The sequence below is a fragment of the Ictidomys tridecemlineatus genome, chromosome 11, assembly GCF_052094955.1.
Source record: "Ictidomys tridecemlineatus isolate mIctTri1 chromosome 11, mIctTri1.hap1, whole genome shotgun sequence".
Taxonomy (NCBI): domain Eukaryota; kingdom Metazoa; phylum Chordata; class Mammalia; order Rodentia; family Sciuridae; genus Ictidomys; species Ictidomys tridecemlineatus.
In genome coordinates, this window is record NC_135487.1 from 111,627,784 (window position 1) to 111,699,872 (window position 72,089).

The 72,089-nt window shown below is 41.0% G+C and overlaps 1 protein-coding gene and 1 pseudogene across 1 annotated transcript; one reads left to right on the top strand and one right to left on the bottom strand.

Moving 5' to 3' along the window:
• Nucleotides 1-1,434: 1,434 nt before the first annotated feature.
• LOC144368290 (dual specificity tyrosine-phosphorylation-regulated kinase 1A pseudogene) lies at nt 1,435-5,853 on the bottom strand (annotated as a pseudogene).
• Nucleotides 5,854-13,121: 7,268 nt separating this feature from the next.
• Nucleotides 13,122-47,740, top strand: LOC101959938 (3 beta-hydroxysteroid dehydrogenase/Delta 5-->4-isomerase). Its single transcript, XM_021732984.3, has 4 exons — nt 13,122-13,226; nt 26,233-26,441; nt 37,124-37,288; nt 46,656-47,740. The coding sequence occupies exons 2-4, from the start codon at nt 26,297-26,299 to the stop codon at nt 47,465-47,467; spliced, it is 1,122 nt and encodes a 373-aa protein (XP_021588659.2). The 5' UTR covers nt 13,122-13,226; nt 26,233-26,296; the 3' UTR covers nt 47,468-47,740.
• The last annotated feature ends 24,349 nt before the right edge of the window (nt 47,741-72,089 follow it).

Sequence of the window (72,089 nt, forward strand, 5' to 3'; positions counted from 1 at the left end):
GAGGAGAAAGTGTGAGAGGAGAAAATCTGCTCTGGTCAGTGAACTAAGTGGTGGATGAAAGCCAGAAAGAAGGAGACATAACTGTGATTATTAAATGAAAATAAGATGCCTTTCATGCTTCTTCATGTCTGTGTCTTGATCATTTCTTCCTGATGAACTGCTGATACAATGCTTACATCATGGGAATGACTTGAACAAAATCCAGTCTAGCTGACAGGTTCCCTTCAGTATCATCAGAAACCAGAAAGTTATATTTCCAAGAATGGATGGAATACATTTTTTTTTGAGAGCTGAGGGAATACATTGTGATTCAGGAATTTTATAAATTAGAGGTTATTTCCTCCTCTAGACAACTACCTATCCCTGAACTTTTCCCCAAACCCTGCAGGAAGCCACCTGTGAAATGCATGAGGACCTTTTCTAGGCATGCAGCTAGGGAGGGAATAGGTCTGGCACTAGGAACTCCCCATGACTCTCCCACAGAGACAGACCACCCAATGCACGTGAAGTTCCCCTCCAATCAGCTAGAAAGGTCCCTTGCAGTAGCACCAGGGATGGGCATAACCTGTTAGGAACTGAGTTGCCTACCAACCTCCACCATTATCCTATTTTGTTGAAGAACTTTCTATGGAAAGTCTTTGATATAAATAAATAAAGTCTTCGATATTTCCCGATATGAATAAAGCAGACGTGGGCTTCTTTGTGTGTCAGAAGCTGGACCCGTCTGGTCAGCTTCCCTGTCCTGCCCCTCCTTTGAAAACTACTTTCTGTGTTCTGTGGTTATTTTGCCATTTTATTTCTCTTTGCTTTTATTTCTCAGCCAGCCAGTTCCACCAGAGGGGAACACCATGTCCACCGCCTGTGTGAGACATGGGCCGTAAAACCCTTTCTGAATATCTTTGTCTTCATTCCTTATGGATGTGTGGGGTTTTACGGCTCATGTAAGCCCCGGCAGATTCTTGACTTGCCTTGGAAAGAAATTACAGGACCTGACAAAGGATGCACAGGAAGAGACTTATTCAGGAAAGCAAGCAATAAAGCAGGATACGCACTCAAAGGGAGACGGACTGCAGAACTCTAGAGGAAAATGTGCTTAAAACTCCAGAGGAAAAAGGCTCATGAGACCTTTAAAGGACACTTTGTAAAGGATGGACATGCGAGGAGGTGGGGTGGTGTCAGCATAGTCTTAATTCTCTTGATGACCCCTGAGCATGCGTGGGTGCCAAGAGTCTGTTTCTTTCAGAATCTTTGGATTGACACCATGCAATCAGTAGTGCTTGGACCTTCCCCATTGCTCTCTCTGGGCTTTTTATGTTAGTCTAAAAATTCATTCTGTCACCTCACAAGGTACATAGGCACAAATGGACTGGACTTCAATCCCTTAAGTTTTATTGAATTTTAAGAAGGTGGTCCTGGGAGGAGAAACAGGCCTGGGGTGGGGGTGGGGTAAAGGTGAGTGTTTTCATGGAGATCTTAGATGGATAGTGATGGTCCTTCTTTCCTTCCCTGTCTGTTTCTCTTCTACCTATCCTTATGACTTCTATGCCACCTTATTTCTTCCTGCCCTGATTTTGACCTCTTATTCTCAACGTTGATGAAGGTTGAAAATCTATCTTCCTGAACGGCTTCAAGCTGACATGAGTGTGGCCCTGCCTAGTCAGGGATGGAAAGTCTCAACCTGCCTGACCTAAAGGAGACACAGGAAGGTCGAACTCCATTGTTGAGATGGGTCGTATTTCTACCATGACCATCATCTTAAGCAGAAATTGTTGGAATGTGAATGATGCAAAATCTATCAGAAGATGAAGAAGGCATCTAGCCATTACTCTAGATATATGCTTTTGTGTGTGGTAGCTCCAAGGGGTAAGTAAGCCAAGAAGTTGAGGAGTAAAAGATCAAGGATTATTAAGCAGATTCACGGATTAGGTACTGGTTTCTGATAGAGTGGAGTAATCCCCATGGCCAAAGAAAAACAACCAGCACCACAAAAAGGAGCAAGATTTCGGGTACATAATACATAGGGAAACTTAAGATCTTCCTTCCTCTTGAATAGGACCATAGAGACATGAATATGGAATGTGACTTCAGCAAGGTCCTGATCCTGTAAATTCTTAAGAGGAGTAGATTTAAATATAGGCACATGGGTCCACACAGTGCATCCCTGAAATTTAACTGTGAATACATTTAAAATATCTTTTTTTTTCATCCAAAGTCTTGACATTTAATTACAAAATAAATATGGATTTCCTTTCCTGATTAACAACAACAAGCAAATTGTGGTTTATAAAAACGAATATTTCCAAGTTTCTATTCACATTTACGTAGTTTTTAGCCTTTCTTTTGTCACTGATTACATATAAAAATCTGTTTTATTCAGAAAAAAATTGACCTAGTCAGCCACATGGAATTAACCAATAAAAAGTAACATGGTGTTCTGCTGAACTGTTTTGAACAGGATTATCAGCAGAGGTTAGGTTACTGCTTCTTTTCTAGGCTTCTTTTGATTCTGGACAGGTAATAAATTACTTTATCTTTATTCTCCCTGCTGAGGGCCATTGTCAAGTAGGAATGACACATCGAAATTTCCTTGCCAGCGTACTCCATGCTGCTTAGAGGACATTCGATGGGACACTGCATGCATGCTTTAATAAGGTGACCTGGCTCAAGGACCAAGGCGGATCTGGGTTTAGAGCTGATCAGGTTTGAGGAAGTAAGCGGCTCCTTGAGTTTAAGGCGTTGCCAGTTTAAGACAATGGGTTTTAGGGAAGTGGGAGGTTGAAGATTATTGCTGGGATTAGGGTGTTCCTGCTGCTTGTTCCCGTTGAGTTCTCGTGAGAAAAAATGGGATTTGGAGATAGCCTCGTGGAGTAGGTGAAGTGTGCGGGCAGACGGCAGAACGAGATTTCCCCTGAGCGTGTGTGGAGGCTGGTGTGAGATCGGGAATAAAGAATTGCTGTTTGAACCTACAAAGCTGTGTGGTGGCTCGTGATCTTGTGCCAAGCCGAGACATTGGCATTTGGCACTCCCAATTTAAGTACTCAAAAGTATAACACCCTAAAATTGGTCAATTTAAAATGGGAGCACACATTTAGCAGCTGCCAGACTGTGTTACATTAAGGCAGCATAATCTCAAAATGAAGCACGTGTTAAATACCAGCCAGTTCCCATCAGGTCATGCTGAGAGTTCTGGTTTATTCCTGCTCCTAGTTTGGACCAGTTGGTGCAACCAAAACCTCATGGGCCCTGTGCAAATTATGTACAGTGCCTTTTTATTTCAAAATTAGTTGGCAAATAACCAAGACCAACAGCTGAACATTAACTTTTTTTGTTGACTAGAAAGAAAAAAAAACCACTATGACGAAGAGGTGGCAAGTTAAATGGGGGAGGCAAAAAGAGGGTACCTCTGAGCTATCAGTGAAGACGGATTTGGACGTGGCTCTAAAAAACTTCATTGTCCTTTTGCAGTCTTTTCAAGTTAAAAAAAAAAAGTCAGCTTTGTCCTCTTGTAGTAGTTCAGTGTGTTAATCTCCTTCTGATTCAAGCAGCTTTTCACGTTGTTTTGGAAAAAAAAAAATACACCACTTCTATAAAAACACATGTTTCAATGTAGTCATGAGCTAGCTACAGGACTCTGTTGTACACACACTCCTGTCATGAGAGACTCTTCTCTGTCAGCCCTATTGCCTTGTCCTCAGATTGTCCCTCAGTCATGTAATATGCAGGTGTATTAGCAGAAAATTGGTGAGTTGGATGTCCACCTATGCCAGTCTCTTGGCAGGGACTGGAGTAGACAAATTTATGTCCATAGCTCCATTCTGTCCAAAGTCCAAGGTGTTAGCAGCCACTGGGCAGCTCTGGTAGGCCTGATTGCCTTGATTACCAGAAGAGAAGGAAGATGTCGAGGAAAACAGGGATGTCATAGAGTGGTGACTGTGGTCAACTTCCATAGAATCCTGAGTAGAGGAGCTATTTGTTGGAGAATTGTAGACCTTGGCTGGGTCGAGTTACACAAAGCTTGCAGTCCATGGTGGTGGTGGTGGTGGTGATGGGAAATGCTTCCATGCTGATGATGCAATGCATTCTGTTGAAGGGCTATATGAAAGGTTGTTTCTTGAATGGGATGGGTTCCAACAGTGATTTGTGTAGGACCTTTTGTGTCTGACCAGCCAAGAGAAGCTGGAAATTGCTAACACACCTGGGGACTGTGTGACTCACAGTCTATGGCCTGGATGGCAGCCGTGATATGCTTGCCTCTGTGCCCATGCTGGTGCGTCAGGTCTGACCTGTCTCTTCCACTGTTGCTCGTCTCCTGTGATCCACTGAGCTCCACAATGTACTGGAGGTTATGCCAGAAGACTGGAACTGCTCCATTGCAGGGCTTGTGGATACACTTTTACTTGTATTTGTACCTCCATCAACTGTTTTCTTGAAAAAACTGTGCTGCAGGGCATAATGAGGTTGAATTTGAGTTTTGAGGTCATAATTAAGCATCCTTAAAATGAGGTCTTTGAACTTCAAGTAGTCAGCTGCCATATGACCTGTCTCCCCAGCATGCCACCCACCAGGTCCTCCTCTTTCTATTCCAAGAATATTATGAAGTTTATGGGTTGTTGGCGGTTTGTACTCTCATTTTCCATCTTTGGTCTTTAAGTGCCAAGGGCCATCTGGCAACTTCTCAAAGAACTTTCTTGCTTTGGGTGCTTAGTCAAGAATATGAGCGGTGAAATACCCAGAACTTCCACTACTTTATTCATCTGATCTACCTCATTGGCACCACTGAACAGAGGTTCTCCAGAGTGCATTTCAACCAAAATACACCCAAGGGACCACATGACAATAGCAAGATCATAAGGCATTCCCAGTAGCACCTCTGAAGATCCATAAAAGTGACTCTGAATATTTGGAGTTGCATTTGGGGTTGCAAATAAGGATATTCTCAGGTTTTAGGTCACAGTGAATGATACTAAGTTCTGGAGTCTCAAGAAAAAGCAATATAGTGCACATCTGTCGTGCAAATTTTTGTGTGACGTTCAAAGACACCACTAGGAAATTGATATTCCTTAAGTCATAGAGGTTGTAGGACAGCATTTCAAAAACTAAACAGAGATGGTTTCCAAACATAAAGTGGTGTTTCAAATGCACTATGTAGCATTTCATTTCTGTGTCATGCTTATTCATGAGCTCCAGAAGTTACACTTCTATCTGGGCTTGATTTAGAAAAGCTTTCTTGTTCTTTATTATTTTAATGGCAACCCATTCTTGCTCCACCCAATCATATGCCTTTACAGTCTGTCCAAAGGAACCTTTGCCTATCAAGGAGTCAATTTTGCAACGGTCCATCCACTTTTCTCTGTTTTTTACAATAATCATTGTTATCATCATCATAACCATTATTGTAAACCTTCCACTTCTTCTTATGACTAGAATTGTCTCCCTGACCTGTTGGTGTCTCTGCTTCTTTTTTGCATAGTAAACTTCATTAATATGCTTATATGTTTTGATCAAGTCAACAGAAAGTTTTCTCAGGAGAGCAGTTGCAGGATCATGGAAGGTTTGGGGCATCTGCCTCTGGTTTAGTTAGAGGTTGCTAAATCCAGTCAGAATATGATAAGGTAGAAAAACAAACTGTTAGTCACTTATATTTGGCTGGTGGCAGTCACTGTACTGGTGTGAATGGGGCATCTGTACAGTGCCAGCTGAACAGATGAAAGCAAGTCTGTTATCATCCTACTGGGGTGGGGGAAGGGAGGGAAGAATCCAGCACTCAGGCTGGAGACGTGGCTCAAGCAGTAGCGCACTGGCCTGGCATGAGTGCGGCCCGGGTTGGATCCTCAGCACCACATACAAACAAAGATGTTGTGTCTGCCGAAAACTAAAAAATAAATAAATAAATATTAAAAAAAAAAAAAAAACTATAACATGCTTTCCCGCACTGCGCTAGCCTTTCTCCCAGGGGGCGCTCTGCTGTGGTTGTCCGCGCCTTTAAACCATTCTTGGAAGGGCTCCTGTGCCCCAACTACCAAGAAAATGCTCATGGAGGCTGTGGTGGGTGCGGGGAAGAGGCTTCTCTGCATTGCAGATATCTCAGCAATTGCAGATTCTGCCCCCAGACCCGGGATGCCCCTGCGGCCACCACCATGCTCAGATCATGCCAGCACCCTGCCCCGGCCTTCTAAAATTACTGATGGAGCCATCATAAAAACTTTTTAAAGCTGTGCACGCTCTTCCGTGCTTGTCCATCTCCTGAAAGCCTCCTTAAAGTATCTAGATACAGATCTTCCTACTTTGCAAAAAGCAGATGTGAGGGAAAAATCCTTTCCAGCAGCATGCCTCCTATGCAAGTCTGTGGGACTAGATCCACAAGGTCTGGACACCCTGCTGTTCAAAAATCTCATCACCAAGTTCACAGTCAATGTTCCAGTGAAGGGTGCCCTATAACTTCACTCAAGGTAAATCAAGCTGCGGTCAGAGAAGCCATTTGAAAGTTGCTGTCTTAGCTTCTCTTCCCACATCTTCCACATGCAAATAAAAACAAGAGGCTCATTAGGAAATAAATAGTGGAAAGCAGAGGGACTGTCACAGGACTCATCCTAAGAAGGCAGAAATTTTTCAAAGTTTTTTGAGAAATAATATGGATAAAGAAGATGTTAAATCAAAATTTGAAGCCAAGGAAAGTCTGAAAATAAACATATTTTTTACCTATTTTATACAAACACTAGCTTGGACAAGAAAGAACCACATCTGGGCAGGTTCCCACAACCAGCCCCAACAGGTCATGGTAGCCACTGAAAGATGTCTGTCTCACCACAGGTGGGAGCATAATGTGTAAATTTGGAGGGAAGGAAGATGCTATACTGTCCATGGATACATTTGGAAATTAGATTATACTAGCAAATACATTTTGCTTCTTGACTAATCCAGGTTGAAATCAGAACATGATGAACATTTGATAGATAATTGTTCTCCTTTTCCTTTTGACTTCTCTCCCCCACCCCCCTACCTTAAAGGTGATGCCTACCAAATCCAAGTCTTGGGTAGCTAGAAAAAACCCACTGTCCCTTTTGTGTTTTGAGTCTCTGGATTCAACATATAGTTAGGAATGTGGACCAGTATTTTCTGTGTAGATTTATCCCCAAATTGTTAGCCAAATAGCTTCTTTTATATGCTCTCTTCCAGTCTTGTGCTTTGTGCTAATTTTAAGACATATCAAAATATACTTATTAAAAACATTGGTAGTGGTGAAAGTAAGAAGAAAAACAATGTAAACCAACACTCTTAAGAACTCTTCACAGTAGGTGGAAAATTATAGATGGTTACTAAGAAATAAAATGAAACACATGAACAGAGATGGGGTTGAACAAAGATTTTATTACCTCATCCTTCAAACAATATCAATGACCCAAGGCCAGTTGCTCAACACGGTTGTGCACCAATACAAAGCTAAAATCTAATCTGATATTGCTTGGGGCAATAGTCAGAGGAATCAAGATAAAGACTGACCACAGTCCAAGGTCCCTTGGCTGGAGCTCCTGCTGGGGACACAAATTCTTTTGCACAGGAGAGGGGAAAAAGGAGAAATTTCTGGAACATAAAATTAAAGGTTGACAGAATTCTGAGAAAGGAAATGCGTAAAATGGCTATGTAAACATACTGTTTCTCATTAGCTTAAAATTTGATGCAAAGGAAGACTACATCTCGCACAGGAATGCTTCCCTATGGAGAAGAGAGAGGCCAAAACCCATAGATAAGGTCCTAATAGAGGCCACTGTAGCAAAGTAAGGGTTGATGGGATGAAAATGAAAGCATACAGGAGAGGCATGATCTTTCAACAGGCTTTATGTGAAGTCCCTGCCCCTCTTTCACCTGACTATGTTACAGGAACACACTTTGTATCTAATTGGGGGGGTGGTGATTCTCCTACAAGTACTATAGAATAGAAAACGTGTATGTTAGGCAGTTTTTCATAATTATGACCAGAATACCTGACAAGAAAAATGAAGAGGAGCAAAAGATTGTTTTGGCTCTTGGTTCCAAATATTTTCTTCCACAGTGGGCCAAGTCCACTTTTCTGGGACTAAGATGAGTCAGAGCATCATGGTAGAAGGGCCTGATGGAGGAGCACTCGTAATTCATGTCTGATAGAAAGCAGAATAAGAGAGAGGGGAAATTGCTGCAGGAAAGAACGACCCTTCCAAGGCACATCCTCAGTGACTCACCTCTTCCAGCCACACTCCACCTGCCTACAGTTAAAACCCAGCCAGTTCATTAAACTAGAATCAATTGATTAGGTAATAGCTGTGTTCATCTGAAAATTTCACATCTGAATATTTCTGCATTAACACAGGAGCTTTGGAGTGGGCTCCTATACAAACATAACAGCATGAGTACACATCCTTCAAACAATAGCAATTACAATTGGTGAATGGAAATTATAACATTGCTTGAGCCTGGAGAATGTAGAATAATCCCTAGTGTGCGACAGCCTTATGTGTGACAAAAGTGGGGTTTATGCAAAGACTTATGAGCACCATCCAGAGAAAACCAACTAATAGGACTTTGCAGGAGAGGACATTCACCGGATGGGCGTGTACTACTGTGATGCTATTCATTAAAAGTGGAAAAAAAAATCACAGGATGATTCTCCCAAGAATGATGATACTCACTTTTGTAAGAGCAGAGTAGGACAATGGGAATATGTGTGCCATAGAAAACTATGGGCAAATTAAAATATGTTGCTGCAATGAGATTTTTTTTTAAAAAAGGAGAAAACTGAAAAGGATTGCAGCAAATATTTTGAAAGAATGATCTCTGGCCACAAAGATTAAAAATATGGTGAGTATAATTGGAGATGAAACATTCAGATAATTTTTGAACTCAGGTGGCCATGGCATTCCTGCAAGGTTGCTTCTGGGACAGACTTTTGTCATGGTTTGAGGTAAGTATGAATAAAAGTACTTCCTTCATGATTCTCAGCTTTGTTGATAGTTTGTGAGGGTTGACCCCACTGAGCCCACTTAATTCTGACCATTTTCACATTTCTCTCCCACTCTAAGAAATTAATTGAAGTTATTCACATGAATAGAATTCATAAATTCATCTTGAAACCTGAAACACCACAGCATCTTGGGTGACATTAGGGCAACACTCTACTTGTATGATACTGCCCAAGGAGACCTGAATCAATTGGAAATGGTTCCCACAGGGTTCAATAGTTCACAAATGCTACTGAGGGAGGCAGGGAGGAGGTATTCACAAGCACACAACACATTTCCTGAGGATTGGAACTATTTAAAGAGCTGCTGGAGTCTATCAGCACGTGGATGGAGACCTAGAAACAGCTCTCCACTAACCAACAGAGACCCATTTGGTTTGCAGTTAATAGGTCCAAGATGAATGGATGAAAATTATTACCATGGAAGCATGTTATAAAAAGCATGTATAAAAGGCTGAATTGCATGTATAAAAATGAAACCGTGAGAAAACCGCCCTTTGTTCTGGGGTTTTGTGAGTTGTGGGAAATAACCAAAGTCATGCTCTAAGGCAGAAGTGCAGTGGAACCCTGGCACACACAAGAACAAACACTTGGGGAGCAATCTGTGCACATTTCCGGAGTGCATAATGAGGTAGAACTTGATGTTCATCAAAAAAAAAATTCCTTCCAAGTTGGGAAGGTTGTTGGAATTGACAATGTGATGTCCCCATTTTGTCACTGAATGTGGTCACCTAGGTCCGCAAAATGAATTGGCATGAGAGTTCTATAGCAATAGAGATGGGGCTTGATGGAGACAAGTTTCTCTCCCACCTTTTCAGGGTCATGACACCATAGGAAATTGTCTGTGTTCCTGCAAAAGGGATAGAGGCAGCAGGTGGCTACAGAATCCATGGAGGGAAGATCCTGAACATTCTGGCAGGGCGGCCACACAAGGGCCCCAACAGGAGTAGAAATGGCTCTGGACTAGGCTATGCTTACAGAGTGCCTGAAAAAAATAAATGCTCAGAAGACTACAGGCCAGAGTAGAAGTTCTTTCTAAAGCTTAGACAAATATTAGTTCTGAAAACCAAGGAAATCTCTTTATAGTCCATGATGTTCAGTAGTGGACAGAGAGAGATGCTCCTCAGTAATAATTTTCTAGAGAGTGGAAGGGGCAATTGAAACACTGGGCGTCTAAAGTGGGGGAGATAAAAGCATGAATTCTGTGGAGTGGCACTCACACTACAGCTCTACTTGTCAACTGTGGACTGAAGGAGAAGTGGAAAAGAATCCCTCGGGAACCACCTACAACATGCTTAGTTCAGCAGCAGGCACCAGGGTAGAGGGTCACCAGCAGGGGAAAGGTCAGGGAGTGGTAAGGAGAATGCCCTCAGGACCCTCAGATGCGGGGGGGAAAAACCAAAAGCCAGTTACTGCCCAGCTCTGTGAGGTGCACGGCCTTCAGCATGTTTATGTCAGTAGCACAGGAAGCGAAGCAGAGAGGTGGCATCTGGACAAGGCCTTCACTCTCACTTTTAGCCCAGTGATTTCTGTCATCGAACACACTGAGGCAAAGTCACAAATGGAGGCATTGTCACCAAAAGGCAGACAAGGGTGAGCAGAGGAAGAGAAATGGATATTGGATAAGCATAAGGCCTCCAAATGCTTGGGACAACAGGATCCTCCATTTTTGCCTCAGACTGGCACAGAACTGCCTCTTACAGGCAGTCAGAGCTCCTGTGCTCACACCAGCATGCCCTGCATGAAATGCAGCACACAGAGGAGGAAAAGCCAACAGGGCAATGGCAGGCAGCGCCATCCTGCACTCTCCCTTCCCCTACCTGCTCCTAGGGACTGCAGCCTGTGGGGAAGGAATAAGGAAAACAGGGGCAGATGCTCTGCCACTGGCTAAAGTGCTAGGGGAAAACATGAGCACAGAGAGAAGAGCTGAGCCTAAGGTGTTGGGGGAACCATCAGAGAGCAGGTGGGATTTGGGGAAGAGACCAAGGAGCACACCTTGAGGAAACAGCCTGAGAGCTGGTGCACAGGGGAGGCTGAGTATGCAGGTGGCGCCTGAGGAGAGACAAGGGGAGTGCAGAAGCTTGATGTCAACAGAATTAACTGGGATTCTTTAGGGAGCACAGGTGCAGACTGACCCCAGCACTAGGTAACGCTGACCTCAGTGGTGTCAGGTAGAGTGTCCAAGTGGATGATATACTGCTCAAGTCCTAGTGGGAAAGTGTCAAATGTCAATTTTCCTATCAACTATATTGAGTTTAAACATTTGAACTTTTTCTAAAGTTTACCAAAAATGTGTGCAATAGAGCAGAGACTGACCTTTGTCATTCTTCTTTGCACCTTCCTGTTTTTTTGTGGTGAACAGTTAAGACAGACACTTGGCCTGGCCCAGGCCATTCTTTTTCCAGTTGGGGAACCTGTGTGGAAGTGGTCCCCAGGAGCCATTGACAGCAAAGCCTAGGGCCTTAAAATGCTTGTCTCTGTTCTTCTGGACACTGGAAAGGACTTTAGTCTGATGGCTTTTAATTTATATCATCCCAAAGAAGGAAAGGAGATACATAACTGATACTATAGCCATCCCAACCATTTTTTTAGGTAATATTTTTTTTAGTTGTAGATGGAAACTTTTATTTTATTTATTTATTTTTTGTGGTGCTGTGAATCAAACCCAGAGCCTCACATGTGCAAGGCAAGTGCTCTACCACTGAGCTCCTTCTCGACCATTTTTGCCACTAAAATTGCTAGTATAGCTTAAATAAAATTGCATATGCTTGACCACACAATTTAATTACTCAATATCCACATTTTATAAGTAAATGTTCAAAAGCCACTCTGAAGTTGAGATATCTCTAGCCTCAACTAATACAGCCAAGGAATTCCAGGGTGACCAGACGCAGTTTCTCTCATTGGTCCCTGGTTAGAGGCTCCACCTGCATATGCAGGCTGGGAAACTCTTCAGGTATAGCTCTGAGGACCAGAATCCCTGTTTTCTTCCTTCAGATCACTATCTACATAAATCCCAGGGATGTCATGAGGTTCCTGTGCAACCAAGAGCTGGTCTGCTTCATGCTTCAAGCCATAACAGTGAGGCTTGGACAAGACCTCCCTCCTTACAGATGATAAGCCAGCCTTCCCATGATCCTGCTGGGTAGAAAAGGGGCTTGTGAACCCACTAAGCAGGACCTAGCCGTGATTATTAACATAAAATAAGATGTTATTTCCTGCTTTTCTTGTCTATGTCTTGATCACTTCTTCCGAGGAATTCCTGATGCAAGTTTCCATGAGCTGGACAGAGAGACTAGCTAAGAAACGACTTGAACATAATCTAGTCTAATTGATAAGTTCCGTCCGGTATAATTGGTAATCATTAATTTACATTTTTGTGACTGAGGAAGTAAAGAAACACTTTCATGTGATTCATTGACAGGAAGATTTAGGAAAATAGAATATTTTTTTCTTTTTTTGATACAGCATCTCACCAGGCATGGAAGCACATGCCTGTGATCCCAGTGGCTTGGGAGGCTAAGCTAGGAGGATGGAGAGCTCATAACTAGTCTCAGCAAAAAACAAGGGGCTAAGCAACTCAGTGAGACCTGTCTCTAAGTAGAATAGAAAAAAAAATAGGGAGGTGCAGTGGCTCAGTGGTTGAGTGCCCCTGAATTGTATTCTTGGTCCCCCGCTCCAAAAAGACAGCATTTTACCACATTGTCCAGATTGAGTGAAGTGGAATTTGCTAGCATGGCCCTGGCTCACAAAAAGTTATTATGTGGAAAGGCCAATGATAAAAGTGTGAGGGATGAGGAGATGTCCCAAGGAAGTCCTCTCATGGTGTTCAAGAATAGCTATGCTTGTAACCTCAAATTCTCCATGCCCCTGTCTAGCACTCCAGAGTAGCTGGGATTATAGGTGTGCACCACTGTGCATGACAGGAATACATTGTGTAGATTAGTTGTGAAACGATTCCATCCTCCATCCTAACTTGCCACTGAACTTTTCCCCCAACAGTCCACACATTGATAAGGAATAACATCTTTTTAAACAAACACCAGTGTTTAAAAACACATTTTCAATTAGCCAGGACTAAATCGTCAAAGAGAGGATGGGCAATGAGCTTGCAGCAAGAGTTCAAGGTCGTTAGACTCCAGCAGAGGGCATAGCATTTAAAGCCCCAGTCCTGCCTTGAAGAATGAGGAGACCAGCACTGAGGCTCATTCAGCTGCACTCTGCGCTATAACAGGTTAGAACTCTCTGTGTTCTTTTGAACTGCTCTTCATGTTGCAGGGGTGGGCAGCAGATGTGAACATGGGATGTTCACCAAGATAGATTGGAGAAAGCAAACGTTTAATTATATAATGATATATTTTGTTGTTGTGATTTTGGGCCAGATTTTGACTCATGTCACTCTCTAAGGCACAGCATAGTGAGTCATAAATATCTCTTCATTCTACCAGGGTCCTGTCCTATACCCTAAAGGAAGGAATGCTGAAATAGCTCCACAGACAGTTCTATTCAGTCTGTCAGCTTTGTCCCAGGCCCCTGTGTCCAATCATATTGCCTCATGATTTTCCAAGTGCCCATCATAGCTATGCAGTGAGGTACCCTTAAGAAAGCAAAAGAACAAGGTTCAAACAACTTCCTGATTGAGGAACACAAGGAGGTTCTGAAAAGTGGCTGTCTCCTTCCCAAATGTTTTGCCAAATTAGTCTGTACACCTCTACTCATTGTTGTAACATCCTGTAGAGTAAACTGATGAAAGATTTCAGGGATTCTCACCCAAAAATCGAGAACCTCAAAATGCTGGTTAGCTACATAATTGGAACATAAAGAGCGCCAAACACCAGAACAAGCTTCCCCCTGATTTCTCCTTGCTGCTTAAATTCCTGATCCCAGGGAGGAAGCAATTACCTCACTGAGATTTCATTAACTAAACTCATATCACAGGAAGACTCAAGTCTGTCAACACATCTGCCCAGACTTGTCCTTTTCCATAGTCCTCTATTCGAATCCCATAGAGAATGATTTACCAATCATTGTTCATTCCAGGGGCAAGTATACTTTGTCCCAAGCACAGGGAGTTTCCCTACAAATTAATAGCTAACTACCCCCCAAATTGTCTACATACCCTATTTTGCACCTCCCTGGTAGGAAAGGGGGTTTATCAGCTTCTGAATGACATTGGAGTAGTGGGAAATTGTACTCCTCTGATATACCCCCATGCAGTAAATTTCCTTTTCCCAGAATGAATATATTTTATACCTTGCCAAAGTCTGGGCTTGGCACAAGATTCAGGAGGCACTCACAGCTTTGTAGGTTCAAACAGCAATTCTTTATTCCTGCTCTCACACCGCCTCCACACAGGTCCAAGGGCAAACGCGTTCTGCCATCTGCCCGCACAATTCACCTACTCCACGAGGCTATCTCCAAATCCCATTTTAATCTCACGAGAACTCAAGGGGAACAAGCAGCAGGAACACCCTAATCCCAGCAATAATCTTCAACTTCCAACTTCCCTAAAACCCATTATCTTAAACTGGCAACGCCTTAAACTCAAGGAGCCGGTTACTTCCTCAAACCTGATCAGCTCTAAACCCGGATCCGCCTTGGTCCTTGAGCAAGGTCACTTTATTAAAGCATGCATGCAATGTCCCATCGAATGTCCTCTAAGCAGCATGGGGTACGCTTGGCAAGGAAATTTCGATGCGTCATTCCTACTTGGTAATGGCCCTCAGCAATACCTTTCTATTTCATCTTTATTATTTTGTTCCAGGGAAACTTCAGAAATTGAAGGGAAATTTCCCATCCTCTTGCACCAGAAAACATAGATGTATGCCTGGGATGTTTGAATCACTTAAGCAAATTAATCAAACCCCTTCTAAGCTAGTTGATCAGAAGCACAGGTCGGTCAATCTGAGACTTCCAACTGGCTTCTAAAGGGTGAATGGGCATTTTTGGTGAGTGAAGTGGAATTTGCTAGCATGGCCCTGGCTCACAAAAAGTTATTATGTGGAAAGGCCAATGATAAAAGTGTGAGGGATGAGGAGATGTCCCAAGGAAGTCCTCTCATGGTGTTCAAGAATAGCTATGCTTGCAACAGTTTACTGAGGATACCATTAACCACTGATATTTACAGACAGGACTAACACCTGAGGAGTTTCTCCCTTGGATGCACATGGAAATGCATTTAATTAGGAAACAGTAACATTTCCAGTCCCTTGGTCCTTGATAGCCAGGATGCCTAAAGTGAAAATGGAAGAGAGCCTGAGTCTGACTGAGGTTAGACCAAGCTCAGAATTCAGTCTGCCTGAACTTACACCACCAGCCTCAGAGTGATTCCCTGGGGAAAATTGCTGGACTAACAGAGAGTACTTTTAGGACTCTGGGCACCATGCCATTACTGTTGGGAAGCACAGTTCCAACATTCTATGGAAATCAGAGGGTTTGGTTTGAAGAATAGTTTCATTTACTTTCTTCAAATGGATGATGAGAATAACATCCTTTACTTTCACTTTAACTCTGCAGAGCAGCGTGTTTGTTTTATGTGCTACAGAATGGAAGAGAATGTTTGAGTTGATGCAAGATATACAGCTCCAGACGGAACCACTCAGGTGGCTTTTCCTGATGCAGACCCACACTAGGTTATCCCAAGGGAACATTTGGCCAGGGGAACTATATAAAGTCACTGTACAATGGCTTTCATGCTGAGAACAGGACTTGCCACATCCCCATAAATGCTGACTGGAGCAGCCCACATGAAGCAGCTTTAATGCTTCCTATGCACGTGTATGGAGCTAGATTCCATATGACTGGAATCTTCAGCTGTTTATTAAGCTCATCCCCAATGTCGTGTTAGAGGCTCTGATTTAATGGGGACCCTTCTTCTTGGGCACCCTGTGTAACTGTACCTATGAGAAAACTCTTCTATTTGGGTGTCTCAGTTTCCCTTCATAGCTCTTACCATTGCTAACATAAACAAGAGGCTAATTAAGAAAAAAGGTAGTGAAAATGGAGTTACAATTACAGGATTCATCCCAGGAAAGTTGGACTATTTTAAAAGATTTTTAAGAATTAAAATGGATGTAGAAACTGATAAAGCAAAACCTTGAGGCCAAAGGAAGTCTGAAATAAAAGGGCTTATTGAGCCATTCCAGGTGAAGTCAGGTGAAGCAGAAACCAGGTCCTGGGCAGGTCCCATAGCTACCAGCATTAGAACAAGTTATAGGATGGGATATGTCTGCCACACCAGAGCTAAGAGCATTGGATAAACCTTGGGAAAGGAAAGTGCTGTGACCTCCACTGGCCATAGATGAGCAGGACAATGCTGGGCAGGGGAGGCTTGGGGATAGGGGGATAATCTGTAATAAGTACTTGGTGAGTCTTCTGTGTGGAAAGTAGCTCCCTATGACCCCTTGATAGTTGTCCTAGTGCCCTTCCAAGTCAAGAGCTTCAACACCTGCTTAGGATTATGGGGAAGTTCCTTGGTTATTTTGCCCTAAGCTGTTATTGCAATAACTTTTTAAAAAAATCTTTTCTTTTCTTCTATTCTCTGGCCTATCACTGAATTTAGAACATCCCAGAATTTGGGATATTATCAAAAACATTGTTGCGAGTGAAAGTAGAAAATTGAAAAGGAGACTCAAAAGTTCTCTTCCCAGTAGAGTGTAAATCTTGACCCAGTTACTGAGACAGAGAGTGAATAAAATGGACATTGACAGGTTAAAAAAATTTAATATTGCCAAGTTGTAGCTGTGTGATTAAAAGGTACTAAACACCTTGGTTTCCTCACAAAATGTCAAAATGTATTGATGAATATTAAAATTAATAACTCATTGTTTTTCACTAAGTTCAAAAGCTAAAGCTACATACACCACTTTCACCAGTTGTAATTCACTGAAAATCCACCCGAGTCACTTGGTGTCAGGACCAAGGCAATCACAAGTTCTTTTATCCATTTCAATCTTAATTTTAATCTATAATATTTTCCAACACTCAAGTTGCATATCATACATCACACTTACACACACACACACACACACACACACACACACACACACACACATACACACACACTGAGAGAGACAGAAAGTACCAAGGGGTTAAGTTGGTCACAGGGTTTCAGGATGCTATGCAAAGGCAGAGAGCAGACATAAATGAAAAGATTCACGTTAGGTGGGCATGTAAGAGTTCTAAGGAACAAGTTCAGCAGAGTTACAGTAAAAGACCCAGGATGGCTGACTGTTTCAAAGTGTCAGTTGCAGGTGCCAGCATGTAGTGAGTCATAGAGGTCATAAGAGGCCAGAGAAACTAGGCTATATATATGACAAACCCAAAGTCAATATCCAAGTGAAGGTGAAGATTCTGAAAACTTCCTTTAAAATCTGGAACAAGACAGGGGTGTCTACTTTCACCACTCCTGTTTGATATAATACTAGAAATCCAGCCAGGATGACTAGGCAAGGGAAGAAGGTCAAAGGGATTAAAATAGGAAAGGAAGAAGTCCGATTCACTGTTTGCAGATAATAAGATCCTGTACTTAGAAGAGTCTAAAAGTTCCATCAGAAGACTGTTAGAGCTAATAAATACATTCAGAAAAGTAACAAGATCAACATAAAAAGTAAATAACTTACCTAGACACCAATACTGAATCTACTGAGAAAGAAATCAGGAAAATGATTCCATTCACAATAGCCTCAAAAAATTCCTAGGAATACATCTAACTAAGGAGGTAAAATGAAATGATAATTAAGAAACCCTGAAGAAAATTGAATGTAAGCACAAGAAGGTGGAAAGACCTCCCATGATCATGGATAGGCAGAATCAATACTGCTAAACTGGCCTTACTACCAAAAGCAATATACACATTCAATGCAATCCTCATGAGAATACCAATCACATTCTTCACAGAACAAGGAAAAACAGATCTGAAATTCAATTGGAAAAATAAAAGACCCAAAATAACCAAAGCAACTCCTCACCGGGATCCCTGCTTTGACTTACCATGCCTACCTGTATTTTCTCAATACATAAATGCTATATCTTAGCAAGGTAAACTTCAAGCCACTTTTATGCTTTGTGTCAGACAATACACAAGACTAAGAACTAATTAGAGGCATTGCAAATGTCACCAGATAACCTGGGTTCTGTAACTTTCAAGAATGATTATCTGGCAGTTATCTTTTATTTATTTATTGGTACCAAGGTTTGAACAGAGGGCCACCTTACCACTGAGCCACATCCCCAGCCCTTTTTATTTTTTTCATTTTGATTCAGGGTCTCATTAAGTTGCTGAACCTGGCCTCAAACTTGTGATCCTCCTGTCTCAGCCTCCTGAGTAGCTGGGATTATAGGGTGTATGTTACTGCCTGGTTGGCAGTAATCATTTAACCATGTATGTGGGGCTCTCTTTAAAATTTTGTGGTGCTGGCCAAAAGATGGGTATGTTGTCTTTGAAAAAATCAGGGAAGGGGCAAAAAAGTAAGTAACCCAACAACAACTCCCAAGGGAGCTGCCCTGATACAACTTAACGTGAATCTTTTCCTCTCTTTCCACTTGATTGTGTTATGGGGAAGGATCTGATTGTGGGATGGCTTTCTTAACCAATAATATAAAACAGAAATCATGGAACTACATCCTTATTGCACTATTAATGCTAAACAGGGTATTGTCAGGTTACTTCAGCCCATAGCATGTAGAGTAACCTCTGCTGTGCTCGGAGGGACACATTCTCTCTACAAGATCACCAAGTGGGACATAAATTAGGGCTGATGACAAAGACCTCTGAGAACCTCCCAGGGAATATTGAGGTTGTTACTCAGTAAATTTCACTGAAATGGAATGTACTTTCTTGATACTGTCAATGAATCACAAAAATAATTAAAGATAAATTCTCCAAAAGTTAATGAGACTCATCATTGTAATAGCAGTGCAGGACAATGAGAATATGTGTGCCCTAGAAAACTGTGGGCCAATTAAAAGATGCTGTTGCAATGGGAGACTTTTTTTTTTTAAAGAGAAATCTGAGAAGGATGACATCAAATATTTTGAAAGAATAATCTCTGGCCACAAAGATGAAAAATTATGGTGAGGATAGTGGAAAATGGAAAGAAAGTTCCTAGAATATGTCCTTGCTGAAGTTCTTTTTGAACCCTGGTGACCATGGCACTCCTGCAAGGTTGCTTCTGGCAGAGACTTCTATCATGGGTTTGAGGTAAATATGCATAAAAGCACCTCCTTCATGACTCCCACCTTTCTTGATAGTTTGTAAGGGTTGACCACGGTGAGCTCATTTTGATTCTAACCATTTTCACTTTTCTTTTCCACTATCAGATAATTAATTCAAGCCACCCTCATGAACAGATTTTATAAACTCATCCTGAAACCAGAAATACCCCAATGTCTTAGGTGACATCAGGGAAACACTCTAGTGGGCATGGTACTTCCCAAAGAGACCTCAATTGAATAGGAATGGTTTACACAGGACCGTGCTACTTGAGGGAGGCAAGGAGGAGGTAGTCACGAGCACACAACCCATTTCCCTAGGATTGGGACTATGTAAAGAGCTTCTGAAGTCGATCAACACATGGACCCAGACCTAGAAACAGCTCTCAGCTGTCCAACAGACAGCTGCTTGTGGGTGGCAGGTCCAAGTTGAAATGACAACATCGTGTTTCACGGAAGCAGCTCTGATTGGAGAAGATAAAAATAAAAAGTCAGCTCATTGGGCTGAACTGCACAAATAACACTCAAACCATGACAAAATTCCCTGTGTCTGGACATTTACTGAATCATGGGAAGTGGCCGAAAGTCATGCTCCCAGGGTCAGGCAGAAGGTCAGAGGAAACGATGCACTAAAAGGACCACCATGTGGGGAGCAACCCTGTGGATACCAGGAGTGCTTTCAAGTAGGACATGACGCCCATCGTAAGGACCTCCTTCCAGGTAGGGAAGGTTGTTAGAACTGGCAACCCATGTCGCCACGTGACCAATTAACATCACCATTTAGGTCCACAAATAAGTGGATATGGTCCTCACTTTTTAAAAAATCTTTAAAAAGCAAGTGATTTCAATTTGCTGTATTGAGACTAATAAGGGAAATCTCCATGTTCTTTTTTTCCAATGGTACTGCAGAAAGAGATGGGGCTTAATCAGGACATGTTCTTCTCCCATCCTTTCAGGGATCTTGCCAGTAGGAATTTCTCTGTCTTCCTGCAAAAGGGATAAAGGCAGTAGATGGGTACAGAATTCATGGAGGGAAGATCTTGAACATTCTGGCCAGTGAGACTGATGCTGGTTGTCCTGAAGGCCACACATGGCCCCTGACAGGAGTAGACACTAACTCTGGATTGTAGTTTGCTTACCCAGTGCCAGAGACAAATGTTCAGAGGGTTACTAACCACAGCAGAAGCTCTTGCTCAAGCTTAGACAAATGTTAGTTCTGCAGAACAAGCAACTCTGGTCTGCAGTGGACAAAGAGAGACAGTTCTCAGTAATAATTTTCTAGGAGAGTGGATGGGACAATTGAAACCCTGGTTGTTTGAAGTGGAGGAGGTAAAGGCATAAAGGGCTACCATACACCCCTTCTCAAGTCTGTGCTCACACTCAGCAGCAGTGAGGCGCAAGGAACATCCCCGTTTGATAGTGCTCTGTAGTCCTGGTGGACTGCGGGGACAGAGGAGAAGGATGGTGGTAAGACTGTGCAACTCCTGCCAAAAAAGGAGCATGCTGATATGACAACCACATACATATGCATCTCTTTGTGTGTAAGTATGCATATATATTTTAATATGCATACATATATGTACATATACATATTAATTTATATTAGTAGTTTCTTCCCCACCTCATTTTTTTTAATCTTTAAAAAGCAAGTGATTTCAATTTGCTGAATTGAGACTAATAAGGGAAATCTCCATGTTTTTTTTTCAATGTCCAAATAGCCGATGATTTAATAAAATAAAGATGGAAATTTAACAAAGATATGAAAAATATTAAATACGTTAATATTATATTATCGAGTATTCAACTGTATATGAGACTTTTTTGTTATTCTGTTCTGTGTCTGATAACCTTTGTCACTAGTACTATATAATCTTAAAGCACTGAAAAATTTATGTTTCAATTAAGATTGTATAGTTCTTGTGAATAATAAAACTGTTTCATAAGCATTTTGATATACTGATTCACCTATGATCTAGCATTAATAAAAGAGAGAAAAAAACTGCTAACAACAGAGCTAAGAAGAAAAATTGCAGCTTATATAAACTATAAATATTGTTTAAGTAAGCTAAAGTACCAGGAATAATAAATCAGCATTCTTTAATGAAAAACTTAAAATTAAATTCGTGATTTCAGCTTTACTTATGCAATGTTTTGTAAAAACCATACCACTGGACTAATGTTCTTTAAGTCATAAGTGAAAAGGCAAATCTTGATGTTTTCATTAAAAATACTATTTTTTAAGAAATATCCATTGTGTAACTACTAAATGCCAGAAACTGTGCTAGGTCCAAATTACAATAATCCATATCTTCCCAGAATGAATTTACAGATCGATGTTCTTAATGAGTCCAGCACATGATTAAAGATGTGCTTAAGCTTTCTCAGGCCTGATTGAGGCTTTACCTATAAACCTTGATGGGGAGAAACTATCTGCCCCTCACCAGACTTGGTACACAGCCAGGACATTGCAGTTATTAAAGGTAATTGTAGATAACACTAAAGCTCCTCTGGGCTGTCCTGCATTTCACACATCTGCATTCTAATCCCTGGACATCCACTTCTATAGATATCCTTATCTAAGACCTTGGATGGAAATATTTTTCAGTGCCTAATGAGGTCTGCTTGTGGGTTAAAGCACACTGTCACCATTCTGATTCAATACTCTACACTTTTCCACTCTTATACCTCACTTTGTCCTCCATTCAAACCCAAGGTCCATAATACTGCTGGAGTAGTCTGTTGGTCTTAGGGCTCCCTCAACAGAAAGTTGACCCTCACATTTGGGATGATCTCTCTGACCCTTCACTAACATATTGGGTTTTTAAAAAAATTTTATTATAATTTGTTGTATATGACAGTAGAATGCATTAAAATTCATATTGCACATATAGAGCACCATTTTTCATATCTCTGCTTGTATACAAAGTATATTCACACCATTCGTATCTTCATACACGTACTTAGGGTAAAGATGTCCACCTCATTCCACTGTTTTCCATACCCCCATGACCCCTCCTCTGCCCTCCCACCCTTTTGCCCTATTTAGAATTCATCTAACACTCCCATGCTCCCCCTTCCAACCCCACTATGAACCAGCCTCCTTATATCAGAGAAAACATTTGGCATTTTTTTTGGGGGGATAGGCTAACTTCCCTTAGCATTATATTCTCCAACTCTATATCCATTTACCTGAAAATGACATGACTTTATTCTCTTTTAATGCTGAGTAATATTCCATTGTGTATATAGGCCACATTTTCTTTATCCATTCATTCACTGAAGGGCATGTAGTTTGGTTCCACAGTTTAGCTATTGTGAATTGTGCTGCTACAAACATTGATGTGGCTGTGTCCCTGTAGTATGTTGTTTTTAAGTCCTTTGAGTATAAACTGAGGAGTGGGATAGCTGGGTCAAAGGGGGTTCCATTCCAGTTTTCCAAGGAATCTCCATGTTGCTTTCCATATTGGCTGCACCAGTTTATAGTCCCATCAGCAATGTATGAGTGTGCCTTTTCCCCCACATCCAACACTTATTGTTGTTTGTATTCTTTTTTTATTATTTAGTTTTTAGTTGTAGTTGGGCACAATATCTTTATTTTTATGTGGTGCTGAGTATCAAACCCAGGACTTTGCATGTGCTAGGTGAGTACTCTACTTCTGAGCCACAACTCTAGCCCCTGACAGGAGTGAGATGAAATCTTACTGTAGTTTTGATTTGCATTTCTCTAATTGCTAGAGATGGTCAAATTTTTTCATATACTTATTGATTGATTATATATATCACCTTCTGAGAAGTGTCTGTTCATGTCCTTGGCCCATTTATTGATTGGGTTGTTTTTTTGGTATTCAGCTTTTTATGTTCTTTATGTACCTTAGAGATTAGTGCTCTATCTGCATGTGGTAAAAATTTCTTCCCAAGCTGTAGTCTCTCTATTCACCTCACTGATTGTTTCTTTTGCTGAGGAGAAGCTTTTTAATATGAGTCCATCCCATTTATTGATTCTTGATTTTAATTCTTGCACTATAGGAGTCTTAACAAGAAAGTAGTAGATTAGGGCCTACTTTTTTTTCTATTAGATGCAAAGTCACTGGTTTAATTCCTAAGTCCTTGATCCACTTTGAGTTGAGTTTTGTGCATGGTGAGAGATAGGGGTTTAATTTCATTTTGTTGCATATGGATTTCCCGTTTTCTAAGTACCTTTTGTTGAAGAGGCTATCTTTTCTCCAATGTATATTTTTGGCACCTTTGTCTAATAAAAGATAACTATAATTATGTGGGTTAGTCCCTGTGTCCTCTATTCTGTACCATTGGTCTACAGGTATATTTTGGTGCCAATACCATGCTGTTTTTGTTAATATTGTTCTGTAGTATAGTCTAAGTTCTGGTATAGTGATGCCACCTTCTTCACTCTTCCTGCTAAGGATTGCTTTGGCTATTCTGGGTCTTTTATTTTTCCAGATGAATTTTATGACTACTTTTTCTTTTCTATGAGTAATGTTATTGGGATTTCAATTGGAATTGCATTAAATGTGTATACTGCTTTCGGTAGTACGGTCATTTTTACAATATTAATTCTGCCTATCTAAGAATTAGGGAGATCTTTCCATCTTCTAAGGTCTTCTTTAATTTCTTTCTTTAGCATTCTGTAGTTTTCAATGTAGAGGTCTTTCATTTCTTTTGTTAAGTACTTGTATGAAGACACGAATTGGTGTCAAGATAGTTTATATACAGCCAGAGATATGAAAAATTGTGCTGTATATGTGTAATAAGAATTGTAATGCATTCCACTGTTATTTATTTTTTTAAAAAATAGTAAAAAAAAAAAAAAAGAAAGAAAGAAAGAAAGAAAAAAAAACTGGGTACCTGGCCAGCCAGAGTTCTGAATTGTAAGTTGCCCCCACTAAAGATAGTGATGAAGGTGACCCAAGATGGGGTGGTTGCTTTCACTGATGGGGTGTCAGGTCGAGTGAGGGGAGCCATTGGACAATGGCATTGGATGAGTTCAGAGATGAGCTCTGTGGCATGCTGACTTCAGAGCTTGCGTGAGCTTTTCTGGTGCACACAGGCTCCTGCTGGTAGGGAACTATTTCTGCTGCTGCAGAGTCCCAAGAGGGTGGCGACCAGGGAAGGCCCACCTTGGTAGATGGAGGTCCACACTGGGGCGCCCAGGCCAGAGTTCCTGCAGTGGGAAGCTGCCAAGTGTCCTGCGTGGGAGCAGTGTCTATGATTTCTGCTGAGCAGGTGCTGATGCCAATGGTCCTGCTCAGGCACCCGGTAGTCCTGTGTGGGCGAGTAGTTGGGAGACTACTCTGATACTGAGACCTTGAGCCCCAAATGGCCGGTGGCCATGATTCATGCATGGGGCAGGAATATTGCAAAAAGAGAAGCAGTATTGTCACTATTTGAGTCCCAGGTCATGGAACAACCCAGAATGCGGCCTCTCTGGTCTACCATCTTGGATCCACTCTTCAATGTTCTTTTAATGTAATAACCTTGTTAATTCTCAAAAAAAAAGAATAAAAGCAAGAGGAAACTACAGATATCTTCTGAACAGTGATGAAAAATCATAAATAAATTATTACTATATAATTTAAACTTTTTTCAACGTATAATACACACACATGGAGAAAACACATTAATATGAATGTAAATCTCCATGAAGTATTATTAGTCACATGACTATGTGGATACTACCCAAGTCAAGAAGTCAAACATAACAATACCTCTTACTAGTCATATATATATATTTTTTTTTAATTGGGTCTTTTTAGATATATATGATATTGGAGTTCATTTCAACACTGAGATATCATCTTACTCCAGTTAGAAATGCAATTATCAAGGATACAAGTAACAATAAGTGTTGGCTGGGATGGGGTTAAAGGGTTCGCTCATACATTGTTGATGAGACTTCAGATTGTTGCACCACTGGAAAGAAAGTATGAAGATTCCTCAAGAAATTAAAATAGAACCACCATTTGACTCAGTTATCCTCCTTCTCAATATATATAGCAAAAATAATTTTCCTGTGTACATATATGACAACATCACAGTGAATCTCACCAGTGTACATCCACAAGACTGGGGTCCTAATGAGTATAAGATATATTTCACATTTGTATAATTATATCAAAATGGGTTTTATTCCTTTGCACACCATAAAAATTTTTGATAGTATAACCCATATTGTGGTGATTGCTAAATTCCCTGGCTCTTATATCTGGCCAATGCAGGACATGAGAGGTCATGAAAACCTCTTCATTCCAGAGGAGTCCAAACCCATACCCTCCAGGAAGAAATGCTGAGTAATCTAAACAGACTGGGCTGCCAAGCTACCCATCTAGTTTGCTTGCTCTCGGTCATTCTCTGTCTGTCCAATCATGTTTTGGTACATTGGTCCATGGTTAAACCATGTTTACACAATGAATTCTCCATGAAACACCAAAAGGACAGAGTTCAGAGAGCTGTACACGTGGAGATGCCTGGAGTGTGGTGTGTCTAGCACAGACCAGGAAGCTGCATGTACTTTCTCCCACACCTCACCCTGTCCATCTCTTCTTCTGTATTCTCTGTAATCTCACTTTTTATAACCATCTAATGCAAGCAAATATTTCTCTGAGTTCTATGAGCTGCTCAATCACTTCAATAAAACATAATAGAAAAAAACTTGCTAGAACCAGGAATTTTAGACAATTGCATAAAAAAAAACCCAGGTCAAACAACTCTGGGCATACAACTGGTATCTAAGTTGTAAGAGGACGGTCATGGAAATGGGAACATTACCCCATGAGGTCTGTAACCATTGCCAGGTAGAGAGTGTCAAAACTGGCTTGGAGTAGAGACTGCTCAGCTGGTGACCTCTACATAATTGATTCCCTGCATGGTGGGGAGAAATTCCCATGTATTATGGGATCATGAAAGTGATGTGTGGGGTGAGAGAACAGCGAGAGAAATGAGTTGGAGTGGGTTTTCCCTTACATCATCCACAAGGGCTTTCTGTGTACTGCACTCAATGGACTTCTCTTTAGCCCTCTGCAGGGTCACCCTGTCTTCACACCTCCTACTGGCTGAGTTCTGCTTCCTGCATTGGCCATGACTGGTTGGAGCTGCCTGGTGACAGGAGCAGGAGGATTTCTAGGCCAAAGGATTATCCACTTGTTGGTGAAGGAGGAGAAACTGCAGGAGATTAGGGCTCTGGACAAGGTCTTCAAACTGGAAACCAGGGAGGAATTCTCTAGTAAGTGACCTTGAGGCTTGAAAGTGTGACTCCATTCTCTCACCCTCAAGCAAACTTAGAGCCATAAGGCTCCTCCTGTGTCTACACTCATCCGGAGGAATGTGGGATGGCATTGCTTTCAGGAGACTGGATCCTTGTGATTCACAACTGAACAGGGTGGTAGTAGGCAGCCACTGAGCCTCTGGGTCTCCTTCCTTCCCATCTAGAGAATGTTACATCAGATCTCACCTTTGCTCACAACTCTTTATTATGGTGAAGGGATGGGGTGGCAATTGGTGTGTAACACCAACAGAGGATTATCACACAGACATTCATAAGTACAACCCTGCCTCTCCTAATTGCCCATAACTGGGTTCTTTCTTTGTTTCTTCTGTTCTGTTCTGCTCTGTTTTGTTGGGAGGTGGAATTACATTTAGCATTCTCAGTGGAAGTGAATTAAAATGAATTGAAGGTAAAACTGTGTATTTAGGTCTCAGAAAGCTACAGAGAGACAGAGATAGGGAAAGTTACAAGTGTAGGAATATGCAAATCATGAATTCTGTGGAGTGGCACTCACACTACAGCTCTACTTGTCAACTGTGGACTGAAGGAGAAGTGGAAAAGAATCCCTCGGGAACCACCTACAACATGCTTAGTTCAGCAGCAGGCACCAGGGTAGAGGGTCACCAGCAGGGGAAAGGTCAGGGAGTGGTAAGGAGAATGCCCTCGGGACCCTCAGATGCAAAAAAAACAAAAGCCAGTTACTGCCCAGCTCTGTGAGGTGGACGGCCTTCAGCATGTTTATGTCAGTAGCACAGGAAGCAAAGCAGAGAGGTGGGATCTGGACAAGGCCTTCACTCTCACTTTTAGTCCAGTGATTTCTGTCATTGAATACATTGAGGCAAAGTCACAAATGGAGGCATTGTCTCCAAAAGGCAGACAAGGGTGAGCAGAGGAAGAGAAGTGGATATTGGATTGGGCAGTGGCCTCCACTCAATAAGCATAAGGCCTCCAAATGCTTGGGACAACAGGATCCTCCATTTTTGCCTCAGACTGGCACAGAACTGCCTCTTACAGGCAGTCAGAGCTCCTGTGCTCACATCAGCATGCACTGCATGAAATGCAGCACACAGAGGAGGAAAAGCTAACAGGGCAATGGCAGGCAGCGCCAGCCTGCACTCTCCCTTCCCCTACCTGCTCCTGGGGACTGCAGCCTGTGGGGAAGGAATAAGGAAAACAGGGGCAGATGCTCCGCCACTGGCTAAAGTGCTAGGGGAAAACATGAGCACAGAGAGAAGAGCTTGGACACCCTCCCTGGCACCTCTGAGGATAGGGTTACCCAGTGCTAGGGTCAGTCTGCACCTGTGCTCCCTAAAGAGTCCCATTAATCCTGCTCATTTGGCATCAATTTTCTGCACTCCCCTTGTTTCTCTTCAAGTGCCACCTGCACACTCAGCCTCCCCTCTGCACCAGCTCTCAGGCTGTTTCCTCAAGGTGTACCCTTTGGTCTCTTCCTTAAATCCCACCTGCTCTCTGATGGTTCCCCCAACACCTTAGGTTCTATCCTCCATACTCACCTGTCTCTGAAGTTTCCCCCAAAAAACTTACACATTGATACGGAATGAAGACAAAGATCTTAGTAAGTAAATGCCAGTGTTTTAATATTAAAACATTTGCAATTAGCCAAGGCTATATTGTCAAAGAGAGGGTGGGCAATGAGCCTGCAACAAGAGTTCAAGGTTGTTAGACTCAGGCAGAGGGCACAGGATATAAAGACCCAGTCCTGCCTTGAAGAATGAGGAGACGCACACAGTGGCTCTTTCAGCTGCCGTTTATACTATAACAGGTTAGAACTTTCCATATTTGTTCAACTACTCTTCCTTGTTATGGGGGTGGGGTGAGAGTGGAGGGGAACCTGGGATTTTTCAATGTAATAGACTGGAGAAAACTCAAGTGCTGTTATATAATGATATATATAGTTGTTTTGGTTTGGGGCCAGTTTTTGACTCATCACTCTCCAAGACAAAGCATAGTGGATCACAAAATCCTCTTGATTCTACCAAAATCCTGTTCTATACACTCAAGGAAGAAATGCTGAAAAAGCTACACAGATAGTTCTTGCTGAGTTTCTCCTCAGTCTGACAGTGTTGTGCCAATCCCCTTCTTTCCCATCATATTGACACAATGTTTTCCAGGTGCCAGTCATAGCTATGCAGTGAAGTACCCTTAATAAAGCAAAAGAACAAGGTTCAAACAGCTTCCTGATGGATGAACACAAGGAGGTTCTGAGAGGGTGGCTATATTTTTCCTTCCCAAATGCTCTGCCCTATGAATCTCTACATATGTGTCATTGTTATAATATCATATAAACTGGTAAAGGATTTCCAGGCTCTTACTTCAAAATCAAGCTTCTCAAAATGCTGGTTATATACACAAATTGTAACATAAAGAGTACAAAGTGCCAGGACATGCTTTTCCCTTTTGGCCCCAAACCAAAACAACTATCTATATCATTACATAGCAACACTTGTGTTTTCTCCAGTCTATTACATTGAAAATCCCAGGTTCCCCTCCACTCACCCCACCCCTGCAACAGGAAGAATAGTTGAACAAACGCTTTTCTCCATGCTACTTAAAGTCTGGAACCCAGGGAGGAAGAAATTACCTCCTTCACTGAGATTTTAAAACTAAACTCATATCACAGGAAGACTCAAGTCTGTCAACACATCTGCCCAGACTTGTTCTATTCCATAGTCCTCTATTCATGTCCCATATAGAATGATTTACAAATCATTGTTCATTCTAGAGGAAAGTACACTTTGTCTCAAGCACAGTGTGTTTCCCTGAAAATTAATGGCTAGCTACCCCCAAATTGTCCAGTACCCCATTTTGCACCTCCCTTGTAGATAAAGGGGTTTATCAGCTTCTGAATGATATTGGAGGAGTGGGAAATTGTACTCTTCTGATATGCCCCCATGCAGTAAATATCCCTTTCCTAGCAAGATAATATTTTATACGTTTCTGTTTCATCTTTGCTACTTTATTCCAGGGAAGCTTCAGAAATCACATGGGAATTTCCCATCCTCTTTCACCAGAAAATATACCTGGGATATTTGATTAACATAAGCAAATAAATCAAACTCTTTCCTAGCTACTTGGTCAGAAGCAAAGTTCTGTCAACCTGATATTTTCAACTGGCTTCTAAAGGGTGAGGGAACATTCTTGATGAGTGAAGTGGAATTTGCTAGAATGGCCCTGGCTCACAAAAACTTATTATGCGGGAAGGCCAATGATAAAACAGAGATGTGAATACTTCTGTCCCTGGCTGGCATCTTGGTCACCCATGGTCTGGAGGAGCAGCTGTGCTTGCAAACATTTATTGAGGACACAAGTTACCACTGGAATTTGGAGATGGAAATAACACCTGGGGAGTTTCTCCTTTGGATGCACATGGACATGCATTTAATCAGGAAACGGTAAAATTTCCAGTCCCTTGGCCATTGTTAGCCAGGATGCCTAAAGTGAAAATGGAAGAGAGCCTGAGTCTGACTGAGGCTAGAACAAGCTCAGAATTCAGTCTGCCTGAACTCAGACCACCAGCCTAGAGTGACCTCCTGGGAAAAGCTGCTGGAATAACAGAGAGCACCTCTAGGACTCGGGGCACCAGCTGGCCACCCATGTAAGGAAGGACAGTAACATTCTATGGAAATCAGAGGGTTTGGTTTGAAGAAATAGTTTCATCTACTTTCATCAAATGGATGGTGCGAGTAACATCCTTAGAAGCAGTGTGTTTGTTTTAAGGGCTACAGAGAGGAAGAGAATGCTTGAGTTGATGCAGGATACACAGCTCCAGAGGGAACCATCTCAGACGGCTCTTCCTGATGCAGACCTACACTAGGTTATCCCAAGGGAACATTTGGTCAGGGGAACTATATAAAGCCACTGTACAATGGCTTTCATGCTGAGATGGACTTGCCACATCCCCACAAATGCTGCCTGGAGCAGCCCATGTGAAGCAGCTTTAATGCCTCCTATGCACGTGTGTGGAGCTAGATTCAATATGACTGGGATATTCACCTGTTTGTCAAGTGCACCCCCCATGTCATGGTAGATGCTCTGGTTAATGGGGACCCTTCTTCTTGGGCACCCTGTGTAAAATGGTACCTCTGAGAAAACTTTTCTATGTGGGTATCTCGGTTTCCCCTTATAGCTCTTACCATTGGTAACATAAACAAGAGGCTAATTAAGAAAAAAAAAAGTAGTGAAAATGGAAGTAGAATTATAGGATTCATCCCAGGGAGGGTAAACTATTTTAAAAGGTTTCTGAGAGTTAAGTTGGATGTAGAAATTGTTAAAGAAAAACTCTTGAGGCTAAGGGAAGTCTGAAGTAAAAGGGCATATTGAGCCATTCTATACAAATGTTAGTGAGGAGAAGCAGGAGGCAGGTCCTGGGTGGGTCCTACAGCTACCCGCATTAGAAAAAGTTATAGGTGGGACATATCTGCCTCACCAAAGCTAAGAGCATTGGATGAATTTTGGGAAGAAAAGTGCTGCGATCTCCACTGGCCATAGATGAGGACAATGCTTAGCAGGAGACATTTGGAGATAGGAGGATAATCTGTAAGAAGTACTTGTTGAGTGTTCTGGATAGAAAATGGCTCCCAATGACCCCTTGATTGTCATCCTCCTGCCCTTCCACGTCAAGGGTTTCAATATACGCTTAGGATTATGGAGAAGTTTCTTGATTGTTTTGTCCTAAGCTATTTTTGCAATAACTTCAAAAAATCTTTTGCTCTCTTCCATTCTTTGGCCTACCTCTGAATTTAGAACATCTCAGAATTTTGGGGTCTTATCAAAAACATTGTTGGGAGTGAAAGTAGAAAATTGAAAAGAAGAGTCAAAGGTCTCCCAGTAGAGTATAAATCTTGACCCAGTTACTGAGAAGTGTAGTGAATAAAATGGACATTGACAGGTCAAAAAAAAAAATAATACTGTCAAGTCGTAGCTGTGCCATTAAAAGAGATTGGACACATTTGTTTCTTCCCAAAGTTTCAAAATAGACTGAATAATATTAAATACAATAATTCATTGTTTTTCACTAAGTTCACAAGCTACACCACTTTCACCAGTTGTAATTCACTGAATATTCACTTGGTTAACTTGGTGTCAGGACCAAGGCAATCACAAGTTCTTTTATCCATTTCAATCTTAATTTTAATCTCTAATATTTCCAACACTCAAGGTGCATATCATACATAACACACACACACACACACACACACACACACACACACACACACGGAGAGAGACAGAAAGTACCAAAGGGTTAAGTTGGCCACAGGTTTCAGGATGCTATGCAAAAGCAGAGAGCATATATGAATGAAAGGTTCATATTAGGTGGTACCTAAGAGTTTTAACAAATGAGTTCTGTGCCAGCATGAAGTGAGTCATAGAGGTCATAAGGGGTCGGAGAAACTAGGAGATAGATACATATATAGATATATAGTCATATATATATGACAAATCCAAATTCAATATCCAAGTGAATGTGGAAACATCTGAAACCTTTTCCTTTAAAATCTGGAACAAGACAGGGGTGTCTACTTTCACCATTTCTTTTTGATATAATACTAGGAAATCCAGCCAGGATGACTAGGCAGGGGAAGAAGGTCAAAGGGATTAAAATAGGAAAGGAAGAAGTGCAATTCACTGTTTGCAGATAATAAGATCCTGTACTTAGAAGAGTCTAAAAGTTCCATCCGAAGACTGTTAGAGCTAGTAAATAAATTCAGAAAAGTAACAGGATCAACTTAAAAAATAAATAGCTTACCTAGACACCAATACTGAATCTACTGAGAAAGAAATCAGGAAAATGATTCCATTCACAATAGCCTCAAAAAATTCCTAGGAATAAATCTAACTAAGGGGGTAAAATGAAATGATAATTAAGAAACCCTGAAGAAAGAAATTGAATGTAAGCATCAGAATGTGGAAAGACCTCCTATGATCATGGATAGGCAGAATTAATACTACTAAACTGGCCTTACTACCAAAAGCAATATACATATTCAATGCAATCCTCATCAGAATATCAATGACATTCTTCACAGAACAAAGAAAAACAGATCTGAAATTCAATTGGAAAAATAAAAGACCCAAAATAACCAAAGCAACTCTAAGCAATAAGCAATTCTGGACATATCACAATACCTGACTTCAAACTGTACCACAGAGTATAATAACCCCATGGTACTGGCAAAAAACAGATACATTGATCAATGGTACAGAGCAAATGATGTAATTTGTAGCCCACAATGATACAGTCATTTGATCCTTGATGAAAATACAGTTTGGTGAAAAGAGAGAGTTTTAAACAAATGGTTCTGGGAAAACTGGTTATCCATATGCAGAAGAATGAGACCAGATTCTAAAACATCACTTGGCACAAAACTCACATCCAAATGGATAAAACCTCAGAATTAGACCAGAAACTATACAAATCCTAAAGGAAAAGATAAGGTCAACACTCTAACACAGAGTTGCAGATAATGACTTTCCCAATAGTACCCCTGAAGCTCAGGAAATAATGCCAAGAATTAATAAATGTAATGGCATCAACTTAAAAAGCTTCTGCAGAGCAACGGAAACAATTTAGAATGTGAAGAGGAACCTACAGAATGGGAGAAAATATTTGCTAATTACTCTTCTGACCAAAGATTGATATCTAAAATATATACAGTACTTTAAAAAATAACACCAAGAAATCAATTATGCAACTAATAAATGGGCAAATGAACTAAACAGACACTTCTCAAAAGAAGAAATAGAAATGGCCAGCAAACATATGAAAAATATTCAACATATTTAGCAATTAGGGAAACGCAAATCAAACCTACACTGAGCCACATGCAGTGGCACACGCCTCTAATCCCAGTGACTCGGAAACCTGAGGCAGGAGGATTTGCAGCCTCAGGAAAAGCAAGGCAGTAAGCAACTCAGTGAGACCCTGTGTCTAAATAAAACATGAAATAGGGCTGAGGATATGGCTCAGTGGTCCAGTGCCCCTGCGTTTAATCCCTAGTACCTCCATCACCACCACCACCACCACCAACAACAAAAAAAACTACACTGAGATTTCATCTCACTCCCATTAGAATGTCAGCCATCAAGAATACAAACAACAATAAATGCTGGGAGAATCTGGAGAAAAAGAAAACATGTTACAGTGTTGGTGGAATTTTAAAATTAATACACTGTGGAATTAAGAACGGAGGTTCCACAAAAGACTAGAAATGGAAACACCATTGACCCAGCTCTGTCACTCCTCAGTCTATATCCCAGAGAATTAAAGTCAGCATGATATAGCAATATATACATACCCAAGTATATTCTAATAAGTGAGCTCAAGGCTTGAGTGTGTGACTCCATAAGGCTACATGCCTACACTCATAAGGAGGAATCTGGGATAGCATTGCTGTCAGGAGATTGGATCCTTGTGTATTCAGAACTGGACAGGGTGGCAGTAGATAGCCACTGAGCCTCTAGGATTCTGCCCCTTCCATCTAGAGAATGGCACATCAGTTCTTTCCTCTGTTCACTACTCTTCACTGTACTGAAGGTGTTGGTGTGGCAATTGGTGTGTAACATCAATGAGGATTACTCACCCACAGCCTTCAGCAGTTGGAGCCTGCCTCACAACATCGTCCTGCATCTTTTTATTTGTTTGTTCATTTTGTTCTGTTTTGCTCTATTTGGGTGGCGTGGTGGGGGGAGGTAAATATGGCAAATCACTTAGCATTTTTTGTAGAGATGATAGACAATGAGTTGAAAGTAGTGCTGCATTTGAATATCTGAGTAAGATAGAGAAAGACATAGATATAGACAGAGAAAATTAAGTAATGAGCACTTGCAGAAGGTTAACTGAAGGACAGACACAAAGTGCGAGCCAACATGAGCAAATGTGCATCACCTGGACTTAATTACATCTTTCTCACCGACTCCTTATGTTCTTCAACCCACAAAGTAAAGAACTGCAGATTTGATTGAGCAGCCCATGTTTCTATTCTAAATTGGCTGCTCCTGGTAAAAACATAACCACAACATGAATGGTGCATTTTCCCACCTGCTCCATCCCCAGATCCTCAAACAACCCTGTGGAAAGGCAGGAAAGAGAAATTATCCACCTGGGCAGAATGGACCTCGAGGTGCAGCAAGGAGAAGCAACTGGCCAGAGGTTATCTGATCCCTGGGGAGCAGAAGCCAGACTAAAGCCCCACCTCTGAGGCCCAGCTTGGCACTGGGTATGAATCTTGACCCAGTGGGTCCTCAGAGTCTCTCTGGCTCTCCTTGCTCCAAATGAGTCACCTGCCTCCTTCCCCATCTCAGGGATTCTAGAGGTCTACCTGCAGAAACAAACTGCCCAGAAGATACTGTCCTGCAAAAAGTGGGTCTTCAATAGTTCTTTGGGACCCTAGCCATCCCTTTGTTCTTCTCTGCTCCTCTTTGTCCACTCACAATGTCCCATGTCCTCCCCTAACTGATTCATTGTGGTCTGTAATGAACAAATATCAATGTGTCACCAACAGTAACTCTGTGTATTATGTCCCAGCAATATTTTCAAATGAACACCTAATGAGAGGAGAGGGCAATACTTACCCTAAGGAATAGCCTCTTAATGGTCATAGTTCAGAAGGCGTGAAGGATAGGCAGGAGCCAGCAGCATGGTACCAGCACAGAAACCTGGCAGTGTCCATCCATTGCCAGGCACTTTGTGACACCTTGACAGCATCAAGTCATTATTTCCCCATGACAGCCCTAGGCTATAGGAAACATTGTTACATTCCATTTCTGCACACAAGAAGATACGCACAGATAGGTTAATTAATTTGTCTGAGGCTCCACAGCTAGAATAAGCAATCAGTGCTTTAGACCAGGGGCTCTAGCTATAGCAACTGAGCTCTTAAAACATAGTGAGTCAAGTAACTCTCTCCAATGCAGATCCCACCAGAAAAGCAACTGCTTATTCTGTGTACACAAAAACAGGCCAAGTTTTTAATGTCTTGGGCAAGGCAGGAACTAAGGCACCCAGTGTGTCCTCTTCTCATTCTCAGGGTCTCTGAGCATGGATAGGTGAAAGTCCCTTTGTCTTTGGGCTCTGAGTTTCACCACCAGTCCTTTTGAAGGCAGCCGCAAAGGAGACTCAGAGTAAGGAGCAGGTGCCAGGAACTTAGCCAGCACAATGCCACTCTCATGACAAACCTTCCTCCTTCCCATTCCCCACCCCTTTACCCTCTACTACAGGGCCCTTCCTGGAGTTGCCTGCAAGAGTAAGGGTCCCAGAGGACACACAAATGCAGCAGAGGATTAAGGAAACGAGCAGTTCTACTTGTATCCAAGGAAGGGCCACCATTAAACCTGAGTTTTCTCCTCAGATTGTCCCTCCTGCTGTTTTAGGACATTGTGGCCAATTTCAGTTCACTTCTCCATACTCTCCTTCAGAAAAGCAACTGGTTCTGTCCTTGGGCTGCATAGAAAAGTGACCAAGGCTTGGAGGTAGAATCAGAGTGGAATCTTTGCTAGAAGTATGTGCTTAGTTAGAGCTGTCCCTTACTTCTCTGAGCCTCACTCTCCTCACCTATAGGAGACAAGGACATTCTGCAAGATAGTGAGGAAAGGAAGGAAGCAAACTAGAATTTGTGTGCAAATTATAAAGCACAGCCAAGTATGCAGGATATTGACACAGACAGCAGGCAGCACAGTGTGGGCTTCGTGGGCTAAGTTGAGGTGACAGTGTCATTCCTGAAGATTTAAGGCAAGTCTGAAGACACTGATGTTGTATCCAGTGCCCAACGCTAAATGGCTACAAGGGAAATCCCTTGGAGACTAATTCATTTTCAGGGTTGATGTCTACTTTTGATTATATGTGATAAGATACGTTCCATTAAATCCATCATAGGAACCCATCCTAAACTCACTGATAATGGCTCCACGGTCTCTATAACACAAGCAGGAAACACATGGGATGAGGTGATCTCCTCTTTTCTGCTCATCCCAGACCCAGTGACAAACAGGAACTGTCAGGGGGGGGGCCTGATATCCACACTTTGTGAGTCTCCCTCTTCTCCTCCCACTGTTGGGACTTGGATCCTCCTCATGGGGTCTGGAGCAGAGACATACCTGTTAACCTGTTGCTTACCCTGCTCTCTCTCTCTTAAACTGCAGAGCTGTGCCTTTGACATGCTGAGGCCAAGGTTGGCTTCCTATGCCACACACTCTTGTCTGCTTCTCCATCAATTTCAAGTCCATATGTGATTCTTCATTCCTATAAATTTAAATTTTAACTTTCCCCTCAAATCCAGATCTCCACAACCTCCCCACTCTTCTCAATGAACGTGATAAACTTCCCATGAATCTATTTGAACAATTGTTGTGTTCCAGGCATCCTTCTAAGCTCTCTCCACAGTTTCACTTTCCAAACTGAAAAGTGATTAAAAACAGTCCTTTTTTTTTCTTTCTGAGAAAATGCTGCATGTTCTGATTTCTGTACATGTCTTTACTTGCTTTTTCCATGGAAGGTGTCCCTCACTAATACTCTCCCTCCCCTCTATGACGGTCCTTCAAGATATAGGTAACAGTCTGCTTTATTAGGAAATGTCCAGGCCCATCCCAAAAGCTTCCTAATCACCTGCCTTGTGTCCCCACAGGATTGCAGACAAAGACCAAGATTACATTGTTGGAAGGAGATATTCTGGATGCCCAGTGCCTGAGGACAGCCTGCCAGGGCATCTCAGCCGTCATTCACACAGCTGCCATTATTGATACCACGGGTATCATTCAGAGACAGACCGTCATAAATGTCAATCTGAAAGGTAGAGTGGCCTGGGATGACATGGGACGGGTGAAGCTGAGGGTAGCAAAGCAGGATCAGGAGGGATAGAGAAGCCCCCATCGTGGAAACCTGCGGTTCTCTGGGCCAGTTGTCTTTGCTCACCCATCCCAGCTGACAAAAGCTCAGGGATGTTATTCCGAGGGTTTTACGTGAGGAATCCAGGGCTGAGATAGAGCAAGGCCCCCCAGGTAATCTCACACCTTTGTGGTCCATCTGCCATGAAGCTCTTTCTACTATTCCTTTATTCCAAACTCACTTGATTCTCACTCCAAATTCTTTTTTTAAATTTGTTCTTTTGAGATATGCATAACAGTAGAGTGTATTTTGACATATTACACATACATGGAATAAAATTTCCCATTCTTATGATGTGGATATGATGTGGAGATTTACTGGTCTTATGTTTATATATGAAGCTAGGAAAGTTATACCCAATCCATTCTACTGTCTTTTCTATTTCAGTCCCTCCCCCCCTTCCATCCCTTCATTCCCCTTTGTCTAATCCATTGAAACTTATATTTTTCCCTCCCCACTTACTGTGTGTTAGCATCCACAAATCAGAGAGAACATTCGGCTTTTGGTTTGGGGGGATTGGCTTATTTCACTTAGCATAATATTCTCCAGTTACATCCATTTATCTGCAAATGCCATAATTTCATTCTTCTTTATAGGTAAGTAATGTTCCATTGTGTATATAAACCACATCCTCTTTATCATTCATCTTTTGAGGAGCACCTATGTTGGTTCCATAGCTTAGCTATTGTGAATTGAGCTGCTAGAAACACTGATGTGGCTGCGTCACTATGGTATGCTAATTTTAAGTCCTTTGGGTATATGCCATGGTGGGGGATAACTGGGTCAAATGGTGGTTCCATTCCAAGGGTTCTGAAGAATCTCCATAATACTTTCCAGAATGGTTGCACCAATGTGCAATCCCATCAGCAATGGATGAGTGTATATTTTTCCCCATATTCTCACCAACATTTATTGTTATTTGTATTCTTTTCTTTTTTCACTTTTTAATAAGCCACATGGCAATACAATACTTTCTTTTAATAAATGTACATGAAATTTTATTTTGAATATTTCAAACATAGTGCATATGTTTTTATCTTAATTAAATGATCAAACCCCAGCTTCAAAATCTTTCTAAAATCAATCATATGTAAAACTCCGGGTTTCTGAAGGGCCATATGGAGAAGCATATATGGCTTATTAAATAGCACATCTATTTAGAGAAGCATCACCTTTGCCAAATGTACAGTAGAAAGCTGACATACTGGCACATTTCAATTTTGTGTTGTATTTATTTCAGAATATTCTTAATTGCACTATTTAAATGGACACTATCATAGATTTAACCAGGAAGGTCTCCATTATAAATGTTTTGCAATCTTAACAAAAATCATAAAATGTTTGCTGGTCCTCACAACATGATTGGAAGAGCAGCTAAAACCCTTTGTAGTTAGGTGAGAACTCAATGACTGGCTGGCCTAAGGGCACTCACATAATTCAAAACCAAAAAACTCCCACACAATTTCTTCCAATTTGCATGCCACCACTAACACATAAATAATATACCTGATGGGTAAGCTGTAAATCAAATCTGAAGTTCCAGCTTGACATGATTCACATAATAGATCTGGAGTTAGGATCTGAAAACAGTATTTTGGCTCTAGTGATATTAAACTTCATCAGTTATCTGGAGATCAGACTTGCCTCCCCTTCATACAGCTTACAGTGAGGTGCTACTGTTCATTTATGTTTGGTTCAAAGACAAACTGAACCAAGCTTATGACCTTGATAATTGCCACTCTAACTGGAGTGAGATGAAATATCAATGTACTTTTAATTTGTATTTCTTGAATTGTTACAGATGTTGTTTTTTTCATATATTTGTTGACAGATCATATTTCTTCTTCTGTGAAGCACCTTTTCAGTTCTTTTGCCCATTTATTGACTGGGTTATTTGTTGTTGGTTTCCTTTTGGGGTGTGTGTGTGTGTGTGTGTGTGTGTGTGTGTTACATTTTTTGAGTTCTTTATATATCTTGGAGATTATTGCTTTACCTGAGGTGCAAGTGGCAAAGACTTTCTCCTATTCTGTAAGCTCTCTCTTCAGGTTCTTGATCATTTTCTTTGTTGCAAAGAATTTTTTAGTTTGATACCATCCCATTTATTGACTCTTGATTTTACTTCTTGTACTTTAGGAGTCTTGTTGAGGAATTTGGTTCCAAAGCTGACATGACAGATATTTGGGCCTACTTTTTCTTCTAGTAGGTGCAGTGTCTCTGGTCTAATGTCCAGGTGCTTGATACACGTTAACTTGAGTTTTGTGCTGGGTGGGAGATAGGGTCTTAATTTCATTTTGCTACATATGAATCTCCAATTTTCCTAGCACCTTTTGATGAAGAGATGATCTTTTCTCTAATGTATGTTTATGATGCCTGTATAGTATGAGATAGCTGTATTTATATAGGTTTGTCTCTGTGTCTTCTACTCTGTACCATTGGTCTTCATGTCTCTTTTGGTGCGAATGCCATGCCATTTTGGTTACTATAGGTCTGTAGTATAATTTAAGAACTGGTATCGTGATGCATCCTGCTTCACTTTTCTTGCTAAGGATTGCTCTGGCTATTCTGGGCCTCTTATTTTTCCAAATGAACTTCATTATTGCCTTTTCTATTTCTATGTAGAACATCATTGAAATTGTAATAGGAAATGCATTAAAGTCTGTATAATGTTTTTGGTAATATGACCATTTTGACAGTATTAATTCACCTCTCCAAGAACATGGGAGATCTTTCCATCTTCTAAGGTCTTCTTCATTTTCATTCCTTAGTGTTCTGTAGATTTCATTGTAGAGGTCTTTCACCTCTTTTGTTAGATTGATTTCTGAATATTTTGAGGCTATTGTGAATGTGATACTTTTCCTAATTTCTCTTTCAGTTGATTCATCACTGATATAAAGGAATGCAATTGATTTATGGGTGTTAATTTTATATCCTGCTACTTTGCTGAATTCAATTATGAGTTCTAGAAGTTTTTGGTGAAGTTTTTGGATCTTCTAAATATTGAATCATGTCATAATCAAATAGAGATAGTCTGAGTTCTTCTTTTCCTATTTATCTCCCTTTAATTTCTTTCATCTAATTGTTCTGGCTCAATTTCAAGGATTAACAAGTAGTGAAAGAGCGTATCCTTCTTTTGTTCCAGTTTTTAGAGGGAATGCTTTCAATTTTTCTCCATTTAGAATGATGTTGGCCTTGGGTTTAACATGTATAACTTTTACAATGTTGAGTTATGTTCCCATTATCCCTAGTGGGAACCTGTTTTGAACATGAATGGATGCTATATTTTGTCAAACACTTTTCCTGTATCTATTGATATAATCATGTGATTCTTATCTTTAACATTATTGATATGACAAATTATGTTTACTAATTTCCATATCTTGAACCAACTTTGCATCCCTGAAATGAACCCCATTTTTTCATGGAGCACTATCTTTTTAATATGTTTTTGTATGTGATTTTCCAGTATTTTATTAAGAATTTATGTTCATCAGGTATATTAGTTTGAAGTTTTGTTTTCCTTGATGTGTCTTTGTCTGATTCTGGTATCAGGGTGATACTAGCTTCATGGAATAATTTAGACAGGTTCCCTCCCTTTCCATTTCATGTCTTCTATTGCTTTTGATGTTGGTTTGCTCTTCTTTTACTAGGACTTTGCAGCATAATGTTAGGTAATTTATTTCTTGACTTTCTATTCCTTTAATGAATAAGTTCAATAAAATGCCTTCATAGTATCAGAGAGATTTTGGTATATCACTATTCTTATTTACCTTTAAGCATTTTTTAAAATTTCTTCCCTTATTTCTTCTGCTATACAGTGGTCATTCAATAGCATATTATTTAGTCTCCAGGTATTAGAATGGCTTCTATTCTTAATTCTATCATTGATTTCTAATTTCATTCTGTTATGATCTGATAAAATTCAAGACATTATTTCCATTTTGGGGGTATTTGCTAAGCCATATGATCTATTTTAGAGAAGGATCCACATACTGCTAAGAAGAAAGTGTATTCAATCATTGATGGATTCTATATATGTCCATTAGGTCTAAATTAATTGGGTTTTTTAATTCTATATTTTATTTATGTAATTTTTGTTTGGAGGATATATCCAGTAGTGAGAGAAGTGTGTTATAGTCACCTAGTATTATTGTGTTGTGGTCTGTTGGATTCTTGAAATTGAGAAGGGTTTGTTTGATGTACATAGATGCTCCATTGTGTGGGGAATAAATATTTATGATTATTAAGCAGTATAAAATGTCCTTCTTTGTCCTTTCTGATTGACTTTGGCTTGAAGACCACTTCATTTGATATGAGGACAGAAGCCCCTGCTTGTTTACAAGATCCATGTGAATGAAATGTTTTTTTTCCATCCTTTTACCTTCAGTCTCTGGCTGTCTTTGCCTATAAGGGTGAGTCTCTTTGAGACAGCATATTGTTGGATTTCATTTTTTAATACAATCAGTCAGTCTTTGTGTTCTGATTGATGAATTCAGGCTATTTACATTCAATGTTATTATTGAGAAATTATTTGTTTGATTTTGATTTATTTCTGATTTTTCTTTGAATTACTTTCCCCTTTGATTGACTTTTCTTCTAGTATAGTTCCTCCCTTTGCTGGCTTTCACATTTATTTTTCATTCTTCTTCATGTAATATCTTATTGAGTATGTTTTCTTATTGCCCACTTTCTTGTTGTGAATTCTTTTAACTTTTATTTATCATGGAAGGTTTTTATTTAATCATCAACTCTGAAGCTTAATTTTTTGCTGGGTATAGTATTCTTGGCTGGCATCCATTTTCTTTCAGAGCTTGGTACATACTATTCCAAGACCTCCTAGCTTTGAGTGCCTTGAGTTGAGAAATCAGTTGAGATTCGGATTGATTTTCCTGTAAAAGCAACCTGTCATTTGTCTCTGGCAGCCTTTAAAATTCTACCCATATTCTGTATGTTAGGCATAACATAAGCCTCCTAATTTTATTTTTACATTTCATTGTTTAGGTTTAGGAAATTTTATGATATTATTTCATTGAAAAGACCATGCATTCCTTTGATTTGTATCTCCAAGCCTTTATATATATATATCTATATATATATAGATAGATAGATATAGATATAGATAGATAGATAGATAGATAGATAGATAGATAGATATAGATATAGATAGAGATAGATATAGATATAGATATAGATATAGATATAGATATAGATATAGATATAGATATAGATATAGATATAGATAGATAGATATAGATAGATAGATAGATAGATAGATAGATAAATCTTAAATTTCATATTTTCAGGTTATTGCATATTTCATGAAGTTTCTGTTCCCAGTCTCTTAATGTCTTTTCTCCAAGGCAAACTTTATTTTTAAGATTATGTATTTTGTCTTCATTGCCTGACTGTCTTCCAAGTGGTCTAGTCTGTTAGTAATGTCAAGGGTTTCTGCTTGATTTTTTTTTTCAGAATCTCTCTCTCTTTATTGAAGCGATCTTTCATTTCCTGTGTTTTTCTTTGATTTAGCTCCTTACAACATTCTTTCCCTCATAGATGGATTGAATTATACATTTTGTACTCCTTTCTGACATTTATTCCACTGTGGTGTTTATGGATTCTGTTATTGAAACATCTTGGTTTGTTTGGGTTATTCGTTCCTAGCTTTTCCATGTTTGTGTGTCTACCCATCTAGCACTGTGGATCTGAGGCAGTAGTGATTCTACCCTGTGGACTTAGTGTGTCCCTGAAGGTTTCAAGTATCTCTCCATTTAGGGGGAGACAAATAATGACAACCACTAATGCAAACTATATACAGCATTAAATCAAATAGTTCCTCCTTTGATGTCTAAAATGTCAATTGTCACAATCAACAGAAATGATATGATTAGTTATTGCCTACAGTAAAAACTGTAATTTGTAAAAGGGTTTACAATTTTGAAAGGTAGATAGGGAGAGAACCGAGGTAATATAGAATGTGATGATTGCGAGGGTGGAGGAGAGAAGATAGAAGTAAAAAACTTAAAGGAAAAGTGAAAGAGAGAACAACAGAGATAGGCTATTAGCAGAAGAAAAAAGAGAGAGAGAATCAAGAGAAACACATAAGTGATATATATATATATATATATTTTTTTTTTGAGGTAAAATTTTTTAAATTAAAAATAAAATAAAGAATTCAAAAGAAAACTGAAATATACTAACCAAACATTTTAGTCCTCAAAATACTGATCCAAGAAAAATTACTGACTTCAAAAATTCTAGAAATGAGATAAAGAACAAATATGAGTATGTGTTCATTAACTATTAAGATCACAATTGAACAGAGAAAAGAAGAAAAAAATCTCAATGAAAAGTTAAAGCATTTTTTTTGTTGGAGTTCAAATGACTCTCAGCTTTCCTTCTCTGCAGTGTTATGTAAGATCGTCTTGATGATATACCTGCTTTACCTTCAGCATGGAGGTTGCTGGAGTAAGAGAGTTAATTCCCTAGGCAGAACTCCTGAACGCAGGGTTTAGGCTTAGGTATGCTCCACGTTCTTAGCCGAATGCCAATTGGTCTGAAGATTTTAAATCAGAACACCTCCAGGGCCCAGCAATTGGGGGTCCATGCTGGAAGACTGCACCCCAGGGATCTCCTCTGGTTTCCACTACCTTGCCTGCAAGCCACGTGTTTCCTAATCTCAGATCCAGTCTATAATCTCAATCTCTTTCATCCCTGCCCTTTTGAGTTCCTGGCCAGGTGCATCTCTCCTAGATGGTCCTATAAGCAACCAGATTGGAGGTAGAGGGGAATAGCCTGGTGGGTTTCCACAACCAGTTGTCCCCTGATTGTGGAAAACCTCTCTCCATGTTTGATTTTCTCCTGGTCACTTAGGTACACTCTGTCTCATACAATGTGTATTTTCTAGCCTGTGTTTTGGGCCAAACTCCAGTTTGCCAGGAATTGGTTCCCTCTGCTGCAGGCCTCTGAGCTGTGGCTGCAAAATGTATCCTTCTTCTGTCTTCCACACATAGCCAGGAGAGATGTGGCTTTTTCTCCCATACAAGGTTATTGTTCATCATGCCTTTCAGTTTAGTTGGGCAGTGTCTTTGATCTCTAAACTCTCTTCCCAGACATGCTTCAGGACACCTAGAAATGTAGCTTCCCTTAATTCCCTGATCCTTCCACTTTGTTCTCAAAGGGACCATTCTGGATGGTGCCGGGGGATTTCCTCCTTATTTTATTATATCCAATCTCCTGAGTTCCTGATCTGCTTTGAATGGCCAGTATTAAGTTCCAGTAAAGCACTCACTCCTTTATTTTGTTCATCCACCTTGCTGAGAAGCTGCCTATCTGCTTTCTTTGTTTCTCACCATGGAGCAAACAGGAAAGCATCGTTCTCTATTTCACGGTCTTGAAGTCACTTACTCCAAATTCCGGAGATTCATCCACCCACCCCCTGCCTGCCTGGGCCAGAAGAGACCTTGAAAATGCCTCCTCCTTCATGCTTCAGCTCTTCAATCAGGACTTTTGAGAACTTCCTGATCCCTCCTAGCCACCTCAGGGAAGGATTCTTCTCCAGAATACTGGCAAAGCTGGCCCACAAAGATCTGCTTAGACAGAATGGCCCAGCACTCCCCAACCTGTGATATATTTAAGCAATTATCATTTTCCATTGTCCATAATACTACTTCTTTTGAGCTTATTGAGCCCACCATTGTGAAGCAGGTCCTACTCAGGTACAAGGTAACTCTTCCACAGATCCTCATTACCAAATGCTAGGTGACACGTTCTAAATTTCTGCCTTTTAATTCTTCAAATTAGGCACATTAGCTTAGGGGAAACCTGCTATGCTGAGCCTCAGAGGACAGTAATTACCACACCAGTGAAATCCAAGCCCTGGCTTCTTTGTCTTCCATGCCTTAAAGTCCACATTTAGTGACTCAGAGACTCCTTGCCCAAAGCTACCAAAAGGTACTTTTGAGCCCCCAAATCATTAGAAAAATGCCACTGGCTATTTCCTACATAGCCATATGCTGACCACCCACAAGGTAGGACAATCCTTGACTTAACCGGAGTTTCATTAGTACTCCTATCTATTCTCTGCTTCTATTTCAACAATAGCTGTGAGACGAAAAACGAAGTGCTGGAGGCACAAATAAAAAATATAATGTCGATGTTTCCTGCTGGTTAATATTTTCTCTAATATATGTATTGATTTTTGTAACAAGTTTGGCTCTTTCTCCAGAAAATCAAATTACACCTTAAAGGGGAGAATAAATGAAACACTACACAAATACATTATTTCTTCTTAGGCAAGAAACTCTGCATCACCTCCAGGACCTGTAGGTCTATTCTGCTACAGGGATTTCACACAATGCCAACAGTATAGGTCTTCCCAGCAGAAGGCTCATTTTTCCTTTTAATTTTAAAGAAGCTCAATAGTAAAGTCCAGTCTGACACTCAAGAAAGCTAAGTGAAGGGAATGATTATCACCGCTACTGCTCATAACTAGGCGAGTGATAGAAAACTTTGGAGTGGGTTTTGAGGGAACACACTGTCAGGAATAGAAGCTGGGTCACTAGTACCTCCCCACAACTCAATAATCATTGTTCAGTGACCCAAACAATGTATGTCCTGGTTACCAAGTTTGTTTTTTTTTTTTTTAATCCTCAGCAAATGTGAAAAATGGCAGCACAGTAATATCTATTTAACAGTGCATGTCCTCTATAAACAACCATGCATGAGCTTATATAATGTGAAATTCCAACCATCCTTGACAGTATGAGCTCTGGAGTTTTTAGATTTCAAGGTCTTGTCTTTAATGAAATGATATGCTTGAAAAAGATTGGCTGACTGATTGACCAATTTTCTTGGAAGTTCTTGGAATCAAACCCAGGGCCCAGAGCATGCTGAACAAGCACTCTACCACAGAATAATAATCTCAGTACAAATGGCAACATGTTAATAGCCACATGGCAAAATATTAACTGGAAATCCTATGCTCATTTCTGAAATCAAAATACACACCCACACACACACATGCAAAACATGAATAGATACACACATATAGGAAAAGACAGATCTATAAACCTGAAAGGCAAAAAATCATTCATTATAAATCACAAATGTCAGAATCTTTTCTGCAATTTTCCCCAAGGCCTTAGTATTGCAGCTGTGAATTTAGGACAGGGAAAAATACAGTTGGATCAGGAGTGTGATAACAGATAGAGGTTCATATGAATCAATGGCCATAGTGACTTATTTTCTGACACTGACAACTTGCTCCCCATGGACAGGTACCCAGCTCCTGTTGGACACCTGTATCCAAGCTAGTGTGCCATTCTTCATCTACACCAGCTCAATAGTGGTAGCAGGACCCAACTCCTACAAGGAGATCGTCCAGAATGGCCACGAGGAAGAGCATCATGAAAGTACATGGACGGCTTCATACCCCTACAGCAAGAAGCTGGCTGAGAAGGCTGTGCTGGCAGCTAACGGGAGCACTCTGAAAAATGGGGGCAACCTGTGGACTTGTTCCTTAAGGCCCATGTACATCTATGGGGAAGGAAGCCGTTTTCTTTCTGGAATTGTGAATAGGGCCCTCGGGAACAATGGAGTCCTGGAAAATAATGGAAAGTTCTCTGTAGCTAACCCCGTCTACGTGGGCAACGTGGCCTGGGCACACATTCTGGCCTGCAGAGCTCTGAGGGACCCCAAGAAGGCCGTGAGCATCCAAGGACAGTTCTACTACATCTCAGATGACACACCTCACCAAAGCTATGATGATTTCCATTACAACTTGTCCAAAGAATGGGGCCTCCGCCCTGACTCCAGGCTGAGACTCCCTCTCTCTCTGAGGTACTGGCTTGCCTTCCTGCTGGAGACAGTGAGCTTCCTTCTGAGTCCCATTTACAAATATCAACCTCCCTTGAACCGCTATTTACTGACAGTATCAAATAGTGTGTTTACCTTCTCCTACAAGAAAGCTCAGCGAGATCTGGGTTATAAGCCCTTAACCACCTGGGAAGAAGCCAAAGAGAAAACTGTGGAGTGGATTGGCTCCCTGGTGGAAGAACACAAGGGAGCACTGAAGAAAAAGACTCCCTGATGGGCAGATGGCAGGGATGGGGGCCTGGGTTTTGTCAGGAGCTATAGGTCGAGCTCCTCTCCCTGGCTCCCTCCAGAAAGTGACCAATGAACCATCCCAGGTTCTGCTGCCTCCCTTTCACACAATGGTCAACTTAGTGATTTCCTCTGGCCTCCTTTTGGTTCTATTTCCTCTTTCCAGTGCTAAAGCTTTTTCTTTTCCTTGAATGTCTCTCATTCCTTCATAAAGCTTAATGAAAAGACCAATAAATGCTTTAATGCATACCAGGAGAAAGGGTGTTTCTATGAATTGCAATTTCCTATTTTCCTTCATCTTTGAAGTATGGCTACCTCTGGTTCAAAAATAGAGAAGAACAGGGGTGAGAAAAACAAGATTAAGGCCTGATTGGATCCTGAGACTGACTGCAGGCTGCAGGGTTTCAGGAATGTACTGAACTTCATCGCTAGGGCCCACAGACCAAAGCCAAGTGGAGTTTCTCATGCTGAAACTCCACACCACAAGCTGAAAATCAATTATTCATCCAACCTTCAAGAAATCAGGAAGGAGATAATGACCACATTCTCACACAGGCCAGGTAGAGTCAACAAAAACAACAACAAAAAAGGGCCCTCTGCTTTCACATTCACAGGGAAATAACCTTTGAAATGATCAATCTGATTTGTGTTATCTGATTTGGTTTCCTTCAGGCCTTTTACACCTAAAAGCCACCTCCTGTCCTATGCCCACTGAACACTCTAAGTTCAATATGCATTACCCCATCCTAGAACCACAAGTAAAACACAAGGAAAATATACAAACTTAGTCTGTTGCATTTTGGCACCTGGGAATACACAAATCACAAATTGAGTTGATTTGGATTACCACTAAGACATATCTTATTCCTGTGGTCTGAAGGATAAGGGGGGAAAATACCTTTAGGAACCACTTGCAACACCCATAGCAGCAGAAAGAACAGCACGCCTAGGGGGGAGTCCAAGGTAAGGGTAATGTCAGTAATGAAATGTCCCCTCAGGCACCTCAGATGCCCATAAAACAAGAGTAAGTCTCTACCCAACTCTGATGAGGTCTATACACCTTCAATATTTCTTATTCCAGTAGCACAAGAAGTAAAGGTGATAGGTGGGATCTGGGAACGGCCTTCACTCTCACTTTTAGCCCAATGATTTCTGTCATTGAACACAGAACACACTGAGGCATTTTCACAAATGGAGGCATGGTCACCAAAAGGCAGACAAGGGTGAGCAGAGGAAGAGAAGTGGATATTGGATTGGACAGTAGCCTCCATGGAGTCCTGGAGTCCATGGAGTCCTCCATAAGCATAAGGCCTCCAAATGCTTGGGACAATAGGGTCCTCCATTCCTACCTCAGTCTGGCACAGAACTGCCTCTTACAGGCAGTCAGAGCTCCTGCACACACACCAGCATGCCCTGCATGAAATGCAGCACACCGAGGAGGAAAAGCCAACAGGGCAATCAATGGCAGGCAGCTCCAGCTTGCAATCTCCCTTCCCCTGACTACTCCTGGGGACTGCAGTCTATGGCGGAGGAATAAGGAAAATCAAGGTAGATGCTCAGCCACTGGCTTAAGTGCTAGGAGGGGAAATGAACACAGAGAAAAGAGCTGAGCCTAAGGTGTTGGGGGAACCTTAAGAGAGTAGGTGGGACTCTGGGAGAAGACCAAGTGGTTTCACCTTAAGTAACAGCCTGAGAGCTGGTGAAGAGGGCAGGGTGAGTGTGAAGGATAAGGAGAGGAGACCCAAGGGGAGAACAGAGGCTTGACTCCAGCTGAGCAGGGATTTTTGGAGGAGATTAGGTATCATAGGTGCCAGAATGACCTTTGCAAACTGGGCAAGCCCAGCCTAGAGGGCCCACCTAGAGTGGAACGTCCAAGTGGGTGACGTCCTGCTCAAGTCCTAGTGGTAGAAAGGAAATTTTTTTTTCTCTTATCAGAACAAGGAATGAGTCCAGGTAAGCTTTATCCCCAGCAATATTCTTTCCTTTTTAATTTTTAGAGGGGTTCTCATTAAATTGCCAGGGCTGACCATAAATGTGTGATCCTCTTGCCTCAGCATCCATAGTCCCAGGAATTAGAGGTGTGTGTTGCTCGGAGTAGAATTTTTATTTCAAACGTTTTCATCTTTAAATATTTGGATCTATTTCTAAACTTGACTAGCACAGGATGTATAGGTAGCAAAAGATTACTTCAAGAGAGAGATAGAGACCCTGAAAAAAAAAGTCAGAAATCTTTCAAGTGAAGGATACAATAAATCAAATAAAAAAACTCAATAGAAAGTATAAGCAACAGACTAGATCAGATGGAAGAAAGACTGTCAGATAATGAAGACAAAGTATACAATTTGGAAAATAAAATTGACCACACAGTGAAGATAGTAAGAAACCATGAAGAGAACATCCAAAAATTATGGGACAGCATCAAAAGACCAAATATAAGAGTTATTGGAATAGAGGAAGGAACAGATTTTTATACCAAAGGAATGCACAATTTCTTCAATGAGATAATATCAGAAAATTTCCCAAGCATGAAGCACAAATAGGAAAACAAAATACAAGAGGCTTACAGGACACCAAAAGTACAAACTTCCAACAGACCTACACCATTCTATTATAATGAAAATGCCTAACATACAGAATAAGGACAGAATCTTAAAAGCTGCAAGAGAGAGGAATCAGGTCACATATGGGGGAGACCAATTCATATCTCAGCAGATTTTTCAACCCAGCCCCTCAAAGCCAGGAGATCCTGGAACAACATATATCAAGCTCTGAAAGAAAATGGATCCCAACCAAGAATCTTATATCCAACAAAACTAAGTTTTAGATTTAATGATGAAATAAAAACCTTTCATGATTAACAAAAGTTAAAAGAATTTACAACTAGAAAGCCTGCACTAGAGTCATCTTCAGCAAAGTATTCCAAGAAAAGGAAATAAAAAACAATGATGAAAATCAGCACTGGGTGGGATTACACTAAAGGAGAATCTAACCAGAAGAGAAACCAAGTCTTGTTAAATCCCAAATAAAACAAAAATGGCTGGAAGTATAAATTTTGTCTCAATAATAACCCTGAATGTTAATGGCCTAAACTCACCAATCAAAACACATATACTAGTAGATTGGAATTAAAATAAAAGACCCAACAATATGCTGCCTCCAAGAGACTCATCTCATCCAAAAAGACATTCACAGACTGAAGGTGAAGGGTTGGGGAAAATCATACCACTCACATGGTCTGTGGAAGCAAGCAGGGGTTTCCATCCTCGTATCAAATAAAGTAGACTTCAAACTAAAGTCGATCAAAAAGGCTAAATAAGGACACTACATACTGCTCAAGGGAACCATACACCAACAAGACTTAATAATTATAAATATATATGCCCCAAACAATGGAACAGCTATGTGCATCAAACAAACCCTTCTCAAGTTCAAGAGTCAAATAGACCACAACACAGTAATTTTGGGTGACTTTAATACAATTCTTTAATAACTAGATAGATCTTCCAAACAAAAGCTGAACAAAGAAACTATAGAACTCAATAATATAATCAATAACTTAGATTTAACTGACATATATAGAATATTCCAAACTTCAACGAGGGAATATACTTTCTTCTCAGCAGCATATAGATTCTTCTCTAAAATAGACCATATACTATGCCACAAAGCAACTTTTAGCAAATATAAAAAGTAGAAATTCTAACCTGCATTCTATCAGACCATAATGGAATGAAATTAGAAATTAATGATAAAAGAAGAAATAAAATCCACTCCAATACCTGGAGACTAAATAATATGCTACTGAATGAACAACTGTTACAGAAGACATCAAGGAGGAGATTAAAAAGTTTTTAGAGGTGAATGAGAACACAGATACAACATACCGAAATCTCTGGGACACTATGAAAGCAATTGTAAGAGGAAAGTTCACTGCATGGAGTTCATTCCTTAAAAGAAGAAAAAGTCAACAAATAAATGTCTTGCACTACGTCTCAAAGTCCTAGCAAAAGAAGAACAAATCAACACCAAAAGCAGCAGAAAACAGGAAATAATTAAAATCAGAGCTGAAATCAGTGAAATGGAAACAAAAGAAACAATTGAAACAATTGACAGAACAAAAAGTTGGTTTCTTGAAAAAATAAATAAAATTGACAAACTTTTAGCCATGCTAACAAAGAAAAGGAGAGAGAAAACTCAAATCACTAACATACATGATGAAAAAGGAAATATCATGACACTACATAAATACATAAGATAATTAGAAATTATTTTGAAAACCTGTACTCCAATAAAATAGAAAATATTGAAAGCATCAAAAAATTTCTAGAATCATATAATTTGCCCAAATTGAATCACGATGATATACACAATTTAAACAGATCAATTTTAAGTGACGAAATAGCAGATGTCATCAAAAGTCTACCAACCAAGAAAAGCCCAGGACCAGACAGATACACAGCCGAGTTCTATAAGACCTTTAAAGAAGAATTAATACCAATACTCTCCAATTTATTTCAGGAAATAGAAAAAGAGGCAGCATTTCCAAATTTATTCTATGAGGCCAATATCACTCTGATTCCCAAAGCAGATAAAGATACATCAAAAAACAACAACAACAATAAATCAAATACAAAAAAATAAAAAAGATCGTGTACCACGATCAAGTAGATTTAATCCCAAGGATGCAAGGTTGGTTCAACATACAAAAATCAATAAATGTAATTCATCACATCAATAGACTTAAACATAAGAATCATATGACCATCTCAATAGATGCAGAAAAAGCATTTAACAAAATACAGCACCACTTTATGTTCAAAACACTAGAAAAACTAAGGGTAACAGGAACATATCTCAACATCATAAAGGCTATCTATGCTAAGCCCCAGGCCAACATCATTCTAAATGGAGAAAAACTGAAGGCATTCCTTCTAAAACCTGGAACAAGACAGGGATGCCCTCTTTCACCACTTCTATTTAACATAGTTCTTGAAACACTGGCCAGAGCAATTAGACAGAGAAAAGAAATTAAAGGGATACATATAGGAAAAGAAGAACTCAAATTGGCACTATTTGCTGATGATATGATTCTATACCTGGAAGACCCTAAAAGTTCCACTGGAAAATTCTAGAACTAGTAAATGAATTCAGCAAAGTAGCAGGATATAAAATCAACACCCATAAATCAAAGGCACTTCTGTATATTAGTGACAAATCCTCAGAAAGGGAAATTAGGAAAACTACTCCATTCTCAATAGCTTAAAAAAATACTTGGAAATCAACTTAATGAAAGAGGTGAAAGATCTATATAATGAAAATTACAGAACCCTAAAGAAAGAAATCCAAGAAGACCTTAGAAGATGGAAAGATCTACCTTGCTCTTGTATAGGCAGAATTAATATTATCAAAAGGACCATACTTCCAAAAGCACTATACAGATTTAATGCAATTCTGATCAAAATTCCAATGACATCCTCATAGAAATAGAAAAAGCAGTCATGAAATTCATCTGGAAAAAATAAGAGACCCAGAATTGCTTAAGCAATCCTTAGCAGGAAGAGTGAAGTAGGTGGTATCACTATAACAAAACTTAAACTATACTATAGAGCAATAGTAACAGAAACATCATGGTATAGGCACCAACACAGACTGGTAGACCAATGGTACAGATTAGAGGACAAAGAGACTAACCCACAAAACTACAATTATTTTATATTAGACAAAGTTACCAAAAACATGCATTGGAGAAAAGACATCTCTTCAACAAATGGTGCTTGGAAAACTGGAAATCCATATGCAACAAAATGAAATTAAACCCCATCTCTCACCATGTGCAAAACTCAACTTAGAATGGATCAAGAACTTAGGAATACAACCAGAGACCCTGTGTCTAATAGAAGGAAAGTAGGCCCTAATCTCCATCATGTGGGATTAGGCCCCAACTTCCTTAATAAGACTCCTGTGGCAAAAGAATTAAAGTCAAGAATTAATAAATGGAATGGACTCAAACTAAAAAGTTTCTTCTCAGCAAAAGAAGCAATCTGTGAGGTGAATAGAGAGCCTACATTTGGGAGCAAATCTTTACCCCTCACACATCAGATAGAGCACTAATCACTAGGGTATATAAAGAACTCAAAAAGCTAGACACCAAAAAACAAATAATCCAATCAATAAATGGGCAAAGGACCTGGAGAGACACTTCTCAGAAGGTGATGGACAATCAATCAACAAACACATGAAAAAATGTTCATCATCACTAGCAATTAGATAAATGCAAATCAAAACCTCTCTAAGATTTCATCTCACTCCATCAGAATGGCAGCTATTATGCATACAAACAACAATAAGTGTTGGCAAGGATGTGGGGAAAAGGTACACTCATACATTGCTGGTGGGACTGCAAATTGGTGCAGCCAATATGGAAAGCAGTATGGAGACTTCTTGGAAAATTGGGAATGGAACCACCATTTTACCCAGTTATCCCTCTCCTTGGTCTATACCCAAAGGACTTAAAAACAGCATACCACAGGGACACAGCCACATCAATGTTTATAGCAGCACAATTCACAATAGCTAAATTGTAGAACCAACTTAGATGCCCTTCAATAGATGAATGGATAAAAAAATGTGGCATAAATACACAATGGAATATTACTCAGCAATAAAAGAGAATAAAATCATGGCATTCGCAGGTAAATGGATGGCATTGGAGAAGATAATGCTAAATGAAGTCAGCCAATCCCACAAAACCAAATGCCAAATGTTTTCTTTGATAAAAGGAAGCTGATTAATAGTGGGATAGGGAGAAGGAGCATGGGAGGAATAGACAAACTCGAGATAGGGCAAGAGGGGTGAGAGGGGAAGGGAGGGGGCATGGGGTAATTAATGATGGTTGAATATGATGACATTATTATCCAAAGTACATGTATGAAGACATGAATTGGTGTGAATATACTATGTATGCAACCAGAGATATGAAAAATTGAGCTCTATATATGTAATAAGAATTGCAATGCATTTCGCTGTCATATATAAATGAAAAACTAGTGCCAAGTGGAGCAGAGAAGGGAAAGTAGAAGCATCCCATTCCCCTTCTTTTCTCCTCTGGTGAAGAGCAAAGATAGGCCCTTAGCCTGGCCCTGGCCATTGTCTTCTCCATGGGAAAGGTGTGTGAACATTGGTCTCCAAGAGCCATGGACAGCAAAGCCTGGGGGTCTTACAATGCCTTTGCCTCTGTTTCCCTGCACACAGAAGAGGACTAGAGGCTGTGAGGTGAATAGAGAGCCTACATCTTGGGAGCAAAGGTGTAAAAGTAAAAGCCAATGAACATCTTTAAACTCAATGTATTGAAAGTTTGTATTTTGACACCTGGGTATATACAAATCACTAATTTGATTGACTTTGGCTGTTACCAAGGATCTAGCTAAAGACAGTCCTCTGAGAGAGAAAGATTAAAAAAAAACCACTGAGGAGCCAGGTGCAACTCTTCAAGGGACAGAGAATCAGCAGTGAGCACAGGGATGGAGTGTCCCAAAGCAATAGGTAAAAAAAAAAATGTAGCCTCCCTCTGGCAGCTCAGATGTCTGAAGAACAAAAGCCAGTGCAGCCCAGCTCTGCTGAGGTATGCACACCTTCCCCAGGTCTAAACAGCGCCACAGGGAGCATCATAGGATGTCCATGAATAGTCGGCAAGAAACCTCTCTCTCCTTTTCAGCCCAGTGAAATCCATCACTCTACCTATCAGGGCAGTCTCACAGGGAGAGGATGAGACCTCATCTCCAAAAGGAAGACAAGTAGCATGAGGGGATTGGACAGTGGACCTGATTGAAAGAGCCTAAGGCCTTGAACAACAAAGTCCACTATCTCCACATGCACTGGCACAGAATGCCAGGCAGTGGGAGCTTCTGCACACAGCCTGTGTGCACCACATAAAATGCACCACAGAGGGGCAGCAGAGACAGGACAGAGTGGCAGCCTGCACCAGCCCTTCCCTTCCCTTCACTATATGGGCACTCTGCAGCCTCTGGCAAGGAAATAAGAGAATGGACAGTAGGTACTCAGCCACTGGGTAAAGTTCTATGAATAACTAAGCATGGAGAGAGCAGCCGAGCCTACAGTGTTGGTTAAAAACTCAGAGTGCAGATGGGATTTCAGAAGCCAAATGGGGTCCATGCTGGAAACCAGAGGGTGAAGTGACCAGAAGGTGAGTTCTGAGCCAGAACTTCCAGAAAGTGAGAACAACAAATTTTATGTCATTATCATTACCTCTAAATATTGCAAACTCACTCTAAACATTATAAATAAAAGTTCAAAGACCAGTTTCAGGAAGGGGATATGTGGGTGGAGTTCCAAGATTAAGTATAAAATCATATGTTTCTTAACCACTGGGTGCTGAAGGTAACAGTCTATTCTAATCCTTGCTGGAGATAGATCCCACTTTCTATTTTCTCTTATTTTGACATTTCTGCATGCTTGAAATAGGCTATCATTTTTAAAATAAATTTACCATATGGAAAAAGAAGTATGCAACTGAGAAAATGTTATGTGGCCTGAGCCAGGGCTATGGGTTACACTCTTCCATGTGTGTTTCCAGACTCTGGTCTAGTTGGGAGATACAATGTGAGACCAGGTGGTTGCTGCACACCCAGGAAACTGTGCAGAGTACACAGAAGATCCTTCCTGGGCAGCGGCTCAATAGGCCCAAACATTTGGAAGGGTGTGGAGAGCGGGAGGATTCCACAGGCAGAAAGGTGAGGGCAGTGCTCCAGACAGAGACAGTGGAATCTTCAAAGGCCCATGCAGGAAAGAGGATCCTGCTCCTGCACAAGGAGACATGCCTGAGCTACACAGAGAGCTCAGGTGCAGACCAGAAGTGGAACATACACCTGCATAGGCATGAGGGACACAGGCCTGAAACACCTTGGTCTCCTCAGGAGATACCCACTCCTTCTTTTGTTATAGTTAAAGCTTCGTCCCGGGGTTTCATGAACTGACTTCCAGACCACTCATGTATAATCAAATCAAGCCTTTATTGAAGCACACCAGTGGCGGCTGACCAGAACATAAAGCTGTTCCCCTGATCAGCCCCGAACAATTGCAAGGGCACTCCTTATAAGCCTGAAAACCACAAAAGGGATGTTGGGGGGTGGGGGTCTAGCCATTGCAAGCAAGCCAGGTTACAGAAGCGGGACAGTGCAGTCAAGCGAAGGGAAGCCTAACCAACCAGTTAGCCCAGTCACCCCAGTTACAGAAACAGAGCTCCGTTACCCTAGTTACAGAAACAATGCCCCATTAGGTAGTTCTGTGTTCTTAAAGGTTTCTATAGCAAAAGGAAAAGAACATCTTGCCCCAGTCATGACCCTTCTACTTGGCATGGTTGTTTTACAGGATGAAGTCATAAAACAAAATGGAGTCACATTTGCTCCTACTATCACACTTTCTTCCCCACAGAGTAAACCTTCTGTGCTCCTTCTAGAGAGCACTGGACATACTCTTACTTTCCATTTTTATGCCTCATCCCCTCTAACATTCCGACTCTGTGGTAAAAGAGGTCATCTCCAACAGTGACAAGTAATGAGAGTCACAGAGCAGATCTGGGCACTCACCACCCAGTTTGCCATGGAGGCAGTGAAGGTCTCTCTTTGTTTTCCCAGAAAAGATCACTGCAGCAGCACTCCTGAGGGATGGATTGCAAGAGATGAGGAGGATGCTTGAAGAATCCAGGCACCATGGCACATGACTATAATCCCAGTGATGAGGGAGGCTGAGGCCAGAGGATCCCAAGGTCAAGGCCAGTCTGGGAAACTTAGCGAGAACATGTCTCAGAGTAAAAAACAAAATGGGCTGGAAATGCAGCTCAGTGGTAATGTGCCCGGGTTTCAATGCACAGTGCAGGAAAGAAAGAAAGAAAGGGATGGAGGGAAGGAAAGAAAGAAATGGGAGAGAGGGAAAGTAAAGAAAAGGAATGGAATTAAGTCCAGAGATGGTGACCGGTGTATGTATGTCACGTTGGCAAAACGTAATGTGGGGTGCAGACTGAGGCAAGCCAGGGCAGAGTGGACAGACTGAGGTGGTCACATCGGTCCCATGCAACACTTTCTCAAACCATAAATCTGATGGCATCCCCTACTCCTCCTCCTTCCTCTCATTCAGTTCTCCCCATTCTACCTCCAAAATAACATGTCATCTTCCTCCCTGGTCACCCAGCCTTGGTCCAGACCCCTGTCATTCTGTGTCTAACCCCCGACATGGCCTCCTTGCCTGAGAAGTCACCCATGAAAGCCATTCTGAGCATAGTTGCCAAAAATCACATCAAACTTGATCACTTTCTCCCTTAAAACCATTGAGTTGAGCCCCAGGACAAGGACAGGTCTGACAGCCTGAAGATAACACCAAAGGTCTGAAGACTTACCCCTCTACCAGACTAAATTCTTATGAATCCCTGCTCTGCTATCACATTATCCAACTTGATGCTCCAACCATAAACCATGATTTGGACCTTCCTGCTTAATTCTGTACTTTCACGTGAGCACAGAGTTCTTCTGCTTAGAAGGTGCCCAACTCTCTTGCTGGCAAATAGTTCTCAGTTCCTTATCTACCAAAAGAAGTTTCTCACTTAAGCACCTCCCTGTGTTTTGTGTGCTAATTCCATAACCCTAATTAATCTATCTATTCAGCCCAACTCTCTATATTATCCTGCCCTGTGAGCAAACTCACCATTTCGTCTCTATGTTGCTAGTGGACACACAGCATAAGTGGATGGATGGATGGATGGATGGATGGATGGATAGATTCGCTGACAGAGAGATAGACCTACAGAACAAAAACAAGCTAAATTGAATTGCTGTCATATTCAGGGAAGCTGAATGAAGGAGTCAGAAAGGGAGAACGTTTTAAATGACAAAGACACAATACAAGTGTGTCTTCAAGGTGTCAAGGAACCTAAGAATTGTGTCATCCTCATGAGACTCAAGAAACAGAGACACTGCCTTGGGAGGATGTGGTAGGAAATCATTTTAATTTACTCTGTGTGCAGAGGAGTTAGTGAGGAAGGGAGTTGATAGAAACAACATGAGAGGAAAAAACAGAAAAAAAATCCATGAAGCCAAAAACCAGTTGCAAAGATTATAATGGGAATGGAAACTAGATATAATCCTGAGGCTAAGTAAAGCCCCCAACAGTTTTATACTGAAAATGAGGACATTCTGCATTTTAAAACTGCAATACTCCTCAAAGTCATCTTTGATGATTCTAGGTGAGGACAACTCGATCCCACTGGAGGTAGTGATATGCACATCAGAAGACTCCGGAGACATTTCTTTCCCTTTTTACTGGTCCTATATGCCACACAAGAGTAATGATCAGAGAATGAGTCATGTTCTGAGGAAGGAAGGGGTTCATCAAGAGGTGCAGCGGAAAAGAGAGAATGAACACAATGTGCATTGCCATTCTGTTCCTAAGTTTAGGACAGTGGGTCACTTGCAATTTCTGGAACAGTCGTGAATATTTTCTACAAACTGGAAGCTCCCTGTGAAGAGTGTAGTGTATCCTCAGAACACAAGACCCAGTACCAGCAACATCAGCTCTTTTTCCAGATTGGGTTCAGGGGTCGGAAGGATGGGCCTAATGCTTCCCTGGACAGTGGCTATGAGTGCAACCTTCTCCAGAGCCCAGAACCCACTTCCTCCTGCACTGGCTGAAGTATATGAAGCCACCGTGAATATTAGAAAGATAGCTTCATGGGCTACAGTACACACACTTAAGGCCCATGCTGGCCTTAACGATCTGGTATGAGTTCTTTATTTAATTTTAATTAGTGGGAAAATATGCACCAAGGCTTGACGATGAGAATTTCTTTCCCCACTAAGCAAAACAACTGATTGACAAAATCCTAGACAAACAGGGAAGATGCCCTGTCTCCTGCTGGGCAGACAAAACATTTTGTGGAATTCAAATGTAAGAGTGAAACAAGCATCCAGACAACACTTGTCCAGCCTGAGGCTGTGGGATGAAAAAGGAAAGAAACCCATGTGTATAAGGAAAGGGATGCAGGACCAGGATAAGCAGGATTTAGGGAATGTATCTGAGGTTGCTGAACTCTGGGTGTCTCTTAATCAAGACATACTAGGACTTTGACTCTACCTGCACTAGAAGTGGATGATCCTCTGTGCATCTCTCCCATTACTGCACACCTGTACCTTCCCCTGCACAGACAAGGTCAAGATATCATCTCCATATAGTGGTAGGCCAAGGCTCCAGCATCATTAAATAGTGGCTATTCAAGGCCAGCAACAGTCTGGGTCTGAAGTCATGAACATGATGCCCACAGCACCTGTAGACTTGAACCTAGAGAGCAGTAGAACTCCTCAGCAAACCACCCATGATGCATCCATTGCTTTCAATTAGACATTGGCTCAGGATGCATCTAGGAAGACATTTATGTGGCCAGATCTTTCCCAGCCCTGGCTCTGTTAGTGTCTCTAAGGACATATACTGCCCAACAAGCCAGATAAAGTGGCTATTGCCCAATTTGCAGCACTGTCGACGGACGGAATGTTCTATAGTAACACAAGACCTCAGGAGTGATCTGCTTGACCTTGAGTCTCCTTGGTTACGAGATCAGAAATGCACAGCATTTAAGATGTGTATATTAAAGACATCCTCCTGGCCTCACCACACAAATCGGCTCAGTGCTCAACAGGGAATGCCCACAGAGACAGAAGAGAACTTGTTCCTACTCAACATGTCAAAAGTCACACTTATACTTGGCAAGGAACCTGAGTTGGATGATTGGCCAGGAACCAAATCAGCCTTCAGTTCACTGTGCAAGTGTTAGAGGGTGCCGACTTCTCCATGTCTCCACAGCATGGAGCACCATATCTGGGAAGGAAAACATTCTCGTCATTAAGGGCAGTTGAAAAGTGTGAGGCAGGCAATTCTGCCCTGGTCACTGGTAAAAAGGCTGAAAAGAACAGGGCAAGGATCAAAGGTGATTGGAGCAGACAAAGAAGGACCAATGAATGCCTTCGTGCCCCTTACTGTCTTGTGTGGGAGAATTAAGAGAGACACTGAGCCTGGCCCTGGCCACTGTCTTCCCACTTGGGGAAGGTAGTCTACAGGATTCAACATCACAGAAAGGAATTCCAGGACCTGACAAAGGATGCACAGGAAGAGACTTATTCAGGAAAGCAAGCAATAGAGCAGGATACGCACTCAAAGGGAAAGGGACTGCAGAACTCTGGAGGAAAAGGGCTCATGAGACCTTTAAAGGACACTTTGTAAAGGAGGGACATGAGCGGAGGTGGGGTGGCGTCAGCATAGTCTTGATTCTTTTGATGACCGCTGAGCATGTGTGGGTGCCAAGAGTCTGTTTCTTTCAGAATCTTTGGATTGACACCATGCAATCAGTAGTACTTGGATCTTCCCCATTGCTCTCTCTGGGCTTTTTATGTTAGTCTAAAAATTCATTCTGTCACCTCACAAGGTACATAGGCACAAATGAACTGGACTTCAATACCCTTAAGTTTTATTGAATTTTAAGAAGGTGGTCCTGGGAGGAGAAACAGGCCTGGGGTGTGGGTGGGGTAAAGGTGAGTGTTTTCATGGAGATCTTAGATGGATAGTGATGGTCCTTCTTTCCTTCCCTGTCTGATTCTCTTCTACCTATCCTGTGACTTCTATGCCACCTTATTTCTTCCTGCCATGATTTTGACCTCTTATTCTCAAGGTTGATGAAGGTTGAAGATCTATCTTCCTGAAAGCCGACATGCCATTAGCCCTGCCTAGCCAGGGATGTAAAGTCTCACCCTGCCTAAACTAAAGGAGACATAGGAAGATTGAACTCCATTCTTGAGGTGGGTTCCATTCCTAGCATTACCATCATCTTAAGCAGGAATATCTGTAATCTGAATGATACAAAACCTATCTGAATGAAGAAGGCATCTAGTGATTACTCTCGATATATGCTCTTCTCTATGGTAGCTCCAAGGGATAAGTAAACCAAGAAGGTGAGGAGATTTAGGATTACGAAGCAGAATTCACATATCAAGGGCTGCTTTTTGATAAAGTAACCCCCACAGCCAAAGAAAAAGTCCCACCACAGCAAAAAAGGAACAAGATTTCTGGTACATAATACATAAGGAAATTTAACTTAAACAAAATCTTTCTTTCTTTTGAATAGGACCCATAGAGACGTGAATATTGATTGTGGCTTCATCAAGGTTCTGATCTCATTAAGTCTTAAAGAGGAATAGATTTAAATCTAGACACATGGATCCAAACGGTATATCCCTGGAATTTAACTGTGAGTACCCTTAAAAAATCTTGATAAAAGATCTTCCCACTTTGGAAGGAACTAATGTGAGGGGAAATCCTTTCCATAAGTTTTCGGTAAGATATAAACTCCAAGTTGAAATGTTGGTGTCTGAGCTGAGTTTTCAAGAGCCAGAGGACCTTGTTAGTATATTAATCCTTTAGGCTGAAGAGTCCCATCAGCTCTGGTTACTAGACAAGTTTGATTGGAAAGAGGTCCAGGAGTTTCAATCAATGGAGAAAATCAAACCCCCATGTCCAAAGGGCAGTTAACATTACTTGCCACATCAAATATAGCAAAATTACCCAACGCTCTTCTGACATGATTCCAGTTGATCAAAGAGAACTCCAGAAAGCTCAGGTATCCTCAGTCTTTCAGGACAGATCAACTATCTTATCTCTTATGATTTCCCTCTTTGCAGAAGGGGCATAACTCAGGTGTGGGTGGACTCTGGGGCAGTCCTTGCTCCAGGGTCCAGGATCACTGCAATGGCAGCAGCCTCTGGGATTAGAGTTATTTTTTCCCCTATTTCATATAGCGCCTTGGGGCATCTTTGAGGACAGGGGGCTTTTGCCTAAGGTAAGGCGAGCAATTAGGCCTGTTCTGAAGCCTGGATTCATCTCTTGGGAGCCTTCTTATTTTCCACTCTCTAACTTATATTGAAGCCAAGCTGTGTTACAGACAAAAAAAAAATCAGTTTCTTTTTCCTCTAGGGCTCTGCCTTCAAATAATTTCAGTTATTTAATATGTACCTGAGGTTAGTTCTCAGAGAAAGACACTGAATTACCCATAATCTTGTAAGCACATGTTCAAAGCTTTCCTTATATCTTTCTGGAAAAAAAAATTAAAGAAAAACAGGACACTTTTTAAAGTTCCTTCTGCATAATTCATGAGTTTCTAAACTGGGATGAGACATTGCTCTATCACCAACTGCCCCATCAGGAATCTTATTTTGTAAGGTTTCTGGGAGGTTCATACATCTCCATAGTGAACCTGGATGAGGCAGCACTGGCCTATCTCACTTTACTGTCTACCTGTGGGTTTGGGGTCCTTGCAACTGGGGAAGCAGCCTTGATTGGAAATAAATAGACTACATCATTCCTTCTGTAAATTACAGTGACTTGAGCATCTTTGCCTTTGATATACAGACATATTTCTTACTTCTCAGCCTCTGGACCATTTCCCCCAACCCCTGAATTTTGCATTAAAAAACAACAACAACAACAACAAAATTCTCAAGAATGCAAGCCCACTCACATCTTTTCATCTCATGGCCAAAAGATAGAAAAAGACATACATAAAAGTTAGGTGTTTAACCCTTTATGAAAAGAATATCCCTGGGACAAACTAGATGTGCTTGACAGATTACGGGTTTTCTACAACCCCAGCCTTTTTTATGTATCATTTTGAGGCAGGGTCTCACTCAGTTGCTTAGGGCCTGACTGAATTGCCAAGGCTGGCTTTGAATTTGAGGTCCTTCTGTCTCAGCCTCCCAAGCCGCTGGGATTATAGGTGTGAGCCATCACTTTTTGGTATTATTTTTTCAGCAGGTGTTCCAGAGGTGAGTAGTCCTGTTAGATTAGAATCCAGTTGACTCAGCACAAATTTAAGATTCTGGCAGAGTCTTCTGTGACAATTATCAGTCACTCATGCATAAGAACTTTCTTTACAACTTCCTGGTTTTACTTAGTTCTTTGAAGGGCTAACACAAGTGACTTCACCTTCATTCAGATGATTCTCTCTCTCTCTCTCTCTCTCTCTTTTTCTTTTAATCAAATGCTGCCTTGTCTTTGTGACAGTTTTCCTGAAGACAATTGCTCATCATTGATCCTGTTTGATTGTCCCTCATTGCTAGGATGCATCTGTCTGTCCTACATTGAAGGGATAGTGATTACTGAATGGGATTCAATGTCAAAGTCTCCTCTTTGGCATATTTGGGCAACAAGGAGTGGTTTTTAGGCCAAGCTTACCAGAGTCCATTGTTAGGTTGTTTTAAAATCTTGTATGTTCTGTAGGGAATGGCTTGCATCTCAAAACATCAGTCCAGATGAGGTGTGGCACTTCTGCAGAATTCCGAAAGGATACATTAGCAAAGCTTTAAAAGGAAAATACTTTTAATAAAAACAAAAGCAATCTAAAAACACTGTTGCTGACACAGATATTCTTAAATAAAGTTTATTTGTAAACTGAAAAAAAAGGAAAATACCAAACAAAACCAAGAAAAACAAAATGAATTTAGTTTGTATAGCACTTTTAAATATTAAAACAATTTTTCAAGCATATCAAATTTTAATAAGAAAATCAAGGATAACCAGTTTGTAAAAAAAAGTTTGGTTTTATTAGAAATATGTATACATGAGTACTTGTTGGAGTCTGTCCTAGGACTGTGATTGTAAATGCTTCAGAGAGAATCAGACCTGTGGACCACAAAACTTAAAACAGCTGCGGTTAGGATTTTGATGAGAATTTGGAAACTAACGTGACAATTTAGCTACATTCATAGTTCATAAAATTTTAAGATAGTACTTATGACTAACAGTATTATGGCAGGACCATGAGATTTCCAAGTTTTAGAATGTCTTTAGAACATTTTTATCAATACCATATATCCCATATCATTATAAAATTATAGTTGCTCATTTAATTAGACTTAACCAGAGGTATAAGGTGACTGTGTGATGGATTTTAAAACATATACTTAATGAACCTTGAATGTAACATTTAGTTTTCCTAGGAAATCAAAACCTAACAAATAACAGTGGCAAAATCCAAAAAACTATGTTAATGAAAATGGAAAACCTTTGCTTCCTAGACAAGTTTTTGTAAACATTCCCAGGGATAAATTAATCTCTTAGGTAAACCATGCATTTGGTTTTGAACTCTTTAAATAGCTCTTTTAAAAATTACACCCAACTTAATTACACATACATTTTTTAAAAACACTGATATTTATAAACTTTTGCAACTGACTGAGATACTATACAATTGATAACATCCTTAGATCTTGTCTTACCTTCCTTTTTCCCATACCAGAAATGTGTGTCTTGGATTTTAGTGCAAAAAATGTTACTTTACCATATAAAATCCTTATTTATTTGAAAGCACTTCTTAAAAATATGTCCTCCAGTGGGATCCAAGATGGCGAGCTAGAGGGGAGCAGTATTCTGTGTCACTCTGTGACCTGGGACTCAAGTAGTGGGAATACTGCTTCTCTGTGAGAGATGGAGGCCCCCCCCCATAGCTGTTCTCCCTTAGGAATCTCGGCCTCCATACCTGTGCAGGGCTCCAAGGCTCAGCATCAGAGCAGGACCCCCAACTATTCGCCCATGCAGGACTCCTAGGTGCCGGAGTGGGACCACTGGTATCAGCACCAGTGCAGAACTCAGGGCCACTCACCCACTCAGAAATCCAGGACACAACTCCCATGAAGGATCTCTGGCCGCTACCCATGCACAGGAACTCCGGCAGCCACTCTCGTGTGGACCCCCACCTACCAATGTGGGGTTCGACCCATCGCCTACATCTTGGGATTCTGTAGCCACTGCCTTACTCCCTTATGCACAGTAGCCTGCCTGCACCTGGGGACATCGCAAAGGCTCTGAAGACAGCTGACAGCCACAAGATTGCATGCCACAGAGCTAATTTCTGAACACATTGCCCAATACCATCACCCAGCTCCCCCCACCAGACCCAACACCACATGGCTGAAGGCAGCCGCCTCCGTCTTCGGTCATCTTCATCGCCATCTTTGATCAGGTAACTAACTCTCAGTTTGGAATGCCCAGATACCCATAGTTTCTAACTCCCCCATCTCCCTGGCAGTCACTAACACAGCACAGTGACTGCCCAATACCAAATAGCTCTCCTGGAAAATAATTAAACTGTGGAACCAACCAAAATGCCCTTCAATAGATGAATGGATACAGAAACTATGGTATATATACACCATAATTTTATATAGAATATTATCAGTATTAAAAGAGAATAAAATTATGGCATTTACAGGTAAATGGATGGAGTTGGAGAATATCATGCTAAGTGAAGGAAGCCATTCCAAAAACCTAAGGCCAAATGTTCTCTCTGATAAATGGATGCTGATCCATAATGGGGAGGGGAAGGCATGGGGAAAATAGAGGAACTTTGATTGGGCAAAGGGGAGGGAAGGTGGAGAGGTTGCATAGGGGCAAGAAAGAGGGTGGAATGAGATGGACATCATTACCCTAGGTACATGTATGACTGCACATATGATGCGATGCTACATCGTGTACAACCAGAGAAATGAAAAGGTGTGCTGCAATTGTGTACAATGAAACACTGTCATATATACTTAATTAAAATAAAATAAATAAATTTTAAAAAGTGAAAAAAATTTAAGCATATATATAAAAAGTACTTTAAAAAATGAAAATCCCAAGGTCTAAAAGAAAGAAAAAAATAGTGGAAAGCAGAGGGACAGTCACAGGACTCATCCTAAGAAGGTAGAAATTTTTCAAAGGTTTTTGAGCAATAAAGAGATTTAAAAAAAACATTAAAGCAAAACACTTGGGGCCAAGGGAAGTCTGAAATAAAGGTATTTTTGAGACATTCCATACAAACTCTAGCCAGGACAAAGAAAAAACTACATCCCAGGCAGTTTCCCACAACCAGCAGCATCAGGTCAAGGTAGCATTTGGAAGATATCTGTCCCACCAGAGGTAAGAGCATTTGTGTAAACTTTGGGGGAAGGAAGGTGCTATATTGTCCATAGATTAGATGACAGGACAATGTGAAGCAGACACCATGTGGAAATTGGATTATACAAAGTACTCTTTGCTTCTTTACTAATCCAGGTTGAAATCAGAACATGTGAACATTTTATCAATAACTGTCCTCCTTTTCCTTTTTACTCCTCCCTCCCTCTCTCTCTCCCTCTCTCTCTCTCCCTCTCCCCCTCTCTCTCCCCCCTCTCCCCCCAGCATGCCTCCCCTACCCTTAGGGTGCTACCTACCAACTCCAAGTCTTGGGTAACTAGGAAAAACCCACAGGACCTTTTGTGTTTTGAATCTCCGGATTCAAAATATACTTAGGAATGTGAACCAGTATTTTCTGTGTAGGTTTAGCCCCAAATTGTTAGCCAAGTAAGTTTTTTTATATGCTTTCTTCCAATCTTGTGCCTTGTGCTAATTTTAAGACATATCAGAATATACTTCTCTTATTAAAAATGTTGGTAGTGGTGAAAGTAAGAAGAAAAAAAATGCCTAAGCCAACACTCCCAGAACTCTTCACAGTAGGTGGGAAATTATAAATGGTTACTAAGAAATAAAATGAAACACATGAACAGAGATGGGGTTGAACAAAGATTTTATTACCACACCATTCAAGGGTGGATGTAATGACTCAGGGCCAGTTATTCAACACGGTAGTCCACAAAAACAGAGCAAAAATCTAATCTGAATCAGAGGAATCAAGATAAAGAGTGACCACAGTCCAAGGTCCCTTGGCTGGAGCTCCTGCTGGGGACACAAATTCTTTTGCACAGGAGAGGGGAAAAAGGTCCTGGGGTGTTAAGGTCTGTAGACAAGTCAAAATAACACGTGGTATTTTGCCAGAGAAATGTTAGAGTTCGTAAACAAGTCTGGATGGTGCCTGGCAAAATGCCAGAGGGAGTGGTTTGGGAAGTAACAAAAGCGAGCCATTAAGTGTGGAGATTCCTTATTGGTTGACTGATGTATCTAGTTTATGCTAATTAAGATAAGCTGTGCAAAATGTATAAATAGCTCTGTTGTCCTACAATAAATGGCTCCTATTCCTGCTGCATCAACGAACACAAGTTATTCGTCACCACCCCCACCCCACCCCCCCCACCCCCCCCACCCCCCCCCCCACCCCCCCCCCCCCCGTTATTCTGCTGCAGCTGGACTGCGGCACTGGGGAAGGAGAAATTTCTGGAACATAAAATTTAAAGGTTGACAGAATTCTGAGAAAGGAAATGCGTAAAATGGCTTATGTAAACATACTGTTTCTCATTAGCTTAAAATTTGATGCAAAGGAAGACTACATCTCGCACAGGAATGCTTCCCTATGGAAAAGAGAGAGGCCAAAACCCATGGATAAAGTCCTAATAGAGGCCACTGCTAGCAAAGTAAGGGTTGATGGGATGAAAATGAAAGCATACAGGAGAAGTGTGATCTTTCAACAGGCTTTATGTGAAGTCCCTGCCCCTCTTTCACCTGACTATGTTACAGGAACGTACTTTGTATCTAATTGGGAGAGTGTTTCCCCTACAAGTACGATAGAATAGAAAATGTATTTTAGGCAGATTTTCATGGCTGTGACCCAAATGCCTGACAAGAAAAATGTAGAGGAGTGAAAGGTTCTTTTGGCTCTTTGTTCCATATATTTTATTCCATGGTGGACCAAGTCCACTCCTCTGGGTCTAAGATGAGTCAGAGCATCATGGTAGAAGGGCCTGATGGAGGAGCACTCGTAATTCATGTCTGATAGAAAGCAGAATAAGAGAGAGGGGAAATTGCTGCAGGAAAGAACAACCCTTCCAAGGCACATCCTCAGTGACCCACCTCTTCCAGCCACACTCCACCTGCCTACAGTTAAAACCCAGCCAGTTCATTAAACTAGAATCAATTGATTAGGTAATAGCTGTGTTCATCTGAAAATTTCACATCTGAATATTTCTGCATTAACACAGGAGCTTTGGAATGGGCTCTTATACAAACATAACAGCATGAATACACATCCTTCAAACAATAGCAATTACAATTGATGAAAGGAAAATTATAACATTGCTTGAGCCTGGAGAATGTAGAGTAATCCCTAGTGTGCGACAGCCTTATGTGTGACAAAAGTGGGGTTTATGCAAAGACTTATGAGCACCATCCAGAGAAAACCAACTAATAGGACTTTGCAGGAGAGGACATTCACTGGATGGGCGTGTACTACTGTGATGCTATTCATTAAAGGTGGGGAAAAATCACAGGTTGATTCTCGTCAAAATGATGATACCCACTTTTGTAAGAGCAGAGCAGGACAATGGGAATATGTGTGCCATAGAAAACTATGGGCAAATTAAAATATGTTGCTGCAATGAGATTTTTAAAGAGAAAACTGAAAAGGATTGCAGCAAATATTTTGAAAGAATGATCTCTGGCCACAAAGATTAAAAAATATGGTGAATGTAATTGGAGATGAAACTAAAGTTCCGGAGACAGATACATTCAGGTTTTGAACTCAGGTAGCCATGGCATTCCTGCAAGATTGCTCCTGGGAGAGACTTACGTCATGTTTTCAGGTAAGTATGAATAAAAGCACTTCCTTCAGACTCTCAGCTTTTTTGACAGTTTGTGAGAGTTGACCCCAATGAGCCCATTTTGATTCTGACCATTTTCACATTTCTTTCCCACTATCAGACATTAATTTAAGCTATTCACATGAATAGAATCCATAAAATCTTGAAACCTGAAATGTCACAATGTCCTGGGAGACATCAGGGAAACATTCTACTGGCATGATACTGCCCCAGGAGACCTGAATCAAATGGAAATGGTTTACATAGGAGCCTGCTACCTGAGGGATAAGATAGTCATAAGCACACAACCTATTTCCCTAGGATTGGAAGTATGTAAAGAGCTGCTGGAGTCTATCAACACTTGGAAAGAGACCTAGAAATAGCTCTCCACTAACCAATAGAGACCCATTTGGTTCGCTGTTAACAGGTCCAAGATGAATAGATGGCAATAATTACCATGGAAGTAACTCTGATGGAAGAAGATAATTAATAAGCTCAGTGGGGTGAATTGCATGTATAAAAATGAAACCATGAGAAAAAAGCCTCCTGTGTCCTGGGGTTTTGTGAATCATGGGAAGTGGTCAAATTCATGCCCTGCATCAGGCAGAAGGGCAGAAGAACCCTGGTACGTACAAGGACAACCACTTGGGGAGCAACCATGTGGACATATTCCAGAGGACACACTGAAGTAGGACTTGATGTCCATCAAAAACATTGCTTCCAAGTTGGGAAGGTTGTTGGAATTGACAATGTGATGTCCGCATTTTGACAATGAATCTGGTCACCTAGGTCTGCAAAATGAATTGGCATGATGGTTCTATAGCAATCAAGATGGGGCTTAATCAAGACAAGTTTCTCTCCCACCCTTTCAGGGTCATGACACCATAGGAAATTGTCTATCTTCCTGCAAAAGGGATAGGAGCAGCAGATGGCTACAGAATTCATGGAGGGAAGATCCTGAGCATTCTGGCCAGTGAGACTGATTCTGGAAATCCTGGGAGTCACAGATGGACCATGATAGGACTAGAAATGGCTCTGTATCTGGCTTTGCTTACTCAGTGCCACAGACAAATAAATGCTCAGAAGGCTACAGACCAGAGCAGAAGCTCTTGCTCAAGCTTAGACAAATATTAGTTCTGCAAAACAAGGAACTCTCTGTATAGCCCATGCTTTCCTGCAATGGACAGAGAGAGACGCTCCTCAGTAATAATTTTCTAGAGAATGAAAGGGGCAAATGAATGGATGTCTAAAGTGGAGGAGATAAAGGCATGAGGGCTGCCATCCACCCCTTCTCAAGTCTGTGCTCACACTCAGAAATAGTGAGGCTCAAAGAACATCCCCCCGTGATAGTGCTCTGTAGTCCTGGTGGACTGGTGGGGACATAGGAGAAGGATGGTGGTAAGACTGTGCAACTCCTGCCAAAAAAGGAGCATGCCGAAACGACAACCATACACATATGCATCTATTTGTGTAAGTTTGTGTGTGTATATATACACTTATATACATATACATATATATGTATTTATATTAATAGTTTTGTCCTCACCTCAATTTTTTTTTCTCAGTTTGTGTACCAATACCTGACACCGTGGTCACAAATTCAGGACTACCATCAACCGCACATCTGCGATAGTGATGATTCCTGATAACCTAATTCCCAAGAGTGTAATGGGGTTGGTCCTGCTTCACCCCATGCTGCTAACGAGGGAGCAACAGTAAATACAGGTCTATAGCCTCGTAGTCAGCATGGTCCACTGGTTCTAAACCAATATAACCAACCCCATCCTAACCAGTGAACTAGGAGAGGCACTTGCTGGACTAGTATTGCTGCCTGCTGTGTACACAGACAGTGGCGAAACTCAATGTCCTTTCCAAAGGTGAAAATGTTTGTTGATTAATGAGGCAGAGGATGAGGGGAAACTGAGAGCCAGGAAGGAGTAAGAGGATTATAAATTCAGGAAGCTCAAATATTTTATTATACCTGCAGCAAGGCACAGAACAGGAGAGGACAATGTCCCTCAGCTGAATTACACCACATGCCAGAAAGGAAGCTCCTTGTTTGCAGAGAGATCTCAGACTTCTGAATACGGAGGGGACATGCAAGTCATATGAAATCCTCAGTGGCCTCTCCCTGAACATATATGAATATAATATGATCGACTGAATTGATTGTCAACAATTCAGTGAGATTCAAGCTATGTGGAAGATTCTTTTGGCTTATACATCAGTTTGACATAGCGTTCTGTGATCAAAAAACAAAATGTGACTTAATATTATGATACATATACTGTGGGATTTGCTTACAGTTCCTGGCTCTTATTGATGCCCAGTGCAAGACACAGGAGGTCATGGATCTATTTATTCCAAAGGTTCCTATCCCACACCCTCCAGGAATAAATGCTGAGTAATCTAAACAGATAGGCTTTACTAGCTACTCATCCAGTTTGCTTTTGGTCACATTCTTTCTGTGCAATCACACTTTGAAGTATTGGTCCATGTTTAACCACGTTTATACAACGAAGTCCCCATGAAACTCCAAAAGGACAGGGTTCAGAGAGCTGTAGGCGTGGAGATGCCTGGAATGTGGTTTGTGCAGCATGAACCAGGAAACTACATGCACTTTCCCCTACACCTCACCCTGTCCATCTTTTTCTGTATTCTCTGCAATCTCCTTAATGATAACCACCTAATGCAAGCAAATATTTCTCTGAGTTCTATGAGCTTTCTCAATCACTTTAATAAAACCTTAATAGGAGGAACTTGCTAGAACCAGAATTTTTAGACAATCCCTTAAAAATCATTGCTTAAAAGTACAGGTCAAACAACTTTGGGCATACAACTGCTGTCTAAGCAGTAAGCAGACGGTCTTGGGAACAGGGCTGTTACCCTGTGAGGTCTATCACGATCTCCAGGTAGAGAATGTCGGAACTGGCTTGGGGTAGAGGCTGCTCAGCTGGTGACCTCTACACAACTGATTCCCTGCGTGGTGGAGAGAAATTCCCACATATTTGGGGA

What these genes read in the sequence shown, in the direction of transcription:
- LOC101959938 (XM_021732984.3), top strand. Translation starts at nt 26,297, where the DNA reads ATGACTGGTTGGAGCTGCCTGGTGACAGGAGCAGGAGGATTTCTAGGC. An exon ending in AACCAGGGAGGAATTCTCTA is followed by an intron (nt 26,442 to 37,123) that starts GTAAGTGACCTT and finishes GTGTCCCCACAG; the next exon opens with GATTGCAGACAAAGACCAAG. An exon ending in CATAAATGTCAATCTGAAAG is followed by an intron (nt 37,289 to 46,655) that starts GTAGAGTGGCCT and finishes CCCCATGGACAG; the next exon opens with GTACCCAGCTCCTGTTGGAC.